Genomic DNA, 72,089 nt, shown 5'->3' with positions numbered 1-72,089 from the left:
ACTCCTGGTGGGCACCCCAGAGAAGTGCTACGATTCAACAACCCCTATTCTTCCAACCACCCCACTCCCGGTACTCATTCAGAGAAGTGCTCTCCGTCATCGGCAGATCTGTTTATAGTACAGTTCTGCTTGTTGTCACATGCTTAGAGGCATATGTTTTCATCAATAGAGGAATGTAAACCATGAAACCTAGGCTTACTAAAGCCACAGTCTTCCAGAAGGCCCTCAATAAAAAGCAATACTATCCTCTACTATGCTTGGACTCTGAGCAAACTGAGGAATATGAACAAGAATAGATTGTCTAAATGTCACCTTTGTTACGTATGGCATAGTGCTGGAGGTCTTATTAGAGTGAGAGGAACAGGGTTAACTGAAAAACAGAAGGTGGGGCCTCCGTCCTGTGTCCAGTACCCTGGTGGGCCCCATGCCTGCGTAGGGGTAGAGCAGGTGTTCTGCAGGAAGCCAGGGCCCATGTGAAGGGACAGGGCAGAGTACACCCAGCTAGTCTCAAACTGACCCATCAAGAAGTCACACACTTTCCCAGAATCAGAAAGAAACACAGATAGGAAAAGGCTCTTCAGAGGAAGGTGATATCTGCTGTGAGGAGATTAAAGTGTCATGTTGGTTAAAAAAAAAAATCAGAAAATAAAATTTATAGTTTACTATTATATGCAAGTCAAAAGCTACACATACAAAACAATTGAAAACTAGGAATTCTTCCAAGGATTTATTTACGTAAGGAAATACATGGATGGTAGATTTGAAAAGTAGAAATTGCAAGCAGTTTGAGGTTATCTGTGTCTATGGAGACAGTGCTATTTTTATGAAACAAAAGAAATTTGCACAGATACAGGGAAATAGTGTAATTTAGAGTGATGTCGATGGACAACCCCTGTCCTTACAAAGAAAACACCAAGAATGTAGAAACCATGGCACAGCGGTGTTTTCATATATATGACCAGAAGCGTTTTCATATATATGACCAGAAACGTTTTCATATATATATGACCAGAAACGTTTGGTAACAAGGAAAAACCGTTGTAATAGGTTCAGACTTCCAAGATGCACAAGGTATTGAGGTCCTCCTAATGCCTAGAATCTTTTGAACAATGGCTTGTTCTCTGTTTATAAAAAAAAAAAAATATGTCTAACGAGAATTTGTTATTAGCTGGGTGATGTAGTTTTTGGTCTAGCTGGGAAAGCAAACGGGAAGTCACACTCATGACCTCTGTGTCCTTTGAACTTCGGATTATATTTTCTCTTCCGGAGTGCTCTCTGCAACCAGCTAGCCTTTCTCACTAGTGGTGGGGATGTAAAGTCGGTTCATCTTGTTCATTTCCCAGAACTAAAACAGGGAAAACAACCTGCTTTCCTAGCTGTGTTGAATAAATACCATTAAAGAAATCCGATGGAAAACTACTCCTTCGTGGAGCTGGCTTGGGGATCCAGCCAGGGCGCGTTAGACATGGCTTGGGACAGGGCCGAGCCCAAGGCTGTCCAGGGGCCGCTGAGAGGCGCAGACTAGAGTGCCACTTGCAAAGTCCCTCTCTGCCCAGTGGCGACAGATGGTCTTTCTTCTGCAAGTGTGTGAAGGGGGTGGGGAGTGGCCGTAACAATAAGCAGCAGTAGCCACTTGACAGGCTCCCCGCTGCCAGGAATTTGCATGCGGGGCGCTTGCCGCCATCTGGAGAACTTCAGCTCATTGAGGAAGAACCGGTGTCGCAGCCTGCGTGCGCCCTAGTGGGTGCTGGGGTCTGGGATCTGGAGTCCCAGCGAAAGCACAGAGCAAGAGGCAAACCGTCGCTCTGAAGTCAGGGGAAGTGGGACCGGACCCACATGCTGAGCTGGGCGGAGGATGTGCCCACAGGTCTGGCCCTTCAGAATGGATCAGGTCAGCCACAGTGTCGTCTTTGCAGCCTGGGTTTGTTTATCCACCAGTGGTTGGTGGAGGACATGTGGACTGAGAAAGAGGAAATCCAAGCGTGTACCCCTTTTCCCATGACCTCCAGAGGAGAGTTCAGCGATGCAAAAAGCTGACCATACACCCCAGGGACGCTTTTCTCAGACCACAGGGCTGTGCATTATAAACACATGTGCAACCCATTTAATTAAACGCATAACAGCTGCTGAGATGTTAGCGCGTTTAAAAAGCGAAGTTTATTTTCAGCGCATTATTAAAAAAAATCAGCTTTATATCTGAAATACCTATGTGGAACCGTGTGGTCTCGTTTTCTCTAAAAAAATAAAAATATCACCAAAATTTGTCTAAAGGATATTTAAAATTTACTAGGATCAAAATGGCAGCTTTAACAAAATAATATTTTGTTAGGAGAATGCATCCTATAGCTAAAAAGAATTATCAGCAGCAGGTTTATACTTATCAGCATGGGTTTACACTTAATAGATATTCACAAAGCTTTATAAACTCTCCGGCTTTCCAGAATTTCCAGCATCAGCACCACCAGCACCAGCACCACCACCACTACCACCAAAGTAACACCCCTAAACCAAACCAAAACAATCCCCCCCCCAACACACAAACAAGCAAAATGCGAAAGTTCCACAGAGGAGAAAAGACATGGTCCCATATGTATTAATTATGGGCTAATGAAATAATTGAGAGTAAATCTGTATTAACTGACGGTGTCCTGGGATTTTTCAGGGTGGTAACTGTATTATTTCTGTCTTCATACCCCAGCTGCTAACCCAATTCTGTCACGAAGCGGGAGCCTGTGTTTCAGTCGGGGTTGTCACAAGGAACACTGGTTAATGCGGACAAACCTAAGCCCACAGGAGTATTCGCAAGTGGCATTCTCTGGAATCTTAAAGGTGAATCCTCATGATGCAGTTCGCAAGCTCTCAGTAACTGCTATTTCAGATCTTTATCCAGGCAACCTAACTTTATTTGTGCCCCAATCTCTGAAATGTTAAGTTCTCTGAAGATAGTTGGGATAGTGGCTGGTGAGCTTTTGGGCCCTGTGAAGGTGGTAGATATGAACAGAGAACTCTCAAGTATTCACGGCAGTTTTCTAACGGAATGAAGGCAAGTCTGTACCATGTGCATAGGCTAAGGCAGAACTGTTTACAGTTACACTGCATTATTTCAGAGAATGTAAACTCACTATTGTGTGGCCAAAGCTTGAAATTCATACTTCTCTAAATTTTGTTTTGTTTTGGTTTTTTTTGGGACAGGATTTCTCTATGTCGTCTTTGCTGTCCTGGAATTTGTATGTTGACCAGGCTGGCCTCAAACTCACAGAGATTCTCCTGCCTCTGCCTCTTGTAAGTTGTGATTAAAGGCATGCACTACAGCCATCAAATTGATACTCCTTAAAACTTTTGAGTTGGGCTAGGCATGGTGGCACACACTTTTAATCCTAGCACTTGGGAAGCCAAGGCAGGCAAGATTTCTTTGAGTTTGAGGCCAGCCTGGTCTACACAATGAGCTACAGGCAAGCTAGTGTCACATAGAGAGATCTGGTCTCAAACAAACAAAACACTTTTAAGTACAATTTGCCTGCACTTTTAGGTAGAGTTATTGAAAGAATTTGGTATTGATGAAATTTGTAAAAATAATGCTGCACATCAATTATAATACAGTGCTCTATCATAGTATTTCATGAGCCATTCAGGGCTGTGGGAGGAACCAAAACCTAATGTTTGGGTGAACAGATGGAGGCACCTAAAGTATGACATTTAAGACTCAATCCAGGGCAAGAATGAGTCTAAGAGTGAGAATTTCCTCAAATTCTACAGCCCAAGGAATCCCAAGGTTTTAGGACTCTAGTACTTTCCACACATTGTCCCGGCAGCTGTTAATCCACAGGAATAAAAGAGTGCTTATGTATATATTCCTTCCTCTAGGAAATATATTGACAGGCTATCCTGGAAAATTATTAATTGACTCTGTATAGGCTCACAAAAAATTTCATAACTTTTCATGTTTCTTCTTCCAGTATTTGAGTTCCCAAAAGAAACACAGATCTTTCTACTTTCTAACTAAACCTCCCCACCCCTTTTCAGATTCATGATTGAACATTTTTACATTCAGTAGAAAAAAAATGAATCTATTATCACAATTACCACCCATCCCGTGCTCTCATACATAGGTAATAATAAACACAGAAATCCAGTCACTTTTACATGTTTCCTCAGTTTTCAAGATTCTGCACTCTTATAGAAATGTTTCCTTTGTGCCTCACTAGGCTACATTTTTTTCTCTGATATCCAAGGAAGAGGAGGAGGGTGATAGAAATGTACCTTTTGAGCCAAGAAGCTAGGAAGAAATAATCATAATTTTAAGAAAAAGTAGGAAATGATGGCAGTGTTCAAACAGATTACTTATCATTTGGCTTTGTTTAATTCCAGCCACCCGCCCACAAGCTGTTGCAAAGGTCCCCTGGAGATGATTTCCAACCTATTTATGGACTCTTCAGAGAAGAAGCTATGAGAATGTCTTTTTAAAAAAATGCTATTCTCTTTAAACTTTCATTTTCAATAGCTCATAATTAGCTGCCTGGAATGAGGATGTATATTAGGCTAAATATGCAGGGGTCATAATTTTCTGACCTCCTTCCTTCTTCACGTCCAAATAATGCGAAAGGAATTCATTCCAGATCCTGTTTGTCTGCTGGGCTAATTCACAATGACATCTTTTCAACTTTCCTGATTTCAAAGCGTCCTGTGATTTTAAAGTAGCCATTTCCTATTTGAAGGAATCTATTACCATGCCAAAAGCAATGGTGGTGGACTGGAAATGTGTTAGACGCAAGTCAGTGACATGGAGAAAGTTTAGCTCTGGGATGAGCAGACAGAACAAAGACAGGCAAATTTTTCCTGTGGAGAGAAGGAATGGGTTTGTAAAGCGACTATCTGGGCGTATCTGTCTTAAAGAATGGGCTTTGCCGATGGAGGTCACTTTGATAGTTTCTGCTTTCTGCAGATCCGCATGAGAGTTTTTGTCTGCTTTATTAGAAAATCTATTGTGGCTGCCCTCCAAATAAGAAATACCTTGGTTTTATTCACCATTTTTTTTAGACAGTAAAATTTTGTACCTTCTTCTTTGGCACCATATGTCCGTTTCGAAGTGAAGGGCTTCTCAGATCCCTGGAATGGTCTTTGTGTTTGCCAGAGGGCAGCATGTGACACTCTCCCATCTGGCATGCAAGTTGCCACTTGGCTGCCACCGGAGCTGTGCTGAGGACTCTTGCCACCCCTCTGCCATCCAGGGCTGTGGGACTGGAGTCCCTTCGGTCTCCTCCTGCCTGCTACCTCTCCTCCAGTGGCAGATGTTGGGGTGGGGAGCACACGGAGAGCCAAGAATTTGCTATTACCAGTTTGGCAGCGATTCAGATCCTTCCCCATCATCAGAAGATGAGGGTGTTGGTGATGTCTGCCTCTGAGGAGAGTCTACGATCGCACGTCCCGTCCCCTGCCCCCGACTCTTTGCTGTCTCTGTGCTATCAAACCCACCTCAGTTTGATCCCTTGCCCTTTCTCAGTGTGACAGCCTGTGACTCAGACTGTCCACTTGGCTCCCCATGCCCACCCCTTTCCAAAGAGATCTTTTGTGGGTTTTCTCTCCAAAAAAGAGGAGAGTTGATTCATGCTGTCTTTAATCGGCTGGGCCTCAGTCCCTTGCTGAAGAGCTCTTGGTCTTTGGACACAGAAACCCCAGACTATTAAGCATTGCAGTCTGAGTATCATAACAGAGCCAGTAGACACGATACACACAAGGGCTACTAGGAAAACAGGCTTGGATCACTATGATGAAGAGAGAGTAGCTTTGGGATTCTAGATTCCTGTTCATTTTTGAGTTAGAAGTGACTTAAGTATTACTCATTTATTTTACAAACGATGGAGTGGGAGACATCTCATAGTTTTGTTATACTTTGTTTATAAGCTGCTGCTGTTCAAGTAAATTGATACCCTAGAGAAGCACATGTTGAGAATTTATTGCTAGAAGTATTTGGAGTTTATACTTATTTTTTATAATGTACCCTTTCAGTCTGGGCATTCTTAGGACCAAAGCATTTCATTTGAATGAGACCACATGGATGCTGAGATTCCCTCCTCTATACAGGCTTGTGACATTTGACACACCAACAAAATGCTTACTCCTAATACTTTAAAGGCCAGGCCAATAGCTTTAGACAAAAGCATTCTACATAACCAGAACTATTAACGTATTTAACTCCACTTACTGCATATTTCTTTTAGAAATGTCAAACGTGAGGTGCTGGGAATATACTAAGGAACAAAACGAGATTCTTGACATCTAACATGAGTGGCTTGTGTTTTGATTTAATGGGCCAATGGATATTATCTTAAGAACATAAATCCAATTTTTAATTTTGCATTTTTCCTTTTGTTTATTTTAGTTTTACTTTTCTGTAACATATCATCCTTACAAGGTGTTTGTTGGTCCCCAATTATATTAGTTAGAAGGCAAATTGGCTGTGAGTGAAAGAAAAGTCAATTAGACACAAGGTGGCTTAAATAATAAAAAGGAATCTATTGGCTCAGTAATGAGAAAGGCCAGCTGGAAGGGGGCTTCCAGCACGGTGTAACCAGGGCTCTAAGTCTACTGCTCCCCGACTCCTACAGCTCTGTCCAATTCCATGCATGTATCATGCTAGTCCCTGGCATGCTTCTCTCATAGATGCAAAATGCAGACAAGGAAAAACTAGAGCTTGCTCCAGTCTTTCTACTGTGGACAAGAAAAAGAACATTCTTATCTTAGGTTTCCAAGTAAGATTCTCCAGATCACTCTGACTGAATTTGATTATATCTCACATGTGTAGACCTGAAGCAATTACTGCAGCTGGGGGAACAAAATATATAATTTTATTCAAACCATTGCAAAGCCTAAAATCAGAGATGTGAGTAGAACCAGAATCGGTCAAAGTTGTTTAACTGGAGGGGTAGGAGCAGACACTTGAAACGAATATGAGTACTATTTAAAAAAATAGGAAATGGATAATGGACAGCAAATCATTAAATATTTATTGAATAGCTTTTTGGGTAGAACTGCATTAAGTCCTGTGGTCTTGGTAGTTATTACTCATGGAAATTAGTCAACAAGCTCAAAATAAAATGACATCACGGAAATGTCTGGAGTGAGAAAAGAAAGTAAACATAAATATTCAAAACAAGAAGGCCAAAAGAAATGTCTATAAAGCAAACCAAAGAAAGGTAGATGAAGGGTCTAATAAAAAGGGAAGCAGAAATTAATTAGAGAAAGAAAAGAACATGTCCTTCTTAGGGCCATGTGAGGTGACTTTCTTCAAAACCAACACTATTCACTGGGGGAAACCTCAGCGAGCAGGACAGCAAGGGCAGCCACAAGCCATGAATACTTGGAAGAGCTACCCAAGTGGCAAGGAGTTGGGGACGAGGCTCTCAGAAAAGAAAGCACCACGTGACAGACTAGCTAGCTTTCCCGCTGAAAGCATCCATCACTTAGAAACATGGGTGAAGGCAAAAAAGCCAGTGAGTTTCAGAAGTGTGGGTTGTAGGAGGAAGAGAACTTGGTAACTCTTGATGAGCAATGGCTCAAGCTAGAGCAGGGAGTCAACGAAAGAAGAAGAGCTGCTCTGGTAGAAACATGCCGGTTTCCCACTGCGGCTCTTCACCAAAGATTCACTCACACCCTAACAGAGAGAGGCCAGTTCCCACAGGGAAAGGCTTGTGGGCTTTGAGTCTTCTCAACCACTTGAACTGAAAGACTCAAGGTCATACTCAATACTCCTACTGAACTATTCAGGCAAAGTTAAATCTCTCTGAGGACAGAAAACACTACCTAGAGCTTCAAATTCCCTTTTTGTATGTGATTTTCAAAATGAAAAAAGAAAGAAGGAAGGAAGGAAGAAAGAAAGAGAAATAAAGAGAAAGAAAACTGTCCATTTAGAACAGACTTCAAAAGAAACGATTTAAACACGCTGAAATGAGACTCACAAGAGATCCAAATGTTGGCGTTGTATTGGCTGTATGGCACATGTAGGGTCGCTAACCATTCCAGTTTACCTAGGCCTTCCTGGTTTTACCACTCACAATCCTGTGTCACTTAGCTTCACAGTCCTAGGTGAAGAAGGAAAGCTGGGCACTTCAAACTGGGGAGAAATTTACAATAATAATAATGAATATTACAAAAATGTTGATTGAAAGCATTCAGGAACTTATGAAGAATCCTGCATAACTTTACTGAGTACTATAAATGCATTTTTTTTTTTTTTTTTACATTTTAAGTTTTTTACTGCTATTGTATGTGTGTGGGTGTGGAGGCATGTATGCACATGTGTATATGGGCCAGAGAATAACTTCTATTGTGGTTTGCCTGAATCAAGCTCAAGTTCTCAGGCTTGCTTGGCACGTACTTGGTCCACTGAGCAATCCTACCAGTCTTATATTCAATTTCTAATTAATGTAAAAAAACTCAACAACTACAACGTGGGCTAGAAAAAAAAAATCAGTCTTAAATATGCTAATTTTCCTGAATTAATCACTGATATGAATGTAATTCTAATGAACAGCTAACTGGATTAAAAGTTTAAGCATATACAAATATTACGTAAATAAGACTACTGTCAATTTAGGTGGAAAAATGAACTAGTCGAAAATGCTATTAAACTAATTAGTTACAATGTTAATGAATATAGTTATATTACTAACTTAAACTAACCAGGAAGAACCGAGGTAAACTGATTTACTTACATATAAACAAAAACCCACCTTATCTCTATCCTTCACACACACACACATAATGGAAGAACATGGAGGTAAATCACATACCATCATCTTTAAAAATAATATAAAAAAAATTTCAAAAAAAACATTGAGCTGTTTGATTGCATACATAAGAATTAAGAACATTTGTAGGTCTAAAACAAACAGATGCACATACACCATAAACCATATGCAGACATTAACTCTGCTCAATTAAGTATTTTTATTCAAATCAACGATGACAAGTTTTTATACTCTCAATTCATAAGTAGCATTTATAATTCTAAATTATACACATTGCAATGTAGATGAAAGGCATATGCTGGAAATTAATAAACAACAACCAATCAAAGCACGTATGGGAACATGTTCAACATTGCTGGCAATTAGAGGAGCACGGACTAAGGCACCAGTGAAATGATGTGGCTTGCATGTATTTGATTAGGCATAATTTGGTTCGTGTAGAATACAGTGACATCACTAAGCAACCATAATTGTACTTAAGTGAACATTTACTTGATACTCGTTTTAAATGTGGCAGTTTGATCCTGCTTGTCCCTATCAGCTTCTACAGTGCTTCTATCTGCTGCCGTGGGATGTTTATGAAATTAAATACTTGACAAAAGTTGGTGGAAATGGAAAAACGAGAATTTTCTGGGCTATCCATAAGAATTACATTATCTCAAATTAAAATCATGGGAGAAAAAAAGACAACAATCATTTGATAATTTGAAAATGTTCAGTATTTGACACAAATATTTACTTGTTACATTTAAGTCAAGTTATTCAATTCAGTGTAAACTTGTAAAGGAAGTTATTGAAAAAAACCATGCTATTAATTAGATTGCCTAAAATAGACAGATATATTCAAGAATTTTATGATCTCTATCTGTCTGTCTTTCTGTCTGACGGCATAGAGACAAAAATCTTACTATATAGCTCAGGCTGGCCTTGAGTTCACGGCAAACTTTCTATTCCTCAGTCTCTCAGTTCTGGGATTACAGTTGTACCACCATGCCCAGACAGGAATCTTATATCTTTTAGAAACTCTAGTAGTGTGTTGCTTTATTGCTTGACTCTTCCTCATTTGAATTTGACATTGGTTAAATAGAAGGGCATCTTATGTGAACTCATTGAGTAAATATGAAATAATCTGTCTTAATAAAGTCACAGACAAATAAACTAACAGATGGCTATTGGTGCTGTAAAACTGGAATTGTTTTGCTGACGGTTATCATGACAGATAATGACAGAGGTTTTGGAACTATTAATTACTCTTACTCTTCCCAGCCTATTCTAGGCTTTCTTGTGAAGGAAGTAGCTATAAGGTATCCAATGACTTTTGGTGCCAGGGTCTCTGTGTAGCATTGTTATGATGGTAAAGAGCCATAACCCTCTAAAGGTCAGCAACAGGAGATCAAGTAGACTCTATCCGTCCATATTATTGGATACTTCGCCTTAAAATAACATTTCAGTGACAGGGAAGACATTCAATATGTGTCCATAATGAAATCAGCTTACAGCTTCCCCAAGTGTCTGCCGCCTGCACCAGGGTGGACAACTACAAAAGAAACGGATAATAAAGGTTTTCCCTGAGGATGGACGGTCACTGCTGCTGATTTTGCTACTTCCTTTGGTTTTTTTTTTTTTATTGTCATTCCACACTACCAAAATGTCTACAGTCAGCGTGTTCTGTTTCTGCCATCATAGGGATATTATTTTAAAACTCATGTTTGAAATCAGTAGGTCAGAAGTGGATGTTACTTCTTTCGGGACAGATGGACACTTTCGGGTAGCATCCAACAGTGCATAGTAGACCAGCAAACAGTCCACTATTGATTTTTTTTTTTTTTTTTTTTTTTTTTTTTTTTTTTTTTTTTTTTTTTTTTTTTTGGTTTTTCGAGACAGGGTTTCTCTGTGTAGCTTTGCGCCTTTCCTGGAGCTCACTTGGTAGCCCAGGCTGGCCTCGAACTCACAGAGATCCGCCTGGCTCTGCCTCCCGAGTGCTGGGATTAAAGGCGTGCGCCACCAACGCCCGGCTCACTATTGATTTTTGCCTCTTACTTTAAACACTGTTTACATGCTACCTTTTTTCCCCCTTAATATCCAAGATTTACAGGTTCTTATTATTGATCAGAATGTTACCTTCTGATAAATCTTTACAGTGAAATGACCCTGGAGAACATGCCTATCATAAATACAAACAATATTGAGATCCTTTCCAAAGACCATCAAAACAGTATTATTTCAATTCTTCAATCAGTATGTAATATTATTGAATAGGATGCTTTATTAGAACAGTGGTTCTCAACCTGTGGGCCACAACCCCTTTGGCCAATCTCTATCGCCAAAAATATTTACATTATGATTCATAACAGTAGCAAAATTCCAGTTATGAAGTAGCAGCGAAAATAATGCTATGGTTGGGGGTCACTATGACTTGAACAACTGTATTAAAGGGTCACAGCATTAGGAAGGCTGAGGACCACTGGTGTAGAGCACTATTTTAATGAAACAAGAATAAGTTATAAACAACAGTCACTCATACCTATATCCTGTGATATCTGATGACCAGATAGACAGACCAGGATACAGTATCAGGCACCATGCAGAGTGACTTTCTGAGAGATTGTACTTCAAAATGTAAGAATTTGCACAATCACATTCAATTAGAAAAATTTTAAGTAAGTTATAATATTTTTGTCAAATTAAAAATAAAATGTATTACATGTGTGAAAGGCCAGGATGGAAGAAAACCAGCAATTAGAGAGCTGGAAAGAACTCTCTGATATGGAATATGTGATCACGAAAACAATGTAAGGTTTGGATTACAGCTTTGTGGTAAGAAAGCGAAGTCAAAGACAAAGAGATATAATGGGCTAAAGTAAACCAGCACGACTGATCAAGAATGGTTCATACCCAGAGTCCCAGAATGAGTATGAAAAAGACATGAAAGTGTTTTCACAGAAACAAGGAGATACAAATTCCCATACAGAAAGAACATGAGGGTGAGGGCTCAAAAGGCTTGCTACCCAGCCCAAAGCAAAGGCACACATGGCTATGTCCTTACTACATAGTTACACCTTCCTTTGTCTGCAAAGAGTCACTCAAGTGAGAGCGAGAGAGTGAGAGCGAGAGCGAGAGCGAGAGAGCACATGTAAACAAATTAGAGTAATAGAACAGATGAAGAGGAAAAAGACAATTTTTAATAGCAATTAGAAGCAAAAGTTGGGTCAATTCTTTTTCTGAAGATTTCTAACTGTGGTATTCTTACATGGGTTATTAGCCATATTAAGGCAATGGGAAACTTATTTCAGTAGCTGAAGGCACTTGAAGATTGCATTTCTCTTTTAGGTAGTTGTCCAATTCGGAGGAGGTCTGGGAAGGGCTCTCAACCTCTTCGTCATTAAAGGACCCAGGCGGATGGAGATCCCAGCAAGTACAACCTTTGCCTTCCAAAGCAGACCTGGGTGGAATCCGGTCAGCACAGAGGAGAGACCTCACACCTACTTTTCTGCTCTGTGGTCTGGACTACATGTTCTACTCCCTTCCCCTTTTCTTCTTTTCAGGGTTTTAATACCCAGCCTGCCCTGGGCTTGAGCTCCTGGTCATCCTTCCTCAGCCTCATCAGTGCTAACGTCACCCACACACCTCACCACTCTTGGCAACAGTTCTTGTCACGTTTCTGTTGTAGAGAACCAATCCTGTGTGCCTTCCTGTACACGAGGCAGCTAGGGACAGGAAGTCAGGGTAGCCAACCGGCTGACAAATTCATGTTATGGAAAGAAGAGCCACTCTGAGAGGTGTTTGCTCAAAGCACAGCGTCTGAAGAGTGTGAAGACAGAGAAGAATGGGTTGTCGGAAACGTGATGAGGAAGTCTCAGGGGGACAGTTACACAGCCGTGCAAGAGAGCGGAAAGAAGAGCTATTTAGATTACAGTGTGGAGTGTGTGTGTGTTTGTGTGTGTGTGTGTGTGTGTGTGTGTGTGTACATGTGAACGCCCATGTATGTAAGAGTCTAGGAAGGCTATCTTCTAGAAAATATATAAAATTGCTAACTATGTGATGAATTGGGCCAGGCGGTTAGCAGTGTTGTGAGTCTAGGGATGTAGTTCCGTGGTAGACTACTTGCCTGACATACAAAAGATGGTCCAGGGCTCAGTCTCCCTGCAACACACACATATACAGCAAAAATATTTCATGTATGTATTGTATTGAAAATCCAAAGGGAGAATTTAGACAATTGTCAACTTTAAAAGCCACTAAAAGCATTACAGGAACGAGAACATTTCTAGTATGCAACGAGCAAGCCTCAGAGGCCAGCTCTATAGTTGTAACGAGACGCTGATAATCAGGAACTTCAGCAAAAGCTGCTGTATGGGGAAGAGAGTGGGGATGGGATGGAAGGGTTTAATGATCTCCCTCTCTTCACACCACACACACATACCACATGCACATAGTGTGTGGGTGTTTGTCTGTATGAACATCTGTGCTCCACTGAGTGCCTATTTCCTGAGGAGGCCAGAAAAGGGAGTTAGATTCCCTGGGACTGGAGTTACAGACGGTTGGGAGCCACCGTGAGGGTGCTGGGAATTAAATCTGGGTCTTCTGGAAGAGCAGCCAGTGTTTTTTAAGCAATGCTCTATGTTTCCATCCTGGGTTTAATGTAACATAGAAAATGTATTTTCCGTACTTGGAAATCAGTAGATGGTGTATAAACTAATTGGTTCAACATATAGAAGCTAAAGCCAGATGAAAGTACTGAAATAATTTTGGAAAACACTTGCCTCTGCAAAGTAGGGCTTAGTGAGGAAGGATGGGTAGCCATATGTGTCTGGACTTATCTCTGGAAGCCAGAGAATTAGTGTGTCCCAAGTTCTATTAACGGTTAAACCTGTGCTCTTTCCCTAGGATTTGGCCCTTCCGATTCTGTAAACTGGTCGTTTTATTATGGTATCTCGAAACCCATTGGTGTGTTGGTAGATGTAAAGGCAACTTAAGCCCAATCACTGTATTAGAACCTTTGCTGCCTCTCCTGGTAATAAAGGCAAGCCTGCCAAGATTTCTCAGAGCCAATTTCGAGTTAGACAGGCTGCCCCGTCAATAAAAAAAAACAAAACTGAAACATCTTTCTGTCCTTCTAGTTCCGAGGCTTAGTCTTTTCCTGTTAGGGTGTTGACACAGTGCTGGCGGACTGTTAACCTTTTCCTCTACAGTGTGGCTTTGACACTGACAAAATGCCCCAGGGTCACCAGAGGATTAAGTCAATTTGATCATTAGCATTGGCACAGAAAATATAAACAAGGGTTCAGGGCAGATTGAGAGGTATTTATACGCCGCTGACTTCATGTAGAGCATATATTTGGAGGACATGGATTTGATGACGCTGAGGACTGAGGGCTGAAGCCACGTAGTTAGAGCAGAGGGTCTTTGGGTCTGCTTGACATTTGTCTTAATAGGAAATTTTTTTGTTGTTGTTTTAAGTGTATTACTGTTTTCAATTTTTTATTTTTATTTAATTGATACAATTTTCAAAAAAGTTTTAAAGTTAGCACACAAAATGATGGGTTCAATTCTGGCGTTTCCATAAATACACCTCCTCTTACATTGTTCTCATTTGCGCCCTTCCCTTCCCTGACCTCCGACACACACACACACACCCTACCCTTCCCACCCCTTCTGGTCCCCTTCACTCCTGAAGGGTCTTCCTTTAGATTCTTACGGACAATAGAGAAAGCAACTACTCTTTTGTAAGTCATTTGTTCTGAACCAAGGAAGCCCCCTGCTAAAGCCTGGGAGAGCAAACTGAACACTCTGAGAGCTTACCCAGGGTCCTTTGCCAGCTGAGAAAAAAACCCAGTTGAGCTTCAGACCCGCAGGGCAATGCTTACAGAAGATTGCTTTGGTGCATTCAGAAAAAAAACCAAACTGGTAGCTTCCTGTTTCCTTCTCCTTAGCTCCCGCAGCTCATCTAGGTGGAATTCAGGAGAGGTTGGAATTTCACTTCCTTTCATGATAATCAAGCACAATTATTAGATAAATTTCAGATAAATTAATAAAAGTTAGTGTGCACTCAAAGCGAAGTGTTCAGGGAAGAATTTTCACAGCTAAATTATCTCTACTCCAGAAAAGAAAAAAAAAAAAGGGAAAAAAAATTAAAAGCTACATCTTTTTAAAAATTTATTTTTATTTCATGTGCATTGGTGTTTTATCAGCATGTATGTCTGTGTGAGGGTGTCAGACCCCCTAGCTGCCATGTGGGTGCTGGGAATAGGACCCAGGTCCATCTGGAAGAGGAATCAGTGTTCTTCACCACTGAGCCATCTCTCCAGCCCTCCATAGTAAGGGTTTCAAACGGCTAAGTAGTTTAGGTTTGCTCTAGTTGACTATTGACAAAAAGGAGTGGTTAACCAGAGGACATGTCTTCTGCAGAGTGCTAGAAACTAAGAAAACTGAATAATGACACGTTACTGAGTTCACAGTTGGGTTAAATGTTTTCTTTGTGATATGGCCATTTGATTTAAAAAAGTTAACTTCAGTTTTCTTGGCCATGTCGAACCTGGTAGAACTGCCTGGGGAGAAACATGCCTAAGTTTTATTGTGACCACTGTGGTAGGTATCTTACCCGTGATTCTTCATCTGTGAGAAAGACACACTGCTGTGGTTGGAAACACAAAGAGAACGTGAAAGACTCCTACCAGAAATGGATGGAAGAGCAGGCCCGGAGCCTGATTGACAAAACGATGACTGCATTTCAGCAAGGCAATATACCTCCTGCTCCCTTCTCGGCTCCTCCTCCTGCATGGACCATGATGCTGGCTTCCCTGAGTCTCCAGGGTCCTCTTTGCCCTGGCAGGGTGCCTGCTCCCCACATGGAAGGCTCTCCCGTGATGCCAGTGATGGGCCCTCCTCCTCCTGGAATGATGCCCGTGGGTCCTGCTCCTGGAATGAGGACACCCAAGGAAGGCCACATGCCTATGTGTCTGCCCCTCCAATAATGAGACCTCCTGCTCGCTCTTTGATGGTGCCCGCTGGGCTTGGCATGACTTGGCTGGACAGGTAAGAGCAGAAGCACTCTTTATCAGTTTTGTCTTTCTTTTTGTCTTGGTTTCTCGAGATAAGGTTTCTCCGTGTAGTTTTGGTGCCTTTCCTGGCTCTCGCTCTGTAGCCCAGGCTGGCCTCGAACTACAGAGATCCACCTGCCTCTGCCTCCCGAGTGCTGGGATTAAAGGCGTGCGCCACCGCTGCTCGGCTCAGTTTTGTATTTCTTGTTCTGTTTCACCACACGACGGTACTGAGCCCGAGCAGTTTTTGCTTATTTGTTTTGTCTTTAGCTGTATGACAGGGAAGACGCCTCCTCTCTTGCCAGCAGAGAATGTAGTTTTGGAGGTGAGAAGTGGGATAAACAAACAAACAACCTAATTTATACTATACTCAATTTCCTATAGGCCCTTAATTTGATATACATAACTAGCAAAGAAGAGTATACATTTAGTTGGAGAGAAGCAAGAATTATGTCTGTGATTATGGATTTTGTCTTCTCTTGAGTTGGTGAGAATGGCAAACCCTCCCTTTCCCAGTCGGGAAGGAATGGACGACATTTGCTCTTCTGAGTCAAGATCATCGCTTTTCTTTTAAAAAGAGAATGAGTTATCCACCAGTCTGATCATACTGGACTCAGAGTTTATCCATACTTGGTTGTTTGGTGTCAACTGCCCTTTGGAATCAACAATGCATATTTTCATAGTCTGCAGATACAGACAAAGCTCCAACTCCTCTGTGTACATGAATCTTAAAAAGACATAAGAAGAAACCCAGAGCCAGATATTGGGGTAAATGCTCCAAGATCAGAGAGACAAAATAACAAGCCACTGCCATGTCTTACCTCTAGGACTTCTCAGCCTGATAAGCATTTAGTTCCTGTTTCCACATTTTATATACCTTTCTCTGCCCAGCCATATCACTTCCTTCTAAGTGCTGGGATTAAAGGCATGTGTGCTTCCCAATCAAAGGCATGAGATCTCAAGTGCTGACATTAGAGGCTTGTGATTCCCAAGTACTAGGACTAAAGGTGTGTGCCACCACTGCCTGGCTCTGTATCTCTCCTAGACTAAGTCAATCTCATGTAGTCCAGGGTGGCTTTGAACTCACAGAGATCCAGACAAATCTCTGCCTCCTGAGTGCTAGGATTAAATGTGTGTGCCACCACTGCCTGGCATCTATGTTTAATCTAGTGGCTTGTTCTGTCCTCTGATCTTCAGGCAAATTTTATTAGGGAACACAATATATCACCACACTTCTGCTTTGTTAAAAGACAGTTTGCATGTCTCAGAACAGGACTGTAAAACTTTGTGGGAATAAAGGGGTCACTGAGTAAATCACACCACTTCCCTTAGACCCACACCCCAGTCCAAGTGGGTGTAGAGGCCTGCTCAGAGGGAGGCAAATCTAGCCTCATCCTAACTCCCCTTAAAGTTGCAAATCATGCCATTGCTAAAATCCATCATTTTTGCTCCTAATGTTCTTTTACATTCGTATGAGTAATTTAATAAGATTTAGTTTTTATAGGATTAAATATTAAAGAATCTTTTGAATTTGTGAATGAGTTATTTAAAGTATAGTCAATCTTTAAGATGAGCAATTATCTTTATTTTTAAAGAAAATTTCCAATGACAAATTTTGTTTACTTTGGCTTTTTAAAAACTCTGTAGTGAGTACCATTTTGGAAACAAGCATCTATTTCCAAAAGGAAAAAACAATAAAAGAAAGCAAAAATTTTCTACTTCCTTTCTCTCCTCCCCTCTCACTCTCTTACTTCTTTTTTCCTTCCTTCCTTCCTTCTTTCCTCCCTCCCTTCTCCCTCCCTCCTCCCCTCTCTTCCTTTCTTCTTCACCTCCTTTATTTGTCTTTATGTTTTTGAAGCAGAGTCTTGCTGAGTAGCCCAGGTTGGCCTTTCCTTCAAGACTTTTCTAAGAGGAACTCTTTTTATTCGCTGCAAATAAACAGGACCCTGTCAAACCAAAGAAGCCTTTTTTTTTTTTTTTTTTTTTTTTTTAATTCAAGTCCCGCTTGCTGATCTGGTGAGGTTATTGGGGCTGCTTGCAGGAACACGGATGTGGCGCTGTTTACCGGAACACAGCTGACTCAAAGGCAGCTGCATCCCTGAAAATAATTGCCCCCCATCATGGGTGAAAGCCGTACCTCTGAAGTGTTTGTGCAGCCAGCAGGCCGCTACACCACAGCCTCTTCTCCTCAAATAACCACTGCTTTTCTGACCACAGGCAGGCCTCCGTGAGTCTTGTAAATTGTGTCAGCCTGTTAAACGTGCTGGTTTCTTAGGATCTGTGAACCCCACAGATCTCTTCCATTGCTGTGTGATGGAAAGGTTTAATCTGTATGAAAGAGCTACACAGTGTCCCCTCTCCCATCCTTCCATTTTCTCTACCTCTGTGATATTTCCTGAGCTTTGGAAGGAGTGATACAATGTATCATATTTCCTTGCCTGGTTGTAGATCAGACTGTTATGCAACAGTCACTTAATCTTAGCAGTTTGGCAAGTTTTAAGTCTCCACCCTTTCAGAGGTAATTGCAAAAAGAAGCTTCCTGAGTTAAGGGAGACAGCGGCAATAATCTATTGGAATAAATGTAAGTGTTAGCGGGGGAAGTTATATAATAAAACAATAGACAGGCACATTATATGACAAAACAATAGCAACAGTTTCCCCATTAAAGCCTATGACTACTCTTACAACAGGTTTATGCCCTGGTTTAGGGCACCAAACCCAAAGATAAGTTCTCTTCTGTAGGACAGGCCTTACATCCAATTGGGAAGTAGTTGATTGTACCTATATAATAGTACCACTAATGCACCAAAGGGCACACGTAGCCTAATATTTTGTAATATACCACACAGTCCACAGCCAAGTAGAACTACTGGTAAAAATAATCCCCCAGAAGTCTACATAGTGCCACTCAAAACTGTGAAAAGTAACCAGAGGAGGGGAAGCCTCCACCTCAGTTCCAGCTTGATCTTTCTATGTCCTGCAACCAACGTGTTCAGCATCTATAGCAGTAGGAACCTACCAACCAGTTCTTGGCTGTAGCCAGGATTAGTGTCAATAGTTTATATAGTGTGAGTGATCTTCTTGGTCAACAGTTTGAAAGGATGCCAGCTCTTGGATTTTCAACCACCAGCTTCACGGGTCTTGGGAGTGTCTTTTTTATTTCTTCTAGGTCCAGTGCACAAATATTTCAACTGCTGTTTTTACTTGTTCTTGCAGATGCTTTTCCAAATCTGTAAGATACCCAAAAGTTATCATTATTTAATGGAGCCTTTTAGCAGAGTGTGTGAAGGATTTCTGAAGGCTCATTAATGTCCCTTCCAAGCAAGTACCAACTGGTCTTGGAATTCAGTGACTAAGTAAGTGCTTTAAAGAAATAACAGGGCCCGATGGAGCTGGTTAAAAAGCAAAAACAAAAACAAAAAACCCCAGCAAGCCCATGGTTCATGTCAATTAGCAATGCTAGGTATAGTAGCATGGATGGATGGCCAAGGTTCCGTTTATTTAGCTCTCTGTAATATATAATCATTCTTCATGAGTGATTCTACCTTCTCATCCCGCAGCACTATCCTTGGGCTGATGGGCATCACCCTCTCTATCACGGGCTCAGTGGGGCTGACTCACACTGCTCTGCCCAGTCCTAGGACAAGGGGGTAACAGGCTTGTACATCCTCCCGTCAGGCACACTATTCGAGCCAGCTCTCAAGTGTGACATGGTCTGGACCGGCACCCCAGCCACCCTCGCTGCTGAAAGGGTGAACAATCTGTATCGCCAGTAAACTTTCTTGAAAGGGAGCCAGGTATATAGCATACTCTTGGAGCATAACTGCCCATTTCTAGTACTCTTCCAACTATACTGTTCTCTCTACACATCTGTTCAGGGCTGCCCATCGCCTCTGGTGCTTTTGGATTCATCAAGGTGAATCAAGACATACCTGGCACTGTAATGGGGATGACCTGCATCCTCTGTCTTAAACACATTTTTTCAATCCTTTGGTGAATTGCTGCTCAAGTTTCAAAGTTACCTAGAAGCTCATAGACACGAAACTTGGTCAATTTCTTTTCCTAGGGAATTAGTTTCAACTAGACACAAATCTTGTCACATTTATTTTCAAATGGCCTGGACAGACCCTGCTGTCTATTTATACCTCTTTTCTTTACTCTTCTCCTGAAAGAGCATCAGCACCTTAAAAACCCAATTTACATAACAGTCTAAACCATCCAGAACCACAAAGCCTCTCCTGCCTGGAAAAGGTCGTGTCCCATCACACTCTAACTCCTGGGCTCTCCGTATGTTCTCCAGTCCATCAGCTATTTGTGGGGCACATCTGTACTGACATGGCAGACTCCACTCATCATAAGACACAGAGGAACATGGTCACTTGGGAATTCCTCCCAAGGATGCTCCACTCCATATTCAGATAGTTCAGCCTTTGTGACCTACTTTTTTACCAAAGGCCATGCAATTGCTACTATAGCAAAGAGGTCACCATCTCATACTATATGGGGAAAGATGGCTGTAGTGGGATTGTCCCCTGTGTATTTTCACTCTGATATAGTTCAGCATCACTTGTATGTCTGACCGCCCACAGAGGGTCCATGCAACTTCTCCATCTTTGATTCTGTTGAGTCACTGTCCAAGTACCAATTGTTGTGTGGCTTTTCCTGGGGAGACTGTTTCTATTCATTCCAGATAAATTGAAGAGAAAAGAAACTGTTCACAAGTCCAGCTCAATGAACCAATGTGTTAACCGGGGTTATATACATATAGGCATGTGGGCACCCAAGAGACAGCTGCAGCTGCAAAGTACCGCTCCACCATGGGTGACGAATCATGAAAGCTGGCAACTTACACTAGCTGTGCCACCAAAAGTTTTGCATCCCCCCCCCCAGAATTTGTTAATTGTTTATGCAGCACCAAGAAAGGTTTTTGTGACCATCTGAGATATACAAAGTTTTTTTTTGTTTTTTAGTTTCATGAACCTGGTAAATATCCTCTCCCTACAAGTTCACCAGAGAATGTTTCAGACTGGAAAAACTAGCTACACAATAGCCTTCAATGTGGAATCCATTTGCCTCAGCTTCCTTAGCAACTATAGTACAGTTATTTTCATTTATGCATAAATGAGCATTTATACCTTTTATAAATGAACTATTTAAACTTAGTTCCAAGATTTTATATATATATACATATATATGTATATATATACAATCTATATATACATATATATATGTACATACATATATATTTGGTTTGAGGGATTATGGGCACTTATTTCTAACTGCAATTAAATATTTTTGGGAAAAAATATGCTTCACTATATGATTTTGTAATGCAAGTTATACGTGTGTGCTTTCCCTCTATTGGTTTCTAAATAATACATTTGGAATTTTTGTCTTTTATACAAGACATTGGATTATTAATTTGTGTCTCCAAAAACATCCCTATTAGAACAAGATAATCAAGGTTATCACTCCTAAAGGGCTGATGCTACACATTTTACCAGCTTTAGCACTGGATTTCAGAGAAATGAGATCTAATTGTGTTTGGCTTTGAACACTGTAGAAAATTGAGATTTAAAAGAGGATGTATAATGTGGGGACTGGTAAAAATGAACAAAAGTTTGGGCAAGAAATAGAAAAAGGATGAATTTGACTCAGGGGCACAGTTTACATAGTCAGCAGACAAGAAACGCAGTTTGAGGATTATGGTTAGATAAGTATCTACCAATAGTTATCTACTGCTGTGTAACAGCTTAAAAGAGCATCTTTGATTAGCTGACTGTTGCTGTGGGTAAAGTTCTAAAGTTCAGCTCAGCTGATATTGCTGCTCCAACATCTCCGAGGGTCACTACTGTGTTAACCAGACCTCATCGGAAGCTTGACTGGGAAAGGGTCTGCTTCTAAACTCAAGTAGGATTTGGTTCCCCATGCCCTGTCAGACTGAGAGGCTCTGTTCCTTGTCGGCTGTGGGCCATCCCTCAGTGATCTGGCATGCTAATCACTTCTAAACATGGCAACCAGTATGCTAGAGCCAAGAATGATAATCTCTGAGCAAAAAGACTTCAGAGTTTCACAGGACGTAATTGTGCCTAGCCCATTACCTTTGCTGTGTTCCAAGGTAAGACAGACGCCAGAGATCTCACCCACACTTAAGGTGTGGGCTTGCACAAGTGCACAGACCGATACAAGGATTAAGAGAGAGACTTGAGGGTCAGTTTGTCCTAAGGATAAAGAAAAAAATGTGTCAGAAATAAGTAAGGGTTATTTTTTCCACTGAAGAAATGGGTGAGTTTGAGTAATTATCTTCATTTTGAGTGAAAATATCATCTTTCCTACCGATTTCCAACCTGAACTTTCCACTCAGTTTGACCTCAGAACCTACACTGTTTCCCAACAATCATCACTGCTTCTGGAATACATGGCTTCTTCATGAAAGGATCTCAGATTTATTCGGTGAGCGTCTGGGCTAGCACCAAGGTTGTGGACTCACAATCAAGTCTGGCAGAGTCAGCCACAAGTTAAGCCAAACGGAACTCAAAGAACTGTTTTGGAACCTTCATGGATTCCTTTCAGCTTAATCCGTCGTCAATAGGAGGAGAGTCCTCAGAATAGCTCTAGTAATCTGGTAAGTTTCTAAAGAGGCAGGATCCTGTATAGTGGAAAGGGACCGAGCTTCTGAAGGAGTCTTTCAGCAAGCACAGGGTTGGGGTAGTAGCATTCTGCTAGAACGGTGTTTTTATAGCAGGAGCACCCTGCCTCTGGAAAGGAGGGGTCTTTACAAATCGGACCACTTCTGTCCATGTTCCTCGTTCCTCTACCTCATCGGCACAAATCTGACAAAAGGCTTTGAAAGCGACGAGGGAGGAGCATGGGAGAAGCTTAGTCAAATCTAATCACGCATGCTTGTCTGCTAACTTCAAAGGGAAGCCAAGCTTTGAGGAACACGTGTACAGACTTAGCAAGCTGGAGGCTTAAGCTATTTTATGACAGTTTTCCTGAGTGTGTAACATCTTGAAGTGTTAGGAGCATCTAATGAAGCCATAAGAAGCCTCGGGCGTGGGAGTACTGGACAAGCACTATCTTGGGTTCTGGGATGTTAGCAGCAATCACATAAAGTTGATAGATAGTCTGAAAACTCTGTGTGAAGTGTTTGCTATTCAAGTCATGATCTGATAATGTCTTCATTGGCTTGAGCCAGCCAGTCATTGTCCCCTTATTACTTATTTATTTTAGGTAGGTAGGTGTGTGTGTGTGTGTGTGTACGTGGAATCCAGAGGTCAGTTTTCTGATGCTGTTCCTCAGGAGCTACTCACGTTGTTTTTTTGAGACACTAGAACAGATTGAGGCGAGGCAGTCTGGCCAGCTAGCCCCAGGGATCCCTCAGTCCACCTTCCCAGCACTAGGACTACAAGCACATGCCGCCATGTCCAACTTTTTCACTTGGATTCTGGGGATCAGACTCTTGTCTTCATGCTTGCGTGTTAAACATCGTACCACCCAAGCTATCTCTCCGGTCCCTCGTTTTTAAAGTAGATTAATAGCTTAGATGAGAAAGTTAAGGAGCCACGGCACATGTGAACTACAATGCCGGCCGGCGTTGCTGTCCGATCTTTCTTCCAATCTCGTCACGTCATCTTTTCTTCTCTCAGCATCCAAAGGGTTTTTCCATGTGCACAGTCGGGAGCCCACAATGATGACACGATTTGCTCTGGACACAGATTGAGTTGGCTGTGAAGGCAGGTGCGGGGCTAATTTCTAATAGCATGCTCACTATGTCAAAGCTCTTAGTTCCCAACCCAACGGATGTATCATTGACCACACAAACATCACTTTACAGTGAGGAGGCGAATGCGCCTAAGAGCAATGAGCTTTACTAAATACTTTGTAGTCATACCTAGACATTCGTTTTTAGCCTTGTAGTTTGTAACTCCTTTAAAAGATCGGGGTCTATAGTCATTCTCATTAAGACCCCATTATTGAGTAGAACATAGGAATTTTTATTTTTATTGCAGAAGAGTTGCTTGAGCAACTCATACCCAACTCAAATTATCCTTCCAGAAATTGTAAGTTTTACTTCTTTTTCCTTCTTAAGTGTCTTTGTATGTCAAGATGTTAATATTTTATCAAGCAAGAGTACTTCATAGTTGATGTATGTTTGCAGATTCATTGAGAAGCATGAATTTGCGAGACTGGCAGGTAAGTACCTCCCCCCCACTTTTTTTTAATAAGTGTAGCCACTATTACAATACAGTGCTAGAAGAAGGCTGCTCCCTTCCTTAGGCTTTCAATATTAAGCAGAGATGATGCTGACATCATCCTTCTAGGCATGCCAGAACATCACCACTAAGAGGTTGGCAGTCCGGGAAGGATTAGAGAGGATTCAGCATCTGGTCATGACAGTCTGGGAGTTTGCTCTCTCCTTTTGGTATTTTATCACTGAGTTGTCCAAGATTTTATGGAAGGCTTGCTTCACTCTTAGGGCCTCGGGTCCTTACCCTTACTTCATGCAGGTGACTGTGCACTAGAACTGAGGGAGAATGGCATGAGTAATGCCTTCCCAAGGCTGCTGTATGGCTATGTGTTACCCAACTCCAAGGCACCACTCACATCAAAGGACTGGTAGACAGTCACATTTATCATGAAACTAGTTCAACAGATCAAACTAAGGTGGTGAAGAAGAAATGCTGTTTAAAATTTGTACAAAAGCAAGACAAGTAGCTTTGACTGAAGACTAAGTTCTCAGAAAAAGGTAAGCAGGAGAGAAGGAAGGTGACCATGTCTTTTTGACTTATGTTTCATTCATGTAGAAGGTGGCTCAGGAGACTAGCCTATTTATACTGAAGGGCAAAAAGACAGCCAATAAAGTATTACATGTGTTCTGTCGGATAGCACTGTGAATGCAGGGGTCTGCAGGGTCAGGTCTTCCCTTTTAAACATGGAGAACTAGACAATAAGGCTACATGGCTGCCACTGCTAAGGAATTTAAGAACAGTGGAAATCTTTCCTATCCAAACTTTACAAGTGACTGAAGAACTGGGTTTTAAATTTCATAGGATATTGGAAGAACTTGCCCAAGAGATACCCCCATGTCTTCCATCTTTTTTAACCCAACAAGGACTTTTTTTGACATTTATTTTATTATTATTGTTCAAATTTCATACATACATATTATATTTACATAATTTCTATCCCATACTCTTTCCTACTCTAACTCTTCCCATGTCTCTCTCAATCCTCTCAACTCCATGACCTCTTCTTTAACTATTACATGCACACACACACACACACACACACACACACACACAAAACCTCCTGACTCCATTTAGTGTTGCACATATGTATACATGTGTAGAGATGAACCCTTGAGTTTAGACAACCTATGGGGGGGGGGCTTGTCCATGGAGATGATTCTTTTTTTTAAAGCAGCCATTAATTATCTGTAATTCTTCATCTAGGGGGAGGGACCTTGTGATATCTGGGATGGGATGTCAGCTGGTGTTGTCATCATGCAGGTCTTCAGGTGACCATATTGCTAAGATGTCACGAGTGCAACGCCATGAACCCAAACTCTGTCAAAATAAGAAGTGAGTCTATTAAAAAGGGACTGAGAGTTTAAGTCATTTTAGTTAGCTTGGTGAGAGCGAGTTGAACTAAAGCTTGGTTAAAGAAGTGTTGAATGAAAGTTGAACTTGAAGCTGTAAGTCAACAAACCAAGGGAAACTTAAAGTTACCAAGGATAAAAGTGCCAAAATGGATGAGAAGAAGTGAGTTCTGCATGCTAAAAACAATAGTTAAAAATGAAACAAAAAAAAAAACACCTGTCAAGAATGTTTCTCCAAACTTTTATGCAATGTCTCTTTTCCAATTACATTTCTAATCTATTTGTATATTATGTTCAAGGGATTGCAAGTGTCTCCATGGACCACATCATCTGTTTTCCATAACTGTGGCTTTAATTTTTTCTTACCATTTCCCTCTTAGAATCTTTAGTTCTTAGCTTTTTCTGTTTTTTTTCTTTTTCTCTTTTTTTTTTTTTTTGAGGCATCCTGTAACATCTGCCAAAGCAAGCCTTCTCTCCTCATTCTTGAGTATGGTTCTGACCTCTAACCATGTCTACATGAACCATCATCACAATCTTGTAGCCTTCTCACAATTCTATCTAATTTCCATTAACTTTCTGGAGTCTTCTAATCTCTTCCATTGTGCTCTATCTCCACACCTGTACTTTTCTTACACCTATATTGCCTGAGCATCATTATCCTTTTGATATTTCTCCAGATTTCTTTTATTCATGCCCTTCCTTCTCTGTACCGCCAGTCCTATAAACACACAATTTACCTGGATATTCAGCAACCTGTTTCCATTCTGTTCTCTATTTTTCTCCTTCATGTGTCTTCACTTCACCTTTGGCACCTTCACTCTGGAGGTAATGATCTGTAGGTGTCCTGCCTTTAGTTTTCCTTAATCTGATCAGGTGTGCTAATACAACAGGTACCACAAGAAATTAAATACTTTGGAGTAGCTTCCAATAACATGTCACATCAAATTTCATCAGCTCTCGAGAGCTTTGATCTTCTTACTGCTGTCTTCTTTCTTACTTTATCACCCTCTGTTCTTCGGAGAGCCATTGTCTCGATTCCCCCAGGTTAGTACTGGTTTATGTCTGGCTCTAATGCAAGTTTTAACTGTGCCACTTTTATTCCCAGTAATTCTATTTAGATAATGAATCATCAGCTTCATCTAGAACTTTAGTCATGACTGTATCTGTTATGTAGATTGTTTGCGATTCTCTGTCGTTGAGTTACCCTCCTGCTTGCCAATACTAACACACACGATGCTTCCTGTGAATTCCTTCCCCTTCCTGCCATGGTCTCCTTATCACAACTCCTATGTCTATCACACTTGTGCTTAAGGTCATACAAAAGCCTTTCCATTTTCTCTGGTCAGCTTACTTGCTCCATGAACCTTAACCTATTTCATTTTCTCTGGGCCAGTTGATCAAGGCCATGTCCTGCAGCTATGAGGGCTGTCTTAGTCACTGTTCTATTGCTGTGAAGAGACATCATGATCAAGGCTACTCTTACAAAAGAAAACATTTGATTGAGGGCTTGCTTACAGTTTCAGAGGTTTAGTCCATGACCATCATGGCAGGGCGCATGGTGGCACACATGGAGATGGAGTAGTAGCTGAGAATTTTATAACCTGATTTGCAGACTAGGCCTGGCATGGGCTTTTGAAACCTCAAAACCTATCCCCAGTGACAAACCTCCTCCAATGAGGCCACACACCCTAATCCTTCCTAAAACAATTCCATCACCTGGGGACCAAGCTTTCAAATATATGAGCCTGCGGGGGCCATTCTTATTCTAACTACCACAAGGTTTGTCTACCTTCTGTTCTAATAAATATGACCACATTGCGTGCGTGCGTGCGTGTGTGTGTGTGTGTGTGTGTGTGTGTGTGTGTGTGTATGTAGTGATTGTCTATGCAGGTATGTGCGCTCTGCTCTGTGTGGGTACACATTTGTGTTTGTGTGTGTATGGAGGTCTGAGGTTGACAACAGGTGTCTTCCTCCATCTTCATTTTGAGTCAGAATCTCTTGCTGAACCAAGAGCTCCCTAACTGCAGCTCGTCAAGATATATAGCTTGCTCCAAGAATTCCCTATCTCTGCCTCCTGAGTGCTGGGATTACAGTGTCCACCACACTTGCCTTGCAGGGGCATGGATACTGGGGATTCAGACTCCAGTCATCACCTCTGTGCCATAAGCACTGTATCCATGGAGCCATCTCCGTAACCAGAGAGGCCCAGTTTTTAAATTAGGGCATTGGTCATCATCTGTTGATGATTAAAAACTGTTACCCCCCCAATTTTTTTGTATTTATGACTCAATTAAATTGTTAGATAATTCTTATAGGTTAAAAATGGTGAATAGAAATAGTTTAATGATGACAGAATAACATTTTGATTTTATTTATTCTACTTCTGATCCAAGGTTATACACATCCAGGAGCCATTTGTGATCTATTTCTTAATTTGCAGTGTTTCCAGTATGAAATGATGTCAAGTTGAACTTCTCGTTATCATTCCTTGGAGAGAGAGCCTGGCACTTTCTATAGAAAAATCTCATTCTAGATATAAAACATTTGGAAGCAAAACTGCCCTCTTGTCGTTTTTAATAAGCAGGCAATGATGAAATTTTTCTTCATAAAAATCTTTTCTTTTTCACCTTTAGTTTTTTCATGTTGGCTTGAAGGTCAAACATGATCTGGAAGTGTACTGCTATGTCTCTCTTGGGTGTATGCCTTTTAAAAAATACCCTGACAGTGAAGTATTCAGCAGGCTCTGATAGATTTATTAATAAGTACAAAGTATTTCCATGGAATTCAGGCAGATGTTAGTTCCTGTTAGGAAGGGACAGTTGGCTGAAAGCAACAATTTCTGGGTCTTTTCTGATTCCTAAAGGAATTCTGCTGAGGGCTGCTGGGAGCAGCTGGAAGCCGGCAGCCGAGGGCTGAGCAGGATGAACTGATTTCTCACATCCTTCAAGAATTGGTGGTTGGTGAAAAGAATGTAAATATTCACACAGTAAAAGGAGTTCAAAAGAAGCCCCATGTCCTTAAAATGAATAAACCAACAAACCCAAACAAAACTGCACAGCTATGTGAATGGCTGATAAGAAAGGAAGAATTTCAAATATCTTTTTGAAGGAGGGAATAATAAAACATGCGTATTAAAAATAAAACCTCATTGAATGCTGCATAGTAGAAAAAAAGAGATGGCACCGACCGAGCAGGAAGAGGTGAACACACTGTAGTGACAGAGGACATCCACCGGAGTGCCGGCCAGTGGCGGTAACTTTTCTTCTCACCTATATTGTCCAGAGCATCGCCTCCCTGCCCTGCATTTTTTCACACATTGAAAGGAATTATGTAATTGTAAAGAAAAGACAAAATATATCCATTACATTTTATTGGAAAGCAATTTCCAAAGATGATCCCATCATGTATCTGAAATATATGAAAACGCGAAGTGACATTCAGGAGCAGCATATATGCTGTCCCCCGCTGTCTGTTCTCTTTATGTGACCATTCAAACTCTCATTTGCCTCATCATCCCGGTTTTCTGTCCCTTTAATATATTAATTTTCAACAAACCTTAAGAACTCTCACAGGACTTCTTTAAAATATAAAGATAAGTTTAGTGTTTATTTTCTCCTTACTTTCTTAGAAATTAAATATTTTCTATGTAATTGTATCTTTTTCTATTTTTCTTTTATAGAAACAGATTTTTTTTTGTACAGTACATCCTGATTATAGTTTCCCTTTCCCAGACTACTTTGAGATCCTCCCTATATCTCCTCCTGTCCAAATACACACCCTTTCTGTCTCTCCTTAGACATCTTTCACCTAAAGAATGAAAATCAAATGAAGCATGACAGCATGAAAACAAAGAAACCAGAACCAGCAAACAGAAGAAAAAAGTACCAAAGAAAAATCAGGAAAAACACATAAAGATACAGAGACACAAGGCGGTATGCTATAAGAAACACCAAAGCAGAAATCTCCACATACATTCAAAGGACTTGCAAGGTAAGAAAAAAAATGACAAAAAATTATGAGGCGGAAAACCTCCAAAACGAAAGTTAGCTTTGTGTTGCCTGGGTCGCATTTTAATGGTTTTTCTTGAACCGTCCATCCTTCCCTTTAAGCAGGCCATTTTGAAAGGTTCATGTCTCTGCTGCTTGTTTTCTCTGTGCTGCCGCTATGGTTACAATCTCTTCGGTGTTAGCATCCTTGCAGAAGCCTCGGCAGCATGCTTTTCATGTAAAGTTATTTTTAATTTTAGGAAGGCACAACTACCAACTAGCTATCAATATTAGATGATTTGTGGAAGTGAAGACTTTGCTTTTCCGTTTCATAGTCTCAGTATTGTTGCTGGGTTTCTATGGGCACTAATTGAGGCCAAGTCTATCCTTCCCGGCTCTGCTACCTCCAACACCAGTGGTGTGGTTACAATGTAGAGATCTGAACAGCACAGTGTTTTCTGAATCTTGTTACAGAGTTTATAAAAAGCTTTGCTATCTGGCCTATAACACTTATGGTTAAGTCTAAATATCTGGGCCAAGAAATCCAGGTATCCAATTATTATGTATTTTTTTCAGTTTCTGTATTATATTTATTTTATTTATGTGCGTAGGCACAGGCATGTTAGAGCATGCCAGTGGAGATAACAGAGCAATTTTGGGGACCTGGTCTACCATTCCACCACGTGGGGCCTGGGGATTGAACTCGGCTTTTCAGGTTTGACAGCTGATGCCTCTACTCACTGAGCCAGACGGCCAGCCCAGATATTTATTTTTTTAAAATATGGATGCATATAAGGTGTACTGCTCTAGTGTTGGCAGCTTTGAATAAGAATTCCAGTTCCTTCCTACCCTTGGCAACAGTGTGACAGTTGGTCTGCTAAGTCTTGTGTGTGTGTGTGTGCGCGCGTGTGCGCGCGCGCGCGCGCGCGCGCACACGCGCACACACACACACACGCGCGCGCGCGCGCGCGCGTGCACACAAGTGCCTTCCATGCATATGTGTGAGACCAGAAGGGAGCAATAGATACTCTCTATAGGTTTTCCTTTTCTTTCTAGTCGCTCTGACAAAACGCCCAGGGTTGGGGGTCGGGGAGGCAATTTAGTAGCAAAAGGGTGTTTTTTGTTTTTTGTTTTTTAATTGTAGATCACAATTCTAGGTACCAGTCCATTAAAATGAGAAGTTACAGGGTCTGAGGGAGCTGCTGGCATCACACCCATGACTGTGACATATATTGTGCACTCAGCTTACTTTCTCTTCTTTTACGCAGTTCCAAACTCAAACCCTCACCATGCCGCTCATCTTCAGGCTGGTTCTCCCTAGACCGGCTAAGATAGCTCAGGCAATCTGCACAGACATGCCTAGTGGCAACCCTAATCTAGAAAACCTCACATTCAAACTTCTTACCACGTCATCCCAGATTGAATTAAATTGACAGTTAAAACCAGTCACCACACAGCATTTTTTCAGTGCAGCTCACTATGGAGGCTGATTGGCAGGCACACCCAAGCTATATGACCCGCTGATCCCCAAGTGGCACTGGGGTGTTAGAACATAAGGACAAGCTGGATTTTATTTATTTATTTATTTATTTATTTATTTATTTATTTATTTATTAGAGATAGGATCTCACCATATAGCCATGGCAGGCCTGGAACTCACCGTGTAGACCAGGCAGGCCTCAGACTCACAGCGTTTTCATTCTTTCTGTGGCTTATATTGATATTTCCTTAACACAGTCTTAATGAGATTAAATTTTGGTGAAATAGAAATTATTATCATTATTTTGGTGGCTTGTGCTCTTGAATAACTCAAAGCCTTTAAACATTCCCCACATTTTAAATTAGAAGCTTCTATGTTTAGACCAATGACCTGTTTTGAATTGTAGCAGAAAGGGACCACCTTTATCTTCTTCTATGTGGGTGTCTAGTTGTCCCAGGAGAACTTGAAAAGATGACATTTTCCCTCACAGAATTATCCTTGCAACTTCATTAAAAAAAATCAAGCAATTGATTATACACATATGCATGAACACACGGATAGTACTTATTGCATTGATTTATTTGCCTGTTTTCATACTAATGCCAAGCTGCCTAGACGATGTATGCTAGGTCTTAAAAATTGACTATTCCAGCAACAATCCCACTTCTCGGGTACCAATTTTCTGAGTACCTTTCCTTTTTTAATTTGACAACATATCTGCCAGAAGCAACTTAAAGAAGGAAGTGTTTATTTTAGCTCATGATTTCATTTCGTCCTGGTGGGGAGGGCACAGTGGGGAGGGCATGGTGGTGGGAAAGAGAGCCTATGACAGTGGAAACATGTGGTTGCTGCTTCTCACAGCGTGCCGGAACAGAAAATCACAAGTGGGTATAATCTACCAAGCCTCCTCAATGCTCCACAACCTCTCAAAGCAGTGCTGGCATGAAGAGACCAAGGGTTCAAACACACAATCCTATGAAGGGCACTTCGTGTTCAAGCCATACCAAGTGCTGATTTGACATCTGTTTCAGTAGGCCGGGGAAGGCTGGGTGGGGTCCACATTTCTTCATCACTGTCAAGCATCAAGGCTGTGCCAGTTCTGTTGGTCTTTATCTGTATCGTGAGCGGGAAGGGAATGGGGCATCTGTTCAATGCGGATCAATGAAGAGAACATAAAAAGAGCAATGATGCAAAATCCCTGGAGAAAAATTAATAGCATATTAATACCCTTGGGACTGTCCTACAAAAACAATAAAGCAAGGCTTAACTTGAGTAGGAAGCTAGCAAGTCCAAACTGGAAGTGATGCAGTATGTTCCGGGTGATTATAGGGTTCAAGTTCATGCTGAAAAAAGATTGACTTTAGTAGATGTGAAGGAGTCTAGATGAATAGTAATGCCTTTCAGGTTAGCCTCACCTCTGAGTTGTGATACTTCAAGATGCGGTCAAGTTTATTTTTGGCAGAGGAGAAATACATCTTCAGTTAGAAATGAGAGATTCATAGAAATACGAGACTAAGCATTATTAATAACACATATTAAAAGGATCAAGGATGCTGTATTAGCAGGAAAAATAGGAAAATCATATTATACTTTAGGCTCACAAACTGCCTATGAGTGGGTTACAATCTTGACTATTAATTGGAATCATTGGAGAACTGAAAAGTTTGAGCCATATGCTATTTCTGATTTTGTACCAGTGTTAATTTCTGTTGTGATAAATGTAGTTTTTTGAGCTGTTACCATTAATGAAAGCTGGATGAAGAATACAGAAAAATGTTCATTTTTGTAGCTTATCTAAAGGTCTAAAATTATTTCAAAATGAAAAGTTCTTAATAAAATGAATGTTTGAACAACTAGATTAGATTTTAAGAGGTTAGGGCTTGGAGTTTTATTAGATTCTCTTGGTATGTCTCAAGATGAAGAACCTCTGGTTTTGCTTGCTCAAATAGTAATGCTAGGAAGCACCCCAAAACTCCAAGTATCCAAATCCCTTTAAATGAGCAACACATGCTTAGATATTTTCTAAGACCCCAGAAACAATGTGCTCACAAAGACAAGAAATGATATTATCAAATGTGTACTGAGAGTTTTGCAGGTTCCAGTCTTGGAAGATGTAAAGATGATAAAAGTGCCATTTCTGCTCCTACTGGGTTTAGAATTCAGAGAACAGGAATGAGCAAACCTAGACGTTTGCAGCGTAGTAACATTTGGTTCACATGAGGAATAAGTAGGCCACGAGGGATAGTGTGAAACTCATTCTGAATGGAATTGAGCTTCTGAAGTACCCTAACTATTAGTGGTTCTATTGAAATATTTTATTCAATAATGCCTTAGCGTATGTGGGGTATTGAGTCCAGAAGCCCCCTACCCTTGAAGCTCAGGTCTCCTAGATGAAATGACAGTGTTTACAGGTACCCTCAGCACATCCTCTGATATAGTGACTTTGGATCATCTGTAAAACCCAATGAAGTAAATGTTATATAAATAGCTGTTGTACATTATAGTTTAGGAAATTATTGCAGGAGTCTACATTTTCCGTACACAAGGGACCTCCTTTTTGCCAAACACATTTAGTGTGCAGTGGTATGAATCTGCTGATATGGAGCCTACAGGTATGAAAGATCCACAGTGTCCACCTTGTTGAGAATAACACAGATGTTTTGTCTACATGGATAAAAAGTTTTGGTTAGCTGTATTCTCCTTTAAACCTTCCAAGATCAAATGACATTCAGGTACTTTATATATTCTAAAAAGGATGGAGACACTTTAAATAACCCTGCATCATCAGGAGCTTAAAGATTAATTTTTGTGCAGTTCATAGAATGAGATTCTTTTGTGGCAATTTGTATAATGGGTGGTGTCAACATGCTAATTAGAGCACAGCTTCGAAACAAGTTCATTAGTTGATCATAGAGCTCTTTCAGTCTCTGTGGGACATGTTGAGCTCCAAAATCTTCATAATTTGATTTTATACCATTTAGGTGAAAATATTCAAAATATCATTAGATAGCACATTTGAGAACCCAAAGTGTTTGCTTTAAACCAAATTAAATAATTAGATTTTGTATATTTCTAAATGAAAAGCCTTATATTGCACCCTGGAGTCTTAAAGAATGATGTTATTCCAGAAGTTTTCTTCATCGTGTGGGAATTCATGCACTGAGTGATAGAGGAATTGCTTCATTATGGTAAGGGAATCACAGTTTGGCATACTGTGCCTTTCTGCAGGAAGAAGGGGTCTGTGACTTTTCCTACAGAATATGAGCCAAGTAGCTCAGAACCAGCAAAATGTGAGCAGCCCCTGGAACTTCTGAGGGCACTTCAAAAAATAAATCATGCAACTTCCTCTAGCTTTTCCTGGTTTTTTCTTAGGCAGAAATCATCTACCAAATAAACCTGCAGTGAGACCACCACACAAGAAGATCCATGACCAGGTGTTCCGGTCTACTTCAGCTGGAAGCCCAGCCACTTAATCCAGCAAGACATTCAGTTCACAATGGCCAGTGTGCATATCTCACTGTGACATCCTGAGTAATTCCAAGTAGTAACTGCCCAACATGCACTTCTTCCATTTTAGGTTCAAAAACTATGGCTCAGAGGGAAAAACAAAATGTCATGAAAAGATATTGCACTCACCCTAAGGGTGATGGCGTGTGTACCTTTGTGTAACTAACTACCCCTTAACTGGACATAAGACCAGTTCCACAAGAGGGGAATCATGTCTGATATTGGAAACCTTGTTGTTGGAGGTATTTTACTCTTTTTGGGGGGCCTGCCACACAACTCCTAAATTAACCATACACGGAGGCTTATTCTTAATTATCAATGCCTGGCCTTAGCTTGGCTTAGTTTCTAGCCAGCTTTCCTTAAATTTAATTATCCCCACTATCTTTTGCCTCTGGGCTTTTCCTGTTTTCTAACTTCTCTCAATTTTACTTTCTCCGTGGCTTGCTGTGTAGCTGGGTGTCTGGCCCCAGGAGTCCTCCTCTGTCTCTAGCTCCTAGATCTTAGCTCTCTCCTCCCACTTTTCTCCTTCTATATATACTCTCTTTCGGCCAGCCCCACCTATCCTTTTTTCCTGTCTTACTATTGGCCAGTTCTTTATTAGACCACCAGGTGTTTCACACAGGCACAGTAACACAGCTTCACAGAATTAAACAAATGCCATATAAACAAAAGTAACACGCCTTAAAATATTTTACTATAAAACCTAGCTAACTATTCAGTACTAGTGAAGTTATGGTAACTGGAGGAGAATCTACAACCTCTAATTTATTAAACCAACACAATCCCTAGCAACAACCTATAAACATCTGTCCTTTTACACACAGATAATGTAGTCTTCATCCGGCATAGGAGAAACTTCTCTTTGCAACAGAGAATACTACAGAAAAACCATAACCAATCAAAATGCAGAGTTGTGGAGCCCAGCCCCAATGGACACATCTACAGAACACCTCCACATCTAAGGCTCAGGGAACATTGCCAAAGAGGGAGTGGAAAGTTTGTAAGAGCCAGAGGACCGGGGAGTTGGCTGTGAGATTGTGTCTCCTAGCAACATCAGAAGCTACACCTGTAAAGTCTCACCCGCACCACTGCTCAAATGTAAGCTGAACAAGGATGGAAACAATTGACATGCCAAACTGGATGGGGAAAAGTCCATGATGCCTCAACCACACACAAAGAACTATAGGCCACTGAGGAAAGCTGGGAGCAGGAGAGGTGGTCTTCTCTAGGGCAGGGCACACCAACTGGTTGTCCAGTGCCAAATGTTCGGCCTTGAAAACATACCTACAAGTTATATGGACTGAATACATTATATTTCGGAATATATATGTATATATGTGATGGCTATTCCTGGATGGCTAATCTGCAATTAACTGAAACACCAAAATGGAGGAGGGCACACCTGTAAGAGACTTTTGCTTAATTTGAAGTGGGACGATCCATTTACAATCCAGATCTTTGAGGTGAGAAAACACAGCTTTGATCTAGATCTTTTGACTGGGGAAACCTACCTCTAATCTGAACCACATCTTCTGCTGGAAGCGTGTATAAGAACAGGGAAGAAGGAAGCTCTTTGTCCTCTGCCTGCTTGCTCTTCCCTAAGTAGCAAGTTCAGTCCTTCATTGGTATTAGAGCCGCTTCTTCAGGATTCTGGTATATACTGAAGACCAGCTGAGACGTCCAGCCTTGTGGACTGAAGAATTACTGGATTCTTGGACCTTCTGTCCATAGGTAGCTGTTGTTGGATTAGCTGGACCACAGTAAGTGATTCTAATAAATCCCATATATATGTATGCACACACACACACACACACACACACACACACATTCTATGAGTTCTGTTACCCCAGAGAACCCTGGCTAACACAGTATACATTTGTATATGTGCATGGAATAACAATTATTGAAAAAGGAGGCAATGAATTTGACAGAGAGAAGGGTATATGGGAGGATTTGGAATGAAGAAAGGGAAAGGAGAAACGTTGTGATTATATTATAACCCCCCCACAAATTAAATCAAAAATGGGAAAAAGAATTGCATTTGGTGACCACTTTCATGAAGTATAACTAGAAAAGTCAAAACATGTCTGACACTATCACTGAACAGCTGTAGGGTTGAAGGTCTTCACCTGAGGGAGGCTCACCTGCGGTCCATAAAAATTAATTCACTGGTCAACTGATCTAACCTTAAATGTCCTCTAGGTTTTACATACATTTATCTAGAAGCGGTTACTTGGATGAATGTGTTGCTAGTGGGGAGGTTAAAAATCTGCTCACCAAGGTAGCAGCTGCTGAGGAGGAAGTGAGTTCCAGTGGACTGGAAACCGAGGCCCAGTTTTCTTGCTTCCAGCCACCTGTTTCTACGAGCTGAGACAGCCTGTGGATGGAGATTTTTGGAAGTATTCGGTAGGAAAGAAAATAAACTACATGCATTTTGAAAACATGATTTTTATGGGGAGAAAAAAAAATCGAAGGTCCAATTTAGAGGACTGTTAAGAAGGCAATTTGCAAATGATTTAGGATAGCTGAGTGTGCAACTTTATATCTAAATGGGAGAACATTTGGTGTTGCTGTGTGTAGTAAGCAAACGAGGTCGTGCTGGGAAAGCATCGTGGTGAGCAGTGACTTTCTGTAGCCACAATACTGAAGATGAGGTAGTCCTAGTGGGCAGGCACATGTAGTGGATGCACCATACAAACCTGCCATTCTTGGGGAACTGTGTCTCCCTCTCGGCAAGATGTGGTATCTCGTCACATACGAAATCAAGTTCACTGTTTATGAAAATGTTGCATGGCTGCATGATCACGGCCACTGTACTCTGAGAATGTAGAAATTGAGCCCATTCTCCAAAACTCACCCATTCCTGCCTTTATCTGCCAACTTTTCCCTTTCACTCTCATTAAACTAATTAGAGAAATGCAAATTAAAAATGAGGGGAATCTGGGAAAGGAGAAAAGAAAGGCATGAAGAGAAAATGAGCTACTTATCTGAGAAAGGAAAAAAATAATGCTGTACCGTGACTTTAGCAATTTAGTTTTAATTAAAACTCCCTGCTCACATTCTGGGACAAATGCAATTTCTACAAGGTTCCTAAGCTGGTCCTGTTTTATTTTGTTTTTGTTTTAAGCCATGTTTCAAATGTGTAATCTTCCATTTTGAGTCAAAATTCCCAAAATAATGTAAATGGTTTATGGGAAAGACCTAAGCCGAGAAGCCAGGTATGGAGCAAAGAAATTCTAAGATTTCCAATCTGGGCATAGAGTTATGGTTACCTTTTGCAGTTATTCCTGGGTATTTGAACCATGCAAAGTTTAATTAAAGTTTAAAAGTAGACTTCTGCTCATTTCAACGCCCCTCCCACCAGCCGAGGCTGAACTCTAGGAATCCTAGGAAGACCAGAAATTCCTCTGTGCATACTTTGCACTCCTCTGGGCATCAGGATACCATTGTTGTGGTAGAATCCCAGAGTTCCTCTTTTGCCTGGTGTTTTGGGGGGGCCTCTGGAGCCCCCACCAGGGATGTCCATATCACCATTCCCACACACAGGTGGTGCCTACTTACTGCTCTCTCTGGACCTCCCTTCTGTTTGTTGCAGAGGTGTTCCCCTGTTGTTTTCCAAATAATGGGAGCCCTCTTCACCAGCGATCCTTCAGAGTCCTTGGAGCCTAGTGGTCACCTGCAGAACTCTGCTACTTCTTAGAAATCACATGGGCTGTGGGTCACCCCCAAGGTGGCTCTCTACTCTAGCTCCGTGACAGTTTCTATTAGCCAACCTCACACTCTGGGAGTCCTCTGAGGAGAGGCAGCCATCATGTCTATCTTACCATGTAGTGGGGAAGTTGGAGGCAGCAGCGGTCCACATGGCAGGTTTTCTTAAGTCTTCTCTGAAAGGGCAGCAATCTGAGATCTGGCGGCTCCCCAAGTGCTCGGCAGGTGGCCAGGGACCAGGGTCTTCCTACAGAAAATATAACCCCAGTCTCTACAAGGAATTCCTTCATGCCACTCCCCTCTTGGCTTGAGGGGTGCGTGCGTGCGTGCGTGCGTGCGTGCGTGTGTGCGTGCGTGCGTGTGTGTGTGTGTGTGTGTGTGTGTGTGTGTGTGAATTAGAAAGGAAGTGCTCTGTGAAGAGGAAAGATGAAACACCAGGCTCCTCTCAATTTCTCCTACCAGCATTCATGAAAAACAGCCACACATTGTCTACTTGTCCACCTCGCTATTGGTGGCTAGACTTCCTGGCTAAAGAACTAGTTTGGCCACCTTTTGCTAAGTCCTACAGGGATGTATCCAGAACACGGGTTTAGACTGGGCAAAGGGCTAAGAGTCAATTTTCACTCTTCCAATTGAAGCTTTAGTTATGTTTCTGAAACAAAAAGGAGCAGTGCATTTCATACCTCACTGCATTTCAAAGTGGACCTTAGTGAGAAGCAATAAGTAGATAATGAGCAACCAAGTTAGAGAACAGGCTTCAGATACTGGCTTTCAGATGATTTCATATTAATTCTAGTCCACAACAATCTGTACTTCATTAGCTATGAAATTCTTAGTGAATTCTGTGAGACTTAGTCCAACTTCTTATCTTAGAATAAGGCCTTTCCTCTTCCTCCCCTCCCTCCCTCTTCCCTCTCTCCCTCTTTTCCTCCCTCCCTCCCTCCCTCACCTTCTTACATTTTCTTTCTTTCTTTCTTTCTTTCTTTCTTTCTTTCTTTCTTTCTTTCTTTCTTTCTTTCTTTCTTTCTTTCTTTTTTCTCTTTCCTTCCTTCCTTCCTTCCTTCCTTCCTTCCTTCCTTCCTTCCTTCCTTCCTTCCTTCCTTCCTTCTTTCTTCTTCCTCCTCCTCCTGCTGCCTTCTTTTGCTGACCCAGCATCTATTCTCTCCAGTACCTTTTAACTTGACATTTTCTTTAGGCAGCAGTGGAGATCTTTAGAAGGTAGAATAAACTGTAACTAGGTGAGGAATAAGCATGGAACTAGAGTGGGGTGTAACATATTCCTAAGGGGAAAAAAAAGCATATGTAAACCTTCCATAGAAGCTAACGGAGGCGACTCTAAGGGACAGTGACTCGGGCAGTAACTGGCAAGCTAGCAGCCAGGATGTAAAAGAGTGTTTGATCACTTATACACCTTACAGAATCAGAGAGAGAGAGAGAGAGAGAGAGAGAGAGAGAGAGAGAGAGAGAGAGAGAGAGAGAGAGAACCTGTCTTTAATTAGATGGAAAACCATAACCATAACATTGCTTGTAACAAGGACAGACAGGAATTTCTCCTGAGGGTGAAACACTCCGAAAAGCCAATGTAACAACTACATCTTAGTGGACCCAAGCGTGGGTTCTATGAGGTTTCACAGAGCAACTCTTGGCATACAGCAGATGGTATTTCCAAGGCTAAGTTCAGCAACGATTTGAGGAGCCCCTCTCTGTTTCTGCTTACCTGTTAGACAGCAAGAAATCCTAAAAAGCCCACAGGAGGCAATGGCAGCAAATAGTTTTGGCATCTTAGTTTGAACACAGGCAAACACTTAGATGCACCCCCCCCCCCAACACACACACAGAGCTTATATTAAATGTTAGCTAAGGGCCATATCCCACTGAGAGAGGAAGCAAGCACAGTCCATAAAATTAACTCTGTTCCAGCAAAAACAAAACATGTCGTCTGTTCTCAGTACTGTCTTTAATCAGTACTGCCACAGCAGGAGACTCAGCAGTTCCTGAAGTGCAGGGAGACCATGAGGAGACATGGCAAGGCTAGGTCAAGCCTGGAGCCGACTGCTTACTAATGTGTAACTCGGCCCCAGGAAGCAGTACAACAGATAAAACTTCTGTGGCTTTATATTTTAGTCCAAAGAGTATGTTCTCCATTTAATAACATTGAGGAGATTTTCTAAGGTCTGTGTTGTCTGTGGTAGCTATTATAGTAGAGTTTCTAATACATTTTAGGTACTCTTATGCTTTTGAAATGTTATAGAATTCAAATGATCAAGAGTTCGTAGAAAGTGAAGCATAGTGTGACTTACCAGAGACTGAAACCCCCCGGGGTCCCCAACAGCACTCTGATCGGCACTTCATATGTGCGCTAGGACCTCAAGTACTTTATTGCATTTGACTTGTTTTAGATTCATACTTAGAAAAAGGATTCTGGTTGGTTCTTAAAAAAAAAAAAATCTGTGCCAAAGGCCCTAATGTTTCCTGTCGTCTCTGTCATTGACCCATATTCCTATAAGATGAGAATGCATGACTAGGAAATTGAATCTGTGGTCACTTATTGTCATGCCTATTGGTGAAATTATTAAGGCCTCTCCACGTAGTTAAAAGGGAGGTTTATTTTGTGGGGTGACTTACAAGTGAAGGGATAGGCTACAGGGTCTGGGAAAGGTGTGGCACAGTCTGGCTGTGTCCTCTGGAGAACTCTGCTTGGTCTACCTCCAGCGTCCAGGGTCCAGGATCCAAGAAAGCCAGCACATTCGGATCCCGGGTCTTCAGCATCCTCTCTCAACCCTGCCTTGTAGGAGTGACGGTTACCGAAGGCTCAGTGGGGGTTGGAACTTCCAGGTCAAAGCTGGAATGTCTACCCACTACATGCCATTTGTTGGAAGGTTTCTGAACACTCAGTCTCAGCCTCTGTGTATGTCTTGTGGGCTGGTAAGAGTTGTCACATGAGCTTTCCTCTCTCTCTCTCTCTCTCTCTCTCTCTCTCTCTCTCTCTCTCTCTCTCTCACGCACACACACACACACACACACACACACACACACAGTTCAAGTGACTACTCTGGGCACTGCTTATTCTATGTTGGATTTTTGCTTACTCTGAGACCTGACTTGGATCCATAGTTTTTGGCATGGCTGCTTTGGTGAAGCTAAGTAGATAAGGCTATTTTTATCACAGATGAAACTTATTTCACTTCCCCCTTTTAAAAATGTACTGATGTTAAGATGCCGTTCTTTTTAATCTCTGCCATTCATTCTGCCACCCTTGACCTTTACCTCATCATCTCTGCATCACTCCTTCAGCTGTAGAATGCTTTTGTGTCTGTAGCCTCTACAACCTGAATTGATTTTTCTGAACAGTTTATTTCTTTAACTGTGTCTTTACATTTCTCTTGGTTCCGTTCCAGTGAGCCAATGTCAGAGGAGCAGCAGGTGGCAGTTGACTGGGAGGTGAATCTCTGATGGGTGAATCTCAGATAGACAAGGCCCTGAGACCACAGATCCCAGAATGTCTTTTGCTTCTGCTGTGCCTTCACGTGTTTGCTGTTATCATTTTTCTCTGGTATTCTGGTAAGGTGTGAATGGGTATGGGGTGGGGTGATCCCCACTGCCTGTAGTGTAGTGTGTTTATCTCATAGAAACATCCTGTTCTACTGGGCATTTTTACCCATAGATTATTATGAAGATGATTTCTTCCTCAGCTGTACTGTCTAATTGATAATAGTAATGCTAGTTTAAATAGACTCTTGATGATGAAAAATAAAACAAGAAAGTGTCAAACTCTTACAACACATGAGTTTCTATTAAGGAACTGTATAGACTGTAGCTTAGGTTAATGATTAAGAAAAACAACTGAGTCCCAGTAGCCCAGCTAGCTTAAATTCTTTTAACCTTAATGTTGAGAAATGTGTTCAAATGTCACATCAAAGCTGAAATAAAGCTTTGAAAATAACTTAAAATTTGACTAAGATGTTTTTGAGGTGAAAAACCCAAGAAGACAATCTAAAGTTTTAGAAAGGCACATAGTTGAATGAGGAACGTATTAAGGTCAGGAAACAAGAACAAAACAGCCCAATTATTATTAGCTGATGTACTTTCCTTACTAGGATTGGTTGATGACCAAAGACCATGATTAATTCTTTGTACCAATTTTCCCTCAATCTCCTGCTATAAGAACTGTTGATGAATGGTTATGCACCCTAAAGATTTAAAGTACAGCTGACTGATTCTGATTGTTTTTTTTTTTTATGTATAGAAGTTTAGGTTTGTGATTCCTTTAAGATTCCTTATATGATTACCTTTCAAGATAAATAATAAAGTGATTGATTCTTCTTTTGTAACTGCAATCTGCAGCTTGCCAACAAAAGAGTTGGCTGAGAAAAAACACTGTCTGCTTGCTCATGTTCTGTTAATCTGTAACAAGTTACTTATATGTAAATGTATGTGGGGTGACTTTGTTTTTAATAATGTAAGGGAGATGAAAAACATGTTTTTACCTGCATTCATTATAATCATTCACTTGAAAAATAGAATGTAACAAGATTGTAATTTCTATATTGCCTGAAAAACTTTGTTGGGCTATATAAGCTGTAGAGAAAAAGTATACAGAAGAAGAATAGAGAATAAAGAAGGAAATCATCAAGAGAGAGTGTGTCTTTTTCCCTAACCCTGTCAGATAAAAAAAAGTCTGGTATGTACCGACTCTGTGGATTCCATTTTTGCCCTGTACTGCTGGAGGCTGGTCCCCCAGGCAGCGATAATCCACCATTCTTTTACCCAATAATACAGTGTCTGTCTAACAGCTATGACATTACTCAGCTGTTCTCTGCATCTTGTCTAGGGGGCCTTGTACAACATAACATCACTCTCACACCATGCACTCTCTGAGAAGAGGCTGTTATTAGTGGCTTATTGTGCTGGTCAGAAAGGGAACCTGTGTATGGGGCCCGCCTTGGAGCTGAAAGCAGTATCTAATTGCAACAGGTACACTTCTGCAATAAAGACCCCAAGAGCAATTAGCAGAATCAAAGTTCAGTTGCTCCAATATCATTTCTGAATTATGTTTATAAGCCATTTCAAAAATCCAGCTAGGTGATAATTATAATAGTTAATGCTCCTGGAGCATTTATATGCCAGGCTCTGGGTGAACTCGTTTTTATGTGAGTGAACTCATTAATTATCTTAGCAGTCTTGGGAGGTAGATATTGTTTTTGTTTCCACAGATGATTTAACTCTGGGATTCCTGAAATTTGGATCGATGTTGATGATATGGGAGAGCGGCTTTCAGTAGTATCTTATATATTGATTTAAAAAATGCCTTGGATTCTGGGGATGGAACTGACACCTGACAAACAGGTTGTCTACCAATCTCCTAAGGCAGCTTTAACTCTAAGACTAAGAAAGACCTGGCTATGCCATGGTATGTTAGTACTGAAATTGAAATAGTGATCTCAGACTTTGACCTGTACTGAAATCACCCTGGAAGTTTCTGCACAATAGCTGACATGGCTCTATTTGAAAAATTTCTGGCTTGGTGCGTACAGTGGTTAAGCTCACTTGTTAGCTTGATGAGATCTAGAGTCATCTAGGACTTCCAGGGCTTCGAAGTCGACGGGCTTCGAGCTCTGTCTGTGGCAGAATATCTTGACTATGTTAACTGAGGTGGGAAGACCTCTGTTAAGGTCAAGTGAGTGGGAGGACGCCCACTGTGAACAACACCATCCTCAGAATGAGACACTGGCCTGTATAAAAAGGGAGAAGTGAGCAGAGCATGGGCACTCACCACCCTCTGCTGATGTCAGGCAGTGTGAGCCGCTGCCCCAGCCTCTGGCTGGACTTTCCTACCACAGGGGATTGTGCCCTTAACTGTGAGCCACACAGACCTCCTCTCTTTTCTGAAGTTGTTTTTGTCAGGATATTTTGTCACAGCAACAGAAAGTAACTAATATTGTGGTTCTGGGTGATACCTCTGAATTCACATTCCTACCATTTTCTCAGATCAGAATGCAGCTGCACAGGGCTGAGCTCAGTACTGGGAGACTCTGAGATCCTTCAGGACTAAGGAAAACCCAAGGAAGAGATCTGTGAAAACAGAATCTGTTTTCAGTGAGCTATATAAACTTCAGGCTTCACCTACCTGAACGCATATTTCTGATTATTGCATTTGAATAAAAGCATCTTTTATTTCATTGTAAGATGTAGAAATTCTATTTATTTATGTCATGTTAATTCAGCTTTGGAAAAAATCCAGAACCCCTCTCCTTTTAGAGACATAGGAAAATTGCGTAAGAAGTATATGGTTCCCATCCACCTTTCCCCTCCCAGCATTGAGGTTCCCTGCCAGAGACTGTATTAGTTTAAGTCTATAAACTTCCATTGACACTTCAGTATCACCCAGACACCAGAGCTCACAGTCTGGTCTTTATGCTGTGCATTGTGTTGGTTTGAATAAATGCATCATGGCACAGATCCAAAATCCTACTCAAAATTAAATTAATTGCTACCAAATAATCCAAGTTTTGTGTCTTTCTTTGTTTTTTGGAACCTGTACTTTCCCCCAGCAGTAAAATAATACTCATCTTACTGAAAGAACCCATCTGCTCCTGCTGCACCTCTCTCCCTCTTCTCCTACATGCACACATATTCTCTCTCTCTCTCTCTTTTAACTAAAGACGGGATAATAGAAAGATCTCATTGGCTAATTTAAATTTTGTTCAAAGGTAGGAAAAGTCCCCATAAAAGATGCTTTGCTCAGACTTCAATGGCAAATCAGGCGTGGGATTAAATGGATTAGTGTAAAAAGCTTTCTCAAAAAGAAAAGAAAATCCATTCTTATTTTCCTCCGAGTGAATGTGTCTGCGATTTCAATGGCCCTGACAGTACCAGTGAAGCAGCCACCACACAGATGGACAGTAACAGCTGTCCTGTCACGCTGGGGTGGGCAGTGACTGGACTCAGTGCAGAATGCAGAAGAGGCATTGTCTTATGTGAGTCTTTTTATGGCGGGTGGGGGTCCCTTCACAAGGCTTCTCTTCAGCATATATCCATGAATTGGACAAGCAGTGTGCTATGGCAGAAAGACATAAGGGCTTTTGGATTTAGTCCAGTCTAGGTTTGATTCCTGGCTTCCAAACCTGGTTCATCACCATCTCAGAGATTATTAGTGGTGGAGAGCAGTGACCAAGCCTGCTTTCTCCATTATGTGAAGCTTACAAGGAACTTAAAAATGCTAGTGAGCCGAGTATCATATATTGCCATAATCATCTGATTGTCCATAAAGAGAATCATTCATTCATCCATCTGTCTTTATTGAGCACCTGTCTTAGCACTTCACATAGGCATTTCAGAATATGAGAAGTTCTTTTTTGTTACAGCTCCCTTCTTCATAATTATTTTACTCGGCAAGGTGTCAGCCTCAAATGTTTTAGACACCTATAAAAATGGAGGTATAGTACAATTATCTTTTCTGAGCACAGTAGTGGCATGTCCCTATAGTGCCAGCTAATGGAGAAGCTGACATGGGAGAACCAGTTGAGTCCGTGAGTTTAAGGGCTAGCCTGGGCAACCTAGCCACATGTCCTGTCTGAGAGCAGCCAGCCGAGTGAACGAGAATAAAGAAGATTTTTTTTTTGCCTCGAAATTTCAACAGAAATTTTCCACACAGATGGTATGTTTGGTATCTTTTTCTCTGTCCTAATTTACATTTGAACAACTTTTTATTTGGGACTAGGAAAAAGAACACTTTTCATTAAACCTTTCAAAAGGAGGTAATTATTGTGATTGTGATGCCAATGATCAGTGCTCAGTAATTCATCCTCCATGTGTTGAGGGCTTGGCGTTATACTCTAAAGGGCAGAGTGAGGAATAAGAAACACATCCTGTGCTTAAAAGAGTGTTTCAACAGAGCTGAGGAGGGATTTGCTTGCCATACATTTTCTTGGATTAATATGACTAGAGAACCTGAGTTAGCATTCATCTCATGAATTAGATATTTATTCTCATGTTTGCCACATCTATCAATATTAATACCGCCCCCCCCCCCATAGTAGCAATTTTATTTGAAGGACAAAGAATTAAGTTCCAAATTTTAAAATGAAGACCATTAAAATGATGGGAAATGATGAGTAGCTTATGTAGGAAAACAACTATATAAAGAGTGTCTGAACACACCCACATCCCACAGGAAAGCATCACATCTCCCTGCTCCAGTAGGACAAGGAGCTTAAAAGCTTTGCTTCTGTCTCTCTTCTTTTTCATCTTGGCCTAGAGACCCCTACTGACTGGCTTTCGAGGTTAATGTGAACATGACTACGGTGTCCATTCTGTAGTGGGGGGCTGGTGCTGCTCTCCACGTCTGGGTGATCCCGAGAGGAAACAGGCACACAGAAGATGACGCTGTGGTGGGTCTCACCCCATCACCACATCTAGGACAAATGAGATCTTGTCCCTTGTATGAAACACCTTGGCCCTTTCCCTCAATGTTTTAAATACCACTTGTCCTAAGATCACACACAAGATTACTTTGAATTTACCAAAAGCTTACCAAAAATTTGCCATTTTCTTTGCTCTGAAGTTCTTACTGGTTTAGTAGTCAGACTCATGGAATGCCCAGAGCCTCAAGGTACAGGACAGGACAGAGCTGCCCGACCACACTGTAGGTAACGAAGATGATACATCAGCCTTGGTGTTTACTAATTGCTGAGATGTTTCTACCCATTCATGACACTGGAGACCCAAATAGCAACTGTGTTGTGCTTCCTGCCAACACCACATAATTTATGTGTATCGTTGAGACCTGAGAGCAACTTACATTTTTTTCCCTCAGTTTGAAACCCAATTATCTGCCAAGGATTTATACAAGCAAAAACTATTTCTTTCTCACGCTTGATTCAAATCATTGTCAGAGTTGTCCAGCTTGAAGTAAGAAAACATTTACAGAATATATTTTTGGAAAAGAAACCAAACTATAATACATCCTATCTACTCTTTCCATTTTCTGTCCTTGAAAGAAACGTTTTTTGAAAAGGGTTTGATTCTTATCAATTCACAGTGATTTTGTTTTCTTAAGGATTTGGTTAGTCAATTTAAAAGAAAGAGGGAAATATATTCTATTTTATGCATATGTACATAAGAGTGATGAAATGTAGTTTTACTTTAAAACACAGAACTTTCATGTGATTGGAAAAATAAGGCAGGATACTGTAGTCTCTCTGTCCTAGTTAGGGTTACTATTTCTTTGATGAAACACCATGACCAAAAGCAAGTTGAGGAGAAAAGGGTTTCTTGGCCTTACATTTGCACATTGTAGTCATCACTGAAGGAAGTCAGGACCGGAACTCAAGTAGGGTTGGAAAGTGGAGGCAGGAGCTGATGCAGATGCTAAGGAAGGGTTCTGCTTCCCATAGCTTGCTCAGCCTACACTTTCAGATAGAACTGGGGGCCACCAGCCTAGGGTAGCCCTCCCATTTGAATCACTAATTAAGAAAAGGCCCCTCAGGCTTGCCTACAGACCAATCTCATGCAGGCATTTTCTTAATGTCGGCTCCCTCCTCTCACATCACTCTAGCCTTTGTCGAGTTGACAGAAAACTGGCCAGCACCCTCCCTTGAATGGATGACAGGTAGCTAGTTAACTCATGTCTAGAGGTCAGATGAGGGATTTGTGGTGCATGCCCATATGCAAGGCCTCCTGGGTGCAGTCAGCAATGGGCCAGTGGTGATTCTGATGGTAAGTGCTAGAAAGGGTGAGGCCTATTTCCACTCAACTCACTTCAGGTTTGTTTCTTTGGTTGTCTGCCAGGCATCCCATGGTACTTAATATACAGCATCACTGAGACAGCATTATCCACAGGGAGCTCACAGCAGAGCGGCCAGAGATAGCTTGAACAATCTACAATAGATGCTACTGTGGGACCCATCATTCTTTTCAGAGGGGAGGTTGAGTGTTCATGAGGACACATAATTAATGAGCAACAATGCCGGGATTTGAACTGCATATTCCTTCCCTATGACACTGACGCTTCTGGAGGCAGGGCCCGGAGGGGTGTTCTGTGAGGCCTTTCATGTTGGAGGCAGAGTGACAGAGACAGAGTGGGAGGGTTTAGGAGAGAAATGGGAAGATATAATATTGAGTGTACGAGGAATGACTCTCATGTTTCTCAGCTGGCACTCTGGCTTATGCGGTGACGGAGATGGCTACAGTGCTTACTGGGAAAATGAAAGGCGACAGCAGACAGAGCAGGAAGGAAGCAGCCTTAGTTTTAGATCCGTTGCATTACTATTACTGTTGCTTACGGCTCTAGCTGATATTTGGAGTCCACAGCAGAGAATCTGAATGGGCTTGGAAATCTGTGGTGCCTTTCCTGTGAAGCCATGGAAATAAAATCGTTTGAGGCCAGGATTCCGATAAACAGGGGGAATGCTAGATGAAAGGCGCCGGATTTCATGAACGAGCACTCCATTACACCGAGGTATAGAAGCAGGGGTTGGTCACCACGCCGCTGGTGGCACATGGCACGGCACCACAGGCAGGGTGTTAGTCATTTCAGAGAGCTTGCCTCCTGCACTACCTCAACCATCCAAGGAGGTGGATGTTATCATCCATATTTTATGGCTATAGATGAACCAAGGTCATGTAGACGTGAGACATCAAAGCTTGCATTTGAGCACAGTCTACTTCAGGAGACCATTGTTGGGGTTAAATCTGAAAGTCTCCCGAAGGACGGCTCATTTGTTAAGGAATTGTTTGAGGCTTCTGAGAGGCTTAGACCATGGGTCTCTCATGTCTTTCATGGAACTAAGTCATTGATGAATTCATGGCTGAATGGTTATTAGAATGGGAGTTACGGTTAGGCAGAGTATACAGATATACTGGGAGAATATCTTTGACAGATACATACTGAATCAAGACCTTCCCTTCTCTGTTCACTGGTTGCCATGGAGCGAGAAGCCTTGTCTGCCATATATTCCTGCTGTCATGATAGTCTCATATGACTTAGACAAAAGAAGTGGGACCAGCTAACCACGGACTGAAGGCCCTGGAAGCTTGAGACTAAATAACTCTTCCTGTAGGTTCTTTGGCTTAGGTGTTTTGTCAAAGTAATAGATGCATGGGAGTGTCATACCCACCCATCACATGACTCTACACCTGTGTTTGATTTGTAAATGTACAAATGAGCTACGAAACCTTGTGGTCTCTTTATCCTACCTCTGTGAGCTGAGTGTTCATGTCCCCCAAAACTCATATATTAAAACTTGGTCCCCAGGGCTGTAGAGATGGCCATGCGTTTAAGAGCACCGGCTGCTCTTCCAGAGGACCCATGCTTGATTCCCAGTACCCACATGGAGGATCACAGTCATCTGTAACTCCAGTTCTGGGGAATCCCTACTCCTGTAGCCTCTGTAGTCACCATGCATGCACATAGTACACAGACACACATGCGCACAAAATACCCACACACATAAAAACAAAACAAAATGAGCAACAACAACAAAACTGTTCTCCAGTGTAGTGGCATAGGAAGTAAGTCAGCCATGAGGGGGGGACTTCATGAATGAGATTAATAGCCCTATAGAAAAGGCCCTAAGGGGCTTATTTGTATCATCTGCTTCACGAGGATGTGGCAAAAAAAAGTGTCATCTATGGCACAGAGAGTAAGGGAGACACCAAATATGCTGCCACCCTGGTCCTAGATGCCAACCTCTAGACCTGTGAGCAACACTTTTCTGTCCTTTACAAATGCTCCAATGGTGGCATTTTGTTATAGCAGCCAGAATCACCTAAATCACATCCATCCTACCTTTTACGATTAGTTTTCCCCTTCTCGGTTAACCTTCAATTTTGTTTTTAGGCCTGATTTGTCATGTCTATGTCCTTGGAGAATAATTTGTTAGAATGCACCTTGCTTTGGGGACTTTGTCGACTTAAAAATCCCTAACAATTTTATTCATTTCTTTATTCATTCATTCATCCATTTATACACACACACACACACACACACACACACACACACACATTTATATATATATGGTGCATATGCATGACTATGTCTGTCTATGTGTGTCTTCATGTGTCCTGAAGCATGTGTGGAAGTCAGAGGACCACTTTGAGAAGTCAGTTTTCTTCTACCATGTGGATCCCAGAGACTGATCTCAGATGGGTAATTTAATAGCAGGTTTCCTTACTTTCTGAGTTACCTGTCTGGCCCCCATTCTTCTTTTAATATTATTTTAAAAAGGCGCTGAAGGTCCATTAGCCTTTAGCATGGAGTCTTTATATTGCCAACACTGGTCTCAAACTCTCAAGCTCAAGTGACTCTCCTGCTTCAGCATCCTGGATCCTGGGATCATATGACTATGTCTGGCTTATAGAATCACTTTTAAAAACTTAAGTTAAAATTTTTATATATGACTTTTGAATTAACAAAGGAAGCCTTATATATTTAAAAAACTTCAATATACTTTGTTGTCAATACAACTGTAAAACTTTCTGACAAAAAAAAAAAAATCCATTTCTGGCCAGGTACGATGGCACACACCTACAACCCCAGCCCACGAGGAGGATCAGGAGGACTGCACAAGGTTGAGGTTAGCCTGATGTACATATCTCGAGTCAAGGACACTATGGCTGCATAGACCCTGTCTCAATAGGCCATGCTAAGGGCTGGGGAGATGGCTCAGTGAGAGGAAAGTGCCTGCTGCCACCCCTGAGCACCTCAGTTAAGTCCCCAGAACGCACACGGCATGGTGATCTCCACAGAGGTGCCCCTCTGCACACATAATAAATAAATAAAATGGAATAAAATTGGAAAAAGTCAAATTAAATAAAGACTATTTTTTTTTCACCTGGCCACATTTCCTTGTTTCTCGCCGTTTCCCAAGCACAGCAGGTTGGAAGTGGTTATTCACAGACACGGTGGTTTCTTCTCCTCCTTGTTGAGTTAAATATAAATCTCTCAGTTACTCCTTTTGTGCCATTGTTACAGGGTTGGTAGTCAATATTTTTACACGTTGTTTTCATCTCGTGAAGCCCCTGGCATATTGTTTTCAGATCTCTTCCTTCAGCATTTCTGTGGTCTGTGCTTCTTTGCCTTTGTCCTAAAACGTATCCACATCCTATTCTCTGAAAGTGCGCTTCCGCACATTGAATCACTCTCTGTGAAACATGCCCATTGTGCCTCCCATTGCCCCTGACCCGCCACATCCCAGATGCTTCCTGTGGGACAGACCCCAGGCGCTGACTTATGAGTTACAGGAAGCACTGCTCTTTCTGTCTAGAGTTTAAAATGCTTAGTGTCAAAATGCACCACATCATCTCTTGATTATTGGGGTGATGGTTCCTATTCTTTTAGATGCCTGCTTTCTGTGGAAGCTAACTTTCCACTCATTCACACTGCATGCACTCCTTCTATCAGAGAACATGTAGAGAACAGATACATGGGGGAAGCTGGGACCCATGCCATTGCATCTCCATTGAGAAATGTAGAGTGGAAGGCCACAGAACTATGTTGACCTTTCCTTGTCTCCTGTATTGGAGGAAGTGTGTCACAGCTTTCCACAATGAGAGAAACCACAGTATTATGAATGGTTAAATATAATTTTACATCCACATTTAGAACTAGATGTGTCCGACCATCTGTAAAGCCATCATACTTCAAACAAAGCCACGAGGCCGAACTGCTAAGAGGCAACTCTGTCACAAAACGGTGACAAGTGATTTGTCATGCTTTCCTGCTCAGTGGAAAGAAATGACGTCATATCTCAGGCTCATAGGCTGCTAAAAGCCTAGTCAGCAGGAAGCCAACCTGTTATCCCACACCATTCACTCAACAAATATGCAGGGGTGCCAACTCTGTGTCCGGGCCCTGTGCTGAAAGCTAAGGGGTGAGTGTGCGCAGGAAAGACACCTGCAAGGCCCTGGGAGATCGCAGAGGAGATAAACAGTCAACTTAATCTGGAGTCAGGGTTGGGTTGGGTGGTGGTAGGAGAAGATGCTCAACCCAACCTCTGGGGATATGGTGGGGGTATTGCATATTTAAAAAAAAAAAAAACACTAACCAACACTCCAGGAGATTGTATTTAGCACATTCTTCAAGAACAAGTAAGAGTGTAGGAGTTAGGCAGGCAAAGGGTGTTGGCAGAGCTGAAGGAATGATTAAGAAGCAGTAGGAAGGGAGGGAGCCTGAATAATGGGTGAAGGCAAGAAAGAAATACTATATGGGAAACCACAGCCTTTTAAGGGTTTCTGAAATGTAATTGTCAGACTGACTAGGGCAAAAGAAAAGGTATGGGGTCTAACCATGTAGTCCTTGCCCAAGTGGCAAGAAACGAGGGCTGTGGAGATGGGCAAGATGTTTTATTCATGTCAAAGAGCTTGATTTTAGGAAGATGTGTAACCATTAAGGAAATACACACTTCAGATATAATATTAGTGGCTGGTAGACAATGACGTGAATATACATGGGATTTCCAGGATGGTTGCCACAGTGTTTAAATAGAGTCCAGAGCCCTGCTCTGTTTGTAGTAGTTGGATTAATAGAAATAATAGATTTTAGAAGTAATCTAGGCTATGGTTCTTGTGACCACCTACAGGGATAAATGGGTATCATCATCAAGAAGGGAACCCAGATTTTTAGTTAAACTGTTTGAGTGGCAGTATCATGACCCAGAGAACATAAGAACAGGGAAAATTAAAGGAGAAATTAATGATTATAGGTTTTGACTTGTTGAGTCTAGTTTTCACATTTAATTGGGTGTAGTTATGCAGATTATGTGGCCATCCTAGTTTAGCCTATGAGTCAGACTCTCCAGTGGGGACTGCACCGAGGCTCTACACTTGGGGGATATGGTGGCTAGTTTTATGTCAACCTAACACAGGCTAGAATCATTGGTGAGGAGGGAGCCTCAACTGAGAAAATACCTCCATAAGATCAGGCTATAGGCAAGCCTGTAGGGCATTTTATCAATTAGTGATTGATGTAGGAGTGTCCAGTTCATTATAGGTGGGGCCACCCCTGGGCTGGTGGTCCTGGGTTCCACAAGAAAGAAGGCTGAACAAGCCATGTGGAGCAAGCCAGTAAGCAGCAGTTCTCCAGGGCCTCTGTATCAGCTCCTGCCTCCTGGTTCCTGCCCTGCTTGAGTTCCTGTCCTGATTTCCATCAGTAATGGACTATGATGTGGAAGCATAAGCCAAATAAGCCCTTTCCTCTCCAAGTTGATTTTGGTAATGGTGTTTCATCAGAGCAACAGTAACTCTAAGATAGAGGACATTAGCACACACATATGGCCTTTGAATTACAGGCATAGGTAAAACCACATACGAAGAGAACACAGATGGAGAATGAGGAGATAAAGAGGGTGCCTGACCAATGTAAAGATGAAGAAGTATGGGAACACCAGGAAGACAGGAAGACCTAGGGACCAGGTCAGTAGACCTTTGAGAAGCAGGAATTAGTCACCAGCATGAAGATCAAATTAACTTCCAGGGTCAACTGAGAAATGTTCTCTGTCCACAGCAACTTAGGAGAAAAGAATGAATAGCTTTAGTTGGCTAATGAAACAAAGGTCGCGTTTCACCAGATTCTCAGTCACATGTGAGGGTAGGTTATACTTCTGAGAACCTGGAGAAGGAATAAGAAATGTAAATGGCAGACCAGAAGAGAGAATGAGATGGAAGGGGATAAAAAACTACTTATTGGAAAGTGTGTATAAGATATATATATATATATATATATATATATATATATATATATATACACATATATATATATATATAAAAAACTTAATATGTATAATTTTTATACATATTAAAGATTATCTGGAAGACAAGGCACAGCGGAAGAAATAAAAATCCTTAAATCTTAGTGTTTGCAACACACCATCCTACCCTGTGGGACTTCATAAAGGGCAGATACCCAGAAGCTGGGAGCTGGGAGCTTTGTGGAACAAAAGCTGGTTGATCAAGTTTTGCCCTCCACACAAATTCACTAACCAAATATGTTGTCTTTCTAGTTACTGTATGGCTTGGGGGTGAACTGTGTAATTAAGTAGATTAGTTGAAAAGATACGTGGCCTAACTCCTTCACATCTATAGAATTGATGCTCGGGTCTTAGGAAATAAAGGTGGAGACTGAAGAAGGGGAATGGGAGGTGCAAGAAAAAAATAAATTTAAAGCAACATTTATCATGATCAAGTTAATTTAAACAGTGACCATGTTGCCTCAGATACAAGTTTCTGGATTAAGCAAGCCAGTCTTTCTCCTTATTCACATGGGCAATTGTGGACTGCTTTCTGCTGTAGCATGCTTTCATTTAATTTTCAAACTAAGCGGTCAACCTTGTGGTGCTCTCTGGATGCTACCTTTTTCCTTCTCTTTCATAAAAATGATTTTACGTTAAACAAAGGTCGTAATTCTGGAGTCAGTCCAGTTTCAAGCACGGTTAAGTGGAAGGTGGAACATCAGTTAGTAGGTGACCCATGAGCCTCTGCAAAACCTGAAATAAAAGGAGGTCCTTCTTTTCTTTGTGAAGGGTAATACTTGACATTCTTCCCTAGGCAGTGTGTAAGCCTTTAAGGATACTCTTCAGTGCTAATTTTAGGCAGGGACATCATATTACTGAAACTTGGTAAATAAAATCTTATTCAAAAGCCACAAATGAGGCTTTTTCAAAAAAAAAAAAAGGATCACATTCTTTAGTTCAGTGCAGGAGTCATTTTAAAAGGGTCTATTTAGGAGCTGGGCATTTTTGTGAATCAGGCTTTGATGGATGGAATGGTACTATGCGTAGGTGAAAAAGTGCATAACAGACTTGAATCAGAGCCCTGACTGGAGTTCCCTCTTAAGTTACAGTGGTGGTGTCATCCCTGGTGAGCAGTCATAGATTATTAAGATCAGGTGAGGTTCTCGTGCAAGGAAAGTACGGCGTCCACAAGGTGTTTGCAAGGTGAGGGGAACAGGGGCAAACATAGTCCAGGGAACAGGTGAGTCTCAGACGTAATAGCCAGCGGCAGATGAAAATTGCCTGCGGCACACGGGTGAAAAATGCCTGCAGCATACGGAACGTTTAAGAGAAAGACTCTGGGCCAAGGCTGGGAGTGATCGAGAGTATACATGTCTGAGTGTCACATAGGGACAGACTGGGCACACATCAGATATACTTGAAAAGAAAAGGGACATTGTTATTTAATCTCTACAGCCTCCAAGTGTCACCTCTAATGAGTATTTTAGTGAAATTTGTTATTCTAAGATGTTGTTAGCAATTGATTTCATTTATCTCTTTTTGCCTCCACCAACTGATTTCTCACTTTTTCTATTTGGCCTTCCCCTCAATGCTTACCTTACTATTGGAATCATTCCCTGTCTATACATTTTATCTCATTTATCCACTCCTGCTAAATAAAAAGCACCCAGAGAGAAACACTGTATATATTACTTACTCATTTAGATATAGATTTTGGCAATACCTTATTGAGGCATTCATTTGAATTTTTCTCATTCTAAGCAATAACAAATACTGTGCCCATGCCTTAATATTAGTAAAGGAATTTCTTATTTACCTCTTTATCCATTTTCACAACTTTCCTATAAGAAATTTATAAACCTTGTTTTTTAGAATCAACTGAGACCCTGGATGGTCCTGCAACTCCAAGGGAGTGGACCAATAACCCATATATTTTTATAACTTGAGATGATAATAAAGTGATTTGGAAAATGTGTGACCGAGGAAGAATAAAAATCATAGTATAATTAGTACTAGTGTCTTTAGCTGCAGCTGAGTCGTCTGGGTAAAGTGCCTGTTGACTTCAGAGCATTATAGAACCCAGCTTCCATCCACTTCTCATTTATTATAAAAGATTCCTTTCAAAGAGTCCAGAAAAAAATAATAGATAGCTGACTCCTTTAAGACTTTTGAAAGATGATGGGCCCAGCTTACAGGATTTTGTACTTTTAAGTTTCCAAATTTGGGGCTAGAGAGATAGCTCAGCCCTTAAAGGCTAGGCTCACAACCAAAAATATAAGTTTCCAAATTTGATTAGTTATGAAGCTTTCAATTATGTACACACAAATGGAAATGCACGTGCATATATTAATATAGAGATAAGTAGTTCAATTTAATGAAGATAAACATTAGGACTGAGACTGGTTATTTGAAGTACATTAGGTAAAGTAATCTAATAATTACCATATACATATAAAATCATCCTCCCCCAATAAAAAATAAAAGTAATATTATGGTGGATAATATTGTTCAAATGATACATTTACTTAATTTTTGATGCAACAATATAAAAAGGTATCATTTTAGTATCAATATCAGAATAGAAACATTCTAACTTTTAAAAGTCACCAGTCTTCAAAATTTCAGTCTCTTTAAAATATCTCTTTAAAAATCCCAAGTCTCTTAATTGTTGTCTCCTATAAGATACAAAAATAAGTTACATGCTCCTTGTCCCATAAGGGAAGAACCCATAAGGGAAGAACCAGACACAGTCATAAAATCAAAGCTAAACTGAACTCCAACAGTGTAAATTAAATCCCATAGTTCAATGTCCTGCATCTGGAATTCCCTCACAGTCTCCTGGCCTTCGCGGGGCTTAGACAACTCTCCTTTTCAGGCCCTCCCACTCACAGCATGCATAGCTCCTTTCACAGGATCAGGCCAGCTCCATTCCATAACACTTGGTAGTCGTCCTGGAGTCCTGGCATCTCCAATATGCTCGAGGCTCCACAGAATGCACCTTCACCAGTGGCCTCCTGGTCTTTCCTCAAAGACTTTGATCCTGCTACAAAGTCCCAACCGTCAACCTCTCTCCATGACCCTTCCACTTTGGGGTTTTCACTGTCACTGAGGCTACACCTTCACCAATGGCCTCTCACAGTGCCAAGCCTCAGCTACTCTCCATGACCCCTTCATACCTTCAAAATCAGTACCACCTGGGAGATTCTTATACATGTCCTACTTTGGTTGCCGGCATGGGATGCAGCCTTGGCCTTTTCTGGATTACAACTGATTCCTCGGCCCTAGAGAACCAGCATCGATTGTCCCAGTAAACAAAAGTTTCACTTCAGTAGTGCTAGTCTCTTGTTACTCAGAGCTGATTCTTCAGCACCAGCTAGTCAGAAACCACATATTCTTAATATAAAGTATCACATGAATAGCCCTGATAGAGTCACTGAAGGACTCACATTCTTCTGAAACTTCACAAGCCATGCCTTCATCATCTGTATTTCTCTCAACATTCCTGTCTTCCAAGCTCCCAATGAGCTCATTGAAGCTGTAAAAACTTAATGTTTTTTGTTTATTTGTTTGTTTTTAGCTCAAAGTTCTAAGCTCTGTCCACACTCCTCCCTTAAACAATACTATCAGAATTGCCACAGTAACACCTCACTCCTGGTACTAATTTCTATCTTAGGGTTTTCTAGTTTTGTGATAAATACCATGAGCAAAAGCAACTTGAGGAGGAAAGTTTTTATTTCATCTTACAGGTTATAGTCCGTCATGAAGGGAAATCAAGGCAGGAACCTGGAGGCAGGAACTGAAACAGAGACCAACAGTGCTTACTGGCTTGCTCCCCATGACTTTCTTAGTTTGCTTTCTTCTATGTCTGTGGTTTGTCTGCCCAGGGGTAGAACTGTGCACAGTGAGGTGGGCTCTCTTATGTCAATCACCAATTAAGAAAATGCCCCACATGCTTGCCTACAGGTCAACCTGATGGAGACTTTTTTTTTTTTCCAATTGAGGTTCTCTCTTCCCAGATAACCCCAATTTATTAAGTTAACAAAAAAATTAACTAGCACAATATATATTCATCTTTGTTCAAAATATTTAAAACATACAGGAGGCTTTTTTTTTCAGTTGAGGTTCCCTCTTTCCAGACAACTCCAGCTCATATCAAGCTGACAAAAAGAACTAACTAGCACAATATGTAATCATCTTTGTGCAAAATATTCCAAACATGTTACAATGGGGGACTAGTCCAATATTGGTTAAATGATACATCAATTAATGTTGAATGCAACCATTATAAAAGAACAGAGCCAAAGAAAACCCGGAATGCATTCCCCTGACACATATAGAGTTTCAATAGAGAAGAGGTTGCTTCGGCTTAATCAAGTATGAAACAGACTCTCAAGAAATTATTCTCAAGTCCCACCATCTTGCATCTGTCAGGCTGGGCCCCAGTGGAGCTGGTTATGAAACACCTGATGTTGCCTCGGCCAGAAGCAAATAGCTCACGGCAGCCGGGTGCTCATTAGCCAGCCCTGGTGCATACTTGAGATGTGTGGAGGAGCAGAGGGAGTTCAAGTGATTACAGCTCCAGGTGCAGAATCTCTTTAATTCTAATCCTAGGGCTACTTGGAACACTGCTTCAGTTTAGGCAAAACTGTGAGCCTCATGTCTAAGCATCTCCTCCAGGGAAAGCCCATTATTGTGGCTGCTATTTTTGCTCAGCACCCAATGCCTACCTAGCAATCTGATAACACTTTTATCTCCCAAACTTGCAGACTGTAAGGTGGGAGCCAAAGGATGTATATGTTCTCAAGGTACCCTTCAAGGACAAGAGACTGACTCTCTAAATGAGCAATCAGGTAATGAAATGTCAAGAAAAAATATCTTCCCCTTCAAGAGTACACAGCAGAAATTCTACTTGGGTGAGAGATTCCAGGTTTTTACTGATATTCTTTTATTTTAACCTCAGGAAAGAAAATCTATCATGTACTTGTAGTATAAAAAAATCTGTAAACATAAGACTCATCATTATTCAACCTGAACACAGAAACTCTGCTTTATTTACCATAGGACTAAATTAGATTGGCTAACAAGCATTCCAGTATTCATGGGAAAGATAATGAAACATAATTGCATACCTTCCTATGTGTGGAATACCTGGAAACTTCATAGGTTACTGGTGGAAACATAAAAATGGTACATCACTATCAAAAGCTGTTTGATTATTTCCAGTAAAAAGATGCTTACCCCATGACTAATCTATCCCACATGCATCCAAATATTTCTATTAGAATAACAGCAACTTGATTCATAATAAAAAAATGTCATCAAGAAAAGATTAGCCAACTGTGTTACATCAGACAGATAAAGTCATGAGTGAATAATGCCATTAGGTCAACCCCAGACCACATATGTGATAGTGATCCCATAAGATTGCATTGTTTAGTGATTCAGGGGCTGTCTTCATTTATGTATGTACACACTATGTTGTTCAAGTAACAAAATTACCTAATGATGTCTTTTGTAGAACACATTTCTGTTGTCAAGTAATTATGTATGATTATTATGCAGCAATGAATGGAATAAACACCTGATACATTAAAAATGAGGTCAAGAAAAAAAAATTCCTAGTACAGAAACCAGAAGTATGTTTTTATTTACATAAAGGGTGAGAACAGGTCAGACTCATCCATGTGATACAATCGGAATGGTAGTACCTGCAGATGTCGGGGGGTGGTACTTACTGCAGGTGCAGTGAACTAACATTCTGGAGTTGGTGACAAAATTCTACAAATTGGTTAGGCTACCTTAGAGTATAATTTTTGTAAAATTTTATCAAAATGGATAACCAAGATTTTTATTTTATTATATGCAAATCATATCTCTTAGAAAAATAATATAAACATAGAAATTTTAAAACTTTGTTATAGTAGGGGGAATAAGCTTTAAAAGTGAAATTTGTGTAAAACTCACTGAAGACAATCTGAAGAATGAATAGAGGTGGGGACCCCACATTAGTTTAATGTATACTATACCTTTTATTTTTGAATGTCAGGGGGAGAGTTCCTGGATTACTTCTAGGAACGTAGCGATGGACAGAAATAAAGACAGTTAATTGGTGGTGGTGTATCAATTTAGATCCCTATATTAGTTAGAGAGGTTATGAATGCAGCTCTATTCACCACCTTAAAGACCATATGATTTCAGGTCTCGGGAGATAGAGCCTTTAACAAGACTGTGTCCATAGAACGTGCTCATGAAAGTGACAGCTCCAGGACAAGCCTGGGCTAGGTTATATTATACCCAGTGGGCTAGGATTCATTCCAGAATGTATGTGAGCCCTTGGTTGATGAGATTCCCCCTGTATACCCTTGCCACAGGTGTTTTATTTTAACATATGTTCATCTATCTATCTATCTATCTATCTATCTATCTATCTATCTATCCATCCATCCATCCACCCACCACCCATCTATCTATCTGTCTATCTATCTATCTATCTATCTATCTATCTATCTATCTATCTATCTATCTATCCATCCATCCATCCATCCATCCATCCATCCATCCATCCATCCATCCATCTATCTATCTATCTATCTATCTATCTATCTATCTATTTATCTAATTATCTATCTATATACTGTGTGTTCTGCCAAGTCATCACTTCTGCACAAACACACCTCTACCCATTGAGTAATCTTCTACATAAAGAAGTGACAGGATGAGGCAGAGACACTGGGTGTAAAACTTACTGTAACTTGAGCTGTTGTGAAATTAGTGAGTCTGAGGGCCCGGGCTAAAACACAGTTTCTGTACATGTGTACATGCCCTTGGGCTGTTTCATTAGTTTCACCCATCAATTTCATCACTAAAACCTAGAAGCATTTAGAAATGAAGTTTCAGTTTCTAGGCTTTCAAAATGATTGAGGTGAGTGTGCCAGAATTCTGTAAAATTCTGTCCAAAGGCCATTGAACTGCCCAGGGCATGCATTTCCATGGCAGCCATGCAAGCTTATCAACAGGAGATCCCCACACGGAGGCAGCTTTCCTGTTGAGAAGTCGGACATTCTCTAAGCCACCTAGAGTGAAGATTGAGAGGTCCACATCCACACAGCAGCTTGATAACAAGGTGTCATGGGAAATGCAGAAACCATAGGAAATCCTGTTCCCTATGAAAAGCATGGTTTTCCGGTGGGTGGGAAGGATTGTGGACCTGTGAGCTCAGCTTTTTCTTAGAGTAAATGGTGGGGAATTCGCCTAAATGTGAGTTTTCTGATTGAATACCCAGCAGGCAACAGTGCTAAATCCACCATGTAAAAGTTCAGTTTGGTCTTAACCTGAAGGCTTGAACGGTTGATCTCTAGGGTGTTCGATTCAAAATGAGCCTCAAGCATGGTAGGTAGCTATCTACCATCTCAGCCCGGAATACATTTCTTTTCAAAGTATTTGCGCCATATTTGTAGTCTGTTCTTTCAAAAATTTAGCTGAAATCTCAACAAGAAGTTTTTTGGTGGGCTGGGCTTAGAAAAGACAAGGATGAGGGGAGATAAGAGGTAAAAGAGAAACTGAGAAGATGGCCTTAAAAAGATCTTGCCTCGGGATAAAAGAAGATTATAAACAAAGAAGAGGCCTTGTAGGAAGAAAGGATAAAACCAATTCTCAGAGGGATATTGCAGAATTTCTTTACCATTTATTAGCAAACAAAATCTGTGCACAAATATTAAATAAAAAAAGGGGGGGGGGGAATCTGATAGAAGTCACAAGTCACTGGGGCTAACATCCACAGTCGCTTGCCCCTGGCTTGAAATGCCCATGTGCTTCTCAGCTCTGCCTTTTCTCTTGGTCACATCCATCCCAAATGAAAACCTCTGGCCTTGTAGACCAATTGGCTAGGGGACCAAGAACAGAATTCCTGTAACAGTGGGAATAAGGAGATTATAAAATCCCAGTCTTGGAGAATAATGGATGGTTGGGTGCTGTAGTTGGTTCGGTGTCAGCTGGATCAGGCTCCCTGGGCCTTCCTGCAGGTCACAGAGCCTGTTAGTGTGCTGTATCCTGAGCCATCTGAGTCCACAGTCAGCATGTGTTACCACACACCACTCCACCACTCAAGACAAGCCATGTATGTATAGAATTCAATTACAACACTAAATGACGTGCAACGTAATGATGAAATACGGGACACACGTGCTTCCAGACAGTTCTACCCCACCCAGAGAAACAAAGTGAGACAGGGGATTTCAAGAACATTTAGAAAAGTTGCTTTCTCAATCCCTGTGGCTTCCTACAGACCAGCTCATTGTCCCTTACTGATGCTACACGTGACCTTCACTTCCTTATGAGAAGGCTTCACACTTTCTCTCTTATTAAAAACATAAACACCCTTGGGCAAGTTCAGAACCTAAGAGAAAAGATCTGGCTACAAGTGAGAAGTAGAGGAAACAGGAATGAAAGGGAAGAATAATAAAGCCCTGAGGGAGCAAATGGATTACACACAACATGATACATATTAAGAGCTTTGCCCAGAAGGAGAAATTGCACACCTATTGAAATCTAAAAGAATAAATTCATTGGAAGGAGAAAGCATGATGTGACATGGTGACATGTGACAGGGTAAGAGCACATAGCCTTCATGTTCTTGCTGAGTTAGAAAAAAAGGTCTCTAATAAGAAAAAATATGAATAAGGTTTTTGACTCGACAGATAAAGTGGCAAGGTTTTAGAAAGACTCATGCCAGGTGGAAGATGCTGATGACCAGGATGATACGGAAGGTAACCCTGAAACAGAGACACCCCAGCTGTGATGGTGACATGATGCGATGCTGGGGGATTTCCCTGACCCTCTTTTCACCTTCTCCTGGGCTTACCTCTAAATCAGCACATTCGACGGCGAAAACTCCAGGGGAAGTCTTCGAGCTGCTGAGGGTAGCTTTGGGAGGTGCTCCTGGGCATGTACCTTAAAACTCTGTCAGTGAGGCTTGAGTAATCCACCCTGAGGCAGAACTTCTTTCTAGTCTTGAGCTTGTGAAACCAGACAACTTTCATGTTCCCAAAATATAATCGTGAGATGGGCGTTGAGGATAGAACTTACCTTTCTCAAAGACAGAAGGGTAGGAAGGAAAGAGGGTTGTGAGGCGGCAGGTAAGTACCAAATGGAGTACCAATCCATTAGCTCCATATCCCATCTCCCAGGCCTACTGAAGTGGGATTGTCCCCTCCCTCCCAATCTTCACAGAGTGGATGGCTGTGATGTTTTTGTGTGAGCCTTGTCCTCTAAAATGAAATGTCACACCCAGTGCTGAAGTGTAAGCAGAGTGAGGAATTAAATGCATTTCTTTAAAAGCTTTTTTACTTCCATAATTCAAAGAACTTGGGAATCATCTTCAGAGACCTGACTGATGTCCTCCTTGGCCTGGGTTTTCTGTGAGGCAGTAGCTACTTTCTCCCATGCCAGGCTTCCAGCTGTCCAGTGGTTCCCAGTGGAGTGTCATCTCCGGTCAGTTAGCTCACAGCAAAGGGGATGTTTGAGACTGATTTGGTGGCGGTCCTTACATCCTCTTCTTGGGGAAGTACATTTCAATTATCAGCCTCTAGTCACCCTAGGAAGGCCTAAGAAGCTGCCTGAGAAGGCTTCTCCTTCTTCCTATTACCAGGGTTTTCAGTAGAGGGACCTGCAAGATGATGCTTTCTCCCAAGATGACTCAGGCTATTGCACAGAGAAATTGGTGACTCAGAGGCAACCCTCACTTCCCTGTCTCCTACCCAGTAATATATTTGCATTTCTGCTCACCCAAACTTTTGCCCCCACTCTCAAGAGAAGACATTTTTCCTTCTTAAGGCAAATCCGTTCTCAGTACCTTGTTGGACTCTGTATCCTTAGGACTTACTCTGTTCTTTACTTCCACTCCCTTAGAATTTTCAGTATGTTCTTCAACACTTCTTTCTGTGTAGAAGAATGCAAGCATGCACCCCCCCCCCACACACACATACACAATTTCTGTATTTGGAGGAGTAGGCGGATGGAACAGGTTTCACTATATAGCCCAGCCTAGCCTCAAACTTGGGAATCCCCTTGCCACAGCCTCCCAAACTCTGGGATTATAGGTATGTGCCACTGCACTCAGTAAAAAGTATCCATTTTTTTTTAAAAAAGTATAATTTCCATTTTACTTGTCTCAGATTGTTTTTCTTCCATCCTTATGAAGCCAGATGTTTACATGGGCATTGGTAGAGGTTGAGGGCCAGTACAAGCAGTCTAAATCGAGGTGTGGCTACCCAGTCCTTCTGCGCTTCAGGAATTCAATTCCTGACACCTTGCTGTGAATGGCCTACCTCACACAGTAATGCAGCTTGACACAGAGCCTGGGAAGTATGGAAGGCTGGCTCCCACCTTTTCAAGGGGTTCCTATGAGGAAGAGAGGGATAAGAAACTCTTAGAAAGATAACAAAGAGTAGAAAGACAGAAACACAGTAGAGCTTTGGGAGGACCTGGGTCAAAACCCAACAGTCCCTTCTGCCTCTTCAAACGGGCTTTTTATAACAATACCAAGGGGCGGGGCAAAAGACCTTCCCCTTGCTAGATCAAAGGACACTGCACAGCCAAGTGCAGACCCTTCCAAACACCTGGTAACCATACCCATGGTCAAATCATCCTGTTTTGCAGCCCTGCTGGGTAAAGCAAGCTCAGATTCTTGGGCCCTGAGTATGTTCTCACTAGGAAACCTCTGTGGGTCTCTATAGGGAAGCACAAAACTGTCAAGGACACTTGCTTTGGAAATGTCCTTGATGACAGTGACCTGTACAATGTTGTGAGTGGTGAACGTCTTCATGGCCTTGTCCTTAGGTGGGCAATGGCAACAACTGGTGCAGTGAGTGATTGTTTGCACATGGCCTGGCCCTTTGGGGCATGGCCATCGTTCCCCCCCCACCTCTCTCTCTCTCTCTCTGTATGTCTCTCTCTCTCTCTCTCTCTCTCTCTCTCTCTCTCTCTCTCTCTCTCTCTCTCCTTCTTGGTCATCTTGGAACCAAAACTCTATAAAGAGCAGATACTGATACACACACACACACACACACACACACACACACACACACACACACACACACATATTTGAAGTGGTACATATTGCAGACAGGGCCTTCCACATGTCAGACAGGTGTTTCACCAGTGAATTACCTCTGCAGCCTCAATAGACATGTATTTCCCATTATCACGGTCCAGCTTTGCTGTCCAGCTTCTGTGCTCTCCATCCCTCATTTTGCCCCAGTTCATTATTCTAGAGTCTAAGCGGACAGCTGCCCATGCATTTCTCTGACTGGAGTCACTAAGAAACCCCTTCCTGCTTGAGCACCCTGTCCAGTTCTCACCTTTCTCTCAGTCTGTCTCAATTTATCCTGTCTGGGCAGGTTTTCCCATCCCAGGGGATGCTGGCTGTGCTCAGTCCACCTCCTCTCTCACTAGATGACTTTCCAGACTGATCTCACCATCTCTCACATCTTCAGTTCCCACTCGACTATGGAGGGTTTCCCACGTCAGTATCTTCAGCGCCCAGCCTTTTGATCAGTTGACATCCACACTCCTCATCCAATCGGCCCTTTTCCAATGAGTCCACACAGATCTAAACTTGGCATTGAAAAGACAAACCATAGAACAAACTACCCAGCATCTTCCCCTCCTCCGCATCCCACGTATTCTTACTTCTTGAGCCAGGTGGAACCTTGACAGCTACCGGTGATTCTGGTACCTCAAATTGCCCATTACCTCAAATTCCAAACCTATCTGGCCTCTATTCCCACTGGGACTTCCTTGTTTAAGTGTTTATTATATCCTGAGAGTGTCGAGATAATCTAGCCCATTAAAAAAACAAAACAAAACAAACACAAACTTCACATTCCCTCACTTTAATTCCCTCCCACACTGGTGCTGGAGGGGAATTTCTAAAATGTCGTCCGACTGGTAAATGCAGCTATTTGCAGATAACATTTGAAAAGTCTGTTAAAATGTGTTTCGTCTCATTTCTAACCCCACGCTTCTTTTTTTCCCTCCCTCTTTATTTTCTTTCTTCATCTTTACTTTTTTTCCCAAATCATCCTGAGTTACTCACTGCAAACTGGCCCTGCTTGTTCTGTGCTTATACCAACCCTCCCCTCTGCCTTGGACACACGGCCACTCCTCCCTACTCTTCACATCTCTCTCCTGTCTAAGCACTAGACACGCCTCACCCCTGGCTCCACACTGCTGTGGAGCTCAGGCGATATCAGAACTATTTAGGGAGCTATAGCTACAAACTTCAATATCTGCATTGCTCTGAGGGGTGGAGGCACCTGCTCATCCTCTTCCATGGACCATCATTCTGCTCTTATATTGACTACACTTTCTGTTGCTGACTAAAGACTTCCTGCATGTCTAGCTCCTTGACTAGCATGGGAGCTCCTAGAAGCAAGGATCTATCTGATTTGCCTCTGTGTTCAAAGCTCAGACGAAGACAGTGCTAAGCACAAGGGCCCTGTTCTACGAATGAGGCAAAGAGCTACGGTCCTGATAGGAGAGATATTTGCCTAAGAGGCTAGAAGAGCTTCTGAACGCACCTCCAATATAAAGGGTTTAAGTGGCTTCATGATTACAGGAAACGTTAAAGAACAAAGTGTTAAAAAGTGTTGCTGTTATTTTCTACAGAAGACACTTTAAGTACCAAGTACTGTGTCATAGAGCGGTGGCTAAGTAATATCTGATAAAATTAACAAACAAGTGTAGCCAGAAGGTTTCTCCAGGCCCGCCCAGCCCAGCGATCCTGCAGCAACTTATAAAATAATCACTCAGAGGCTTAATGTTACTTACAAACTGTAATCTATGGCGGGCCTCTTGCTACACAGCTCTTATAACTCAATCCATTTCTATTAATTTATGTTCTGCCACGTGTTCCATGGCTTACCAATCGCTGACATGTTGTTCCTTGGGTGGCAGGCTGGTGTCTCTCTCCAGACTCCGCCTTTCTCTTTCCTTGGATTTCCCACCTGCTTTTAAGCTGCCTTGCCATAAGCCAAAGTAGCTTATTTATTAACCAGTGGGAACAACATATATTCACAGCGTGCAGAAAGACATCCCCCAGCAAGCCAGCAACTTAATGATTTGGAATATTTATTCTACTTTAAAGTGTCCAGCAAAGACAGCACTCTATTAACAGAAAAAACACCCCTCCTCTCTTATGCTGTAATACAGGCATTCTTTTCTCCATTTTTTCTTAAACTTAGAATTTATCTTATGTTAAGAGATTGTTCTGAGAATGTCTAATTAATCATTTGTTTCAACTGTTTTTAAAACATTTCCTCTTTGACACAAGTTCTTTTTTTGGGGGGGGGGCACCTGTTTTTTTATTTATTTTCATACATTTGTGTAAAGGAAATGCATTTACTTCTCACTTCAGCTTTCTCAGAACTCCTTCCCCATGACCTTAAGAACCCCATGCTGAAGTTAACTGTTCTCTGATGATCCCAGAGCACATGCTTACAGACAGACAGGAGTCGGAGTGGCCATCCATTAAAGACACACACGTCTGTGGTAGAGCGTCTCCTCAGAACCCAGTCATCTCATGTGGCCAAGGTGATCTCATTTGAGCCAAGGGAGCATAAGAACTAATATGCTAACCGAAATGATCTAAACAAAACATTTTCAGAGAAAAATTAAGAGCAAGGATGATTATTACTTCATAAACTTAGGAGCTTGATCAGAAATGTAGTGATCTATAAAGAATTTTAAGCCAGGTGTAGTGGCGTACACCTTTAATCCCAGCACTCAGGAGGCAGAGGTAGGCAGTTTCTCTGTGAGTTCGAGGCCAGCCTGGTTTTCAAAGTGAGTTTCAAGACACAGAGCTGCTACCATATAGAGAAACCCTGTCTCTACAAATTAAAAAAAAAAAAAATTATCATAGAAGGGAACAGGCATGCCAAATGTGCTTGAGATTCAGTTGGTAACAGATGGTAATATCATCATAGTTTTTAAGGTCCTGTGGCTAGAGAGATGGCTCAGTAGTTATAAGGGTATTTTCTTGAGAAAAACTTGAGTTCAGTTCCCAGCATCTGTATTAGGCAGCTTACAGCTGTCTCTAACTCCAGCTCCAGAGAGACCCACCCCTCTGTCCTCTGCACATAAGCACCTACACTAGTGTGTACATACCCACACATAGTAGAAATTCATTTAAATTTTTTCATAAATATATTTTGATCATATTTCCCCTCTACCAACTTTTCCCAGCTCCCTACCCACTGAACTGCATGTTCTTTTTACTGTTCTCCCCCTTTCTTAAAAAAAAAACCCAAGAGAAACAACACTCCCCCCACAAAAATCAAAACAAACAAATAATAAAAAAAGAAAATTAGTAAAAAACAAACAGCAACAATAACAACAAACCCCAAACAAACCAAAAATGGCACACAAAAATAAAAATCCCATTGAGTCTTTTTTTTTTTCCATTGAGTCTTTTGTGTTGACCAATCACTCCTAGGCATGGGGCATGCCCTGGAGTGGAGTTGATATAACCAATGACTCTCCATCGGAAAAAACTGATTTCCCTTTCCCAACAGTTATCAGTTACAAATAGCTTCTTGCCTAGGGATAGGATTTGTGTGTTCACTTTCCTTCTCAATGCTAGGATTTTGTCCTCCATAAGTCTTGTGCATGCTGCCACAGTCTCTATGAGTTGATGTGTACATCAGTCCCGTCATGTCTGGAAGACACTGTTGCTTTGGAGTCATCCACCACTTCTGGCTCTTACAATCTTTCTATCTCCCACTGACAGGGAGGGTTTGATAAAGACATCTCATTTCTGGCTGAGTGCCCCAAGGTCTCTCGATCTCTACACATTGTCCAGATGTAAGAAGGGGCTTCTCTGATGAAGGTTGAACAATGCTCTTCTCTATGGGTATAGCAATGACCCATATTTCATTCTTATTATGACTTGGGTGTGGTAGTATTGTGTTCCCCAAAATATTGTGTACATTAATAAACTTATCTGGGGTCAGAGAACAGAAAAGCCACTAGTTAGGCAGTGATGGCACATGCCTTTAATCCTAGCATTTCAGAGGTAGAATCTCTCTGGATCTCTGTGAGTTCAAGGCCACATTGGAAACAGCCAGGCATGGTGACTCACGCCTTTAATCCCAGGAAGCAAGCCTTTAATCCTAGGGAGTGATGGTAGAAAGCAGAAAGGTATATAAGGCATGAGGACCAGAAACTAGAAGTGTTTGGCTGGTTAAGCATTTAGCTGGTTAAGCTTTCAGGCTTTGAAGCAGCACAGTTCAGCTGGGATTCATTCTGGATGAGGCCTCAGAGGCTTCCAGTCTGAGGAAACAAGACCAGCTGAGAAGTTGACCAGGTGTGGTTAGCTGTGGCTTGTTCTCTGATCTTCCAGTTCACCCCAATACCTGCCTCCGATTTATCAATAAGAACTTTGAAGATTCATGCTACACATGGGTGTTAGGTGACAATTGCAAAATTATGGCTTTATATCTGACTTTGGGAGAATTAAAAGAATGTGCCTTTCATGTGTTATGGAAATTGTAATTCTTGTCAAATGAAGTGCCATTCCTCTGAAAAAAGCACACAAATATTAATGAATGTATTTTTTCTTTTTCTTCCTATATTTTAGTGTCAAAATTTATATTGTGATTTGTGGATATACATTTTTAAACCAAAATCTCTCTTGGATTATAAATTGTAAAATTTTGTTAGGTTGTAAATTATATTAACCCAAAGAAAATTTACAGTTCTAAATTAGAGAGCAGGAAGAACTAAAGACAACATAAATTATAAAAATAAAAATTTATGAGCCCAGTGCAACACCATAGAGCCAAGCTTGAAAATCTGTATTTGTTTTGAGCTCTTGAGGTAATACTGAAACAGCCAATTTTGGAAAAAGCACTGGCAAGAACCCAGCCCTCTACCTGGAATTATTTTAACACCTGCCATACTATCTCTCAATTCCGTTTGGATGCTGTCTTAGTCACTATTCTATTGCTGAGAGGAGACACTATGACCACAGCAACTCTTATAAAGGAAAATAATTAATTGGGGCTGACTTACAGCTTCACAGATTTAGTCCATTATTAGTATGGTGGGAAGCAGGGTGGTACGCAGAAGAGACGGTGCTGGAGAAGGAGCTGAGAGTCCTATATCCGGATCCTCAGGCAGTAGGAAGACGAGAGCCATTGGGCCTAGCTTTTTCTGCAACCTCAAAGCCCACTCCCAGTGACACACTTCCTCGAACAGGCCACACCTCCTAAGCCTTTCAAATAGTGCCGCCCTCTGGCGATCAAGCATTCAAATCTGTGAGCCTATGGGGATCGTTCCTATTCAAACCACCACAAAAGCTAAACAATTCTGTGGCTCGTGACAAGAGCCAGCCCTTCCTTCTTGCTTCTCCCACATGATGGTGAGGCCATCTGTGGTAGGTCATTTTGTTGACTCTGACACCCAGTTTGTTCCACTTACAATTGTCAGCTTGTAGCAGGGAAAGACGGGGGTGGACTTTTAATGTATTTTATCACTCTAAAGTTGAGAAAATGTCTGTAGACATCGTAAGTTACTTGGCAAAATCATACATAATAGACAGTTCTGGAAACACTTGGAAAAAGAAAACCCAAGTCTCCAAAGACAATTTCCAACAATTTTCTCAATCAAAAAGTCTTTGCAAACATTTATTTACCAACCCTATCACTATCACGTTGCTTTAAATACATGACTAAGCTTTCATCAGAACCCTGAGGATTTTACAATATAATACACATCAATTGTCACTGTAACCCAGAGTCCCTTTTCTTGTCATAAAAGCACTTGCCTTTTCATTGTAATACCACTTTTACTGACTTTGAATGGGGTTTGCTCCAGTCTCTGGCTTGAGGAGCAGGATGTGTTTAAAATCAAGATACTTAAAGAATGGAAAGCACCTGGGAATCACCCAGTGAACTGTTTTTGAACTGGGGGAGAAGAGCCACTTTCCCCACCCCAGTCCTGCTGGGTAGGAGGCCATCTCTTGCTATTGGTATTGAGATTTGGCAGTGGTTGAGAAACCAATGCCTGAGAATAAATTTATTATGGAAGAGAAATGTAGGGGTGGTTGTCTGTACCCTGAAGCACCACACCTAGTAAGCAGCAGGTAATTGCTAGGTACTTGCCCCTCCCCTGGGAAAATGGCCGAGATGGGGACCCCTTAAGACCTAGTATGAGTATGTGCTCACCTGTTCACTCCCTCTTGGCCACCTCGTGGTCCTGGATGCTGGTGCTGCAGAATAAGGCAGAGTTCTCCAGAGAACCGCATTGGACCCTACTCTTCCTGGATTCCAAGACCAACTCCTTTATGCTTGTTGTGAGTTAACCCAGAATAAATTCCTTTGATTACCCAATAGACTCCATGGGATTTCCTCATTAGAGAAACAGTGATTTATAAAGTTACAACTAGAGTGTCTGGATCTATCTATAGAACCGTTTTTGTTTTGTTTTGTTTTTGCTTTTTTTTTAGGTTAGCCACTACTATAGTTAATAAATTGACTATTGGTTTGAGTCAATTTGATTGGGCTTTTGTTATTCAGAGATAAAAGACATTTTGGGTAAAATACTTGATTTAGCAATCTTGTAGCCACTCTACCATTATACTATAAGACTAATCCTTTATTTTTGCTCGGGACATTATTTATTATAAAAGACATGCATTCCTCGAGTTCTTGTGTTTATCATTCACACAAACATGGGCATCAGTAGAAATTACATGCTGCCCACAGATGATGTGGGAAATTCTTTTGTTACTTCTGTTCCGCTAAGGCAGTGGTTCTCACCCTTCCTAATGCTGAGATCCTTTAATACAGTTCCTCATGTTGTGGTGACCCCCAACATAAAATTATTTTTGTTGCTCTTCATAACTGTATTTTCTACTGTTATGAATCTTAATGTAAATGCCTGTGTTTTACGACAGTCTTAGGCAACCCCTGTTTTCAGGTCATTCGACCCCCTAAAGGGATTGTGCCCCACAGGGTGAGAATCACTGCTCTAGGCCCTTGAACTCTTAAGTAAAAATGCCTTTGGTACCTCACAGGACTCTGGATTGCCAAGACTTAGATCATAAGATGCATGAAGAAAGGTGTAGCATCACTAATAATCGGAGAAGTGTTTAATCCAAAACCACAATGAGATACTAACACACACCTGCTTATTATTGAAAAGATGAAAGAAAGTGCCAGCAAAGACACAGAAAAACAGGAATACTTGCATGCTCTTGGGTAGAATGTGAACTAGTTTAGTGATTACAGGAAAC

At 41.4% G+C, this 72,089-nt stretch overlaps 1 protein-coding gene and 1 long non-coding RNA gene across 2 annotated transcripts; one reads left to right on the top strand and one right to left on the bottom strand.

Annotated features, from left to right (window-relative positions):
• Positions 1-15,307: 15,307 nt before the first annotated feature.
• Positions 15,308-15,721, top strand: LOC114696846 (U1 small nuclear ribonucleoprotein C-like). The gene has a single exon (XM_037200314.1). The coding sequence runs from the start codon at positions 15,308-15,310 to the stop codon at positions 15,719-15,721; it is 414 nt and encodes a 137-aa protein (XP_037056209.1).
• Positions 15,722-36,643: 20,922 nt separating this feature from the next.
• Positions 36,644-62,878, bottom strand: LOC119086882. Its single transcript, XR_005090268.1, has 3 exons — positions 62,658-62,878; positions 38,186-38,316; positions 36,644-36,738 (listed from the first exon to the last, which is right to left on the bottom strand). It is a non-coding gene; the product is annotated as an uncharacterized LOC119086882 (long non-coding RNA).
• Positions 62,879-72,089: the final 9,211 nt, after the last annotated feature.

The sequence above is a fragment of the Peromyscus leucopus genome, chromosome 8a (assembly GCF_004664715.2).
Source record: "Peromyscus leucopus breed LL Stock chromosome 8a, UCI_PerLeu_2.1, whole genome shotgun sequence".
In the NCBI taxonomy this organism is placed as follows: domain Eukaryota; kingdom Metazoa; phylum Chordata; class Mammalia; order Rodentia; family Cricetidae; genus Peromyscus; species Peromyscus leucopus.
Note: the sequence above shows the minus strand (reverse complement) of the source record. Positions and strands in the feature narration are given on the sequence as shown.

Excerpts from the sequence above, each read along its gene's own strand:
- LOC114696846 (XM_037200314.1), top strand. The coding sequence starts at position 15,308 with ATGCCTAAGTTTTATTGTGACCACTGTGGTAGGTATCTTACCCGTGAT.